Below are 72,089 nucleotides of genomic sequence, written 5' to 3' on the forward strand. Positions count from 1 at the left end.
ATATATGACCGAACCTAACCACCCTACCTAGCCTAACCTAACCTATCTTATATTTTAGGTTAGGTAGCCGAAAACGTTAGGTTAGGTAGTCGAAAAACAAATAATTCAGGAAAACTTGGCTTATTAGGCAAATCGGGCCTTGCATAGTAGGCCGAGAAGTGCATTCTGGCTACTAGGTACGACATACTAATATATATATATATATATATATATATATATTATATATATATATATATATATATATATATATATATATATATATATATATATATATATATATATATATATATATGCGACTGAAAACTCACACCCAGAAGTGACTCGAACCCATACTCCCTTAATCAAGCGGATTAAGGCACCCTGTAGTTACCAGTTGCGTTGCTCCTGGGAGTATGGGTTTGAGTCACTTCTGGGGTGTGAGTTTCAGTCGCATATAGTCCTGGGGTCCATTCAGGCTTGTTCGCATTTGTGTTCCTCACGTGTGCCCCAAAGAATGAGGTGATTTGGTGAAATGCTATGCCCAAGATTACCATCCGAGTTGCCGGCGGGGACGTGGTTCAAATAGCTTCGGCTACCACTTCCTTTGTCCGGCCGTGATGGTCAAGCGGATTAAGGCGCCCTGTAGTTACCCAGTTGCGTTGCTCCTGGGAGTATGGGTTCGAGTCACTTCTGGGGTGTGAGTTTTCAGTCGCATATAGTCCTGGGGACCATTCAGGTTTGTTCGCATTTGTGTTCCTCACGTGTGCCCCAAAGAATGAGGTGATTTGGTGAAATGCTATGCCAAGATTACCATCCGAGTTGCCGGCGGGGAAGTGGTTCAAATAGCTTCGGCTACCACTTCCTTTTGTCCGGCCGTGATGGTCAAGCGGATTAAGGACGCCCTGTAGTTACCAGTTGCATTGCTCCTGGTAGTATGGGTTCGAGTCACTTCTGGAGTGTGAGTTTTCATTCGCATATAGTCTTGGGGACCATTCAGGCTTGTTCGCATTTGTGTTCCTCACGTGTGCCCCAAAGAATGAGGTGATTTGGTGAAATGCTATGCCCAAGATTACCATCCGAGTTGCCGGCGGGGAAGTGGTTCAAATAGCTTCGGCTACCACTTCCTTTTGTCCGGCCGTGATTGGTCAAGTGGATTAAGGCGCCCTGTAGTTACCAGTTGCGTTGCTCCTGGGAGTATGGGTTCGAGTCACTTCTGGGTGTGAGTTTTCAGTCGCATATAGTCCTGGGGACTATTCAGGTTTGTTCGCATTTGTGTTCCTCACGTGTGCCCCAAAGAATGAGGTGATTTGGTGAAATGCTATGCCCAAGATTACCATCCGAGTTGCCGGCGGGGAAGTGGTTCAAATAGCTTCGGCTACCACTTCCTTTTGTCCGCCGTGATGGTCAAGTGGATTAAGGCGCCCTGTAGTTACCAGTTGCGTTGCTCCTGGGAGTATGGGTTCGAGTCACTTCTGGGGTGCGAGTTTTCAGTCATATATATATATATATATACACACACACAGATGGTTTTTCACACATAGGGTTGTAACCCGTGGAAACCGCCGAAGCCGTAAACGCCAAAACTCTGCTGGGTTTTAAAATACAGCTGGAAAAGATCATCAGGGCAAATGGGGGGATCTTTGACAAGTCGCCGGCTTACTGTCTTCATCGAGGCCACTAGTGTTAGTGGCCCTCAGGTAAATTCAGTTTCTGGAGGGTGTCCCCGCTCCTTCCTGTTGGGAAGTTATTCAGCTATTATAGTGTACACTGGACTGTCGCCTGTCAATAAACTTAGGGGGAGGAGGGGTGTCGACCGCCGCGTTAACGAGCCTAGCCTGACGACGGGGTGGTTTAACACTATAGAGAACTGTATTCTACATAAGATTCAGATTCAGATGTTTATTCAGGTAAGGTATATACATACAAGTGATGTTACATTAATGGATTGATATATAGATAGAGCTAGTACATACAATGCCTAAAGCCACTATTACGCAATGCGTTTCGGGCAAGAAAAACATTAATATCTAGAACTTAATACTAATTGAGCATAAAGAATAAAAAGTGTTGAGAACAAATACAAATAAGATAAAAAAAAGGGGGAACATGACTGAAAAAGCAGCACAAATACAATAGGGTTGACAAACAGTGTTGATTAAAAAAAAAGAAAATAACGGACATGGGTTGACATAGAGGAGTGAGGTAGGTTACAGGGAATTTATTAGGTAGTGTTTAGTTTTTATCTTAAACTGGTTGAGAGAGGTACTGTCTTTAACATGGTTGGGAAGGTCATTCCACATTCTGGGCCCCTTGATTTGTAGAGCATTTCTGGTTTGATTAAGTCGTACTCTAGGAATATCAAAACTGTATTTATTTCTGGTGTGATGCTCATGGGTTCTGTTACAACCTTCTATGAAGCTTTTGAGATCAGGATTGGCATTACAATTTAGCGTTTTTGTATATGTATAGTACACATGAGAGAATGTGCAGTGACTTAATGTCTAACATATTCAGGGATTTGAATAGGGGTAGGGGTAATAATATCCTACCCATATAATATTGGCAAGTCATAATTCTCAAAAGCTTCCAAAATATCCGAGAGAGGACAGACTATTTAGCATTAGTGGAATACAAACATTTGAATACTGCAGAACCCGATGAAAAAACACAATACGGAAAATATGACCCTCGGAAACATTACAAAACCCCAATGTTATAATAGCGAACAAATGTATAATGCATTGTAGGCGGAGGTAGACTATATATATATACATGCGTACCCCCCAACTGCTCAGATATATTAGCAAAAAAAAATATATATATATATATATATATCAGCCTTACCTAGAGGGAAACGACGATACTCACACCGCCGCTGCTTCCTGACGACTGGCGGCCCCGTAGCCGTCAGCGACCAACCGACCCAGAGACCCTCTGCCTAAAATTATTTGAACGCCATATTGAAATTCCTGGCGTATAGCGCCAGGAGTGTGTAAATTAATATTTATATGCATTATAGGCCTTTCTAAAGTAATTTATAGATCTGAATATCATATATTGTCTAACAAACGAATTATTTAAGTTAATATTTTAATTATGCCAGATACAAGTCTCATCGCACACAAGATGATTCGTCAGCAGATTTATTTTTTTATTTATATATAAAAAGAGTTCTTAAATTCTTGTAAAGCCATTAACATGCATAGCGTTTCGGGCAGATCCTTAATCCTAATTTTTTCTCCGGAATACGACCCGCCAAATCGTTAACAACCAATTATCTGCTGTGTAAACAGTTAAGAATTGGCGTCCGGTCATTCCTTCTCGTAACACATCTCTAACTCCTGTCCATGGAGGACAGAAGAAAATGTATATATGCTGCTTAGCATTGTAAATGTGTGGCCACGTCTGTGGTCGAAAATTATAATAATAAAGAAAAAATCCTTCCCGGGCCCGCGGATACGAAGCCAGCTAGGTCAAAGCGCTGGCGGACGCGTACCATGGTAGAACTCTTTGAGATGTATTTTTTCTTGTCTCAATACACATGAACTTGGGCGCGTGCTTTACCATTACGCCGCAGAGACTACTCCGTGGCGTAGCCGGTCTACACAGCAATGATGGACGTGATGATCCCCTATTCTCTATGAAGAATTACAGAGTATAGATCAAAATCTAGCTATGAGTTCATCTAATAACTTCATCTCATAGGATGATTAAGTAAACTCTCATGGGTACAGCACATTAAATTAGCATTTTGGATTTTCAAGTGCTTGAATAGCTGACTTTGAATCACAGAATATCACTCCTCCAGTATTAGTATTTATTTATTTATTTATTTAATTATTTATACATATACAAGCAGGTACATTGGGTTTATAACAGTACTGCAAGCAAAATTATGCATCTATATGACGTCATGGCGACCCTCTCGAACGAATCACGATAAATCCAGATTGTAAGTCGTAGATGTACGGGACAGACGCGTCATACTTCAGCCTCACATAAAAGCTCCATTTTTTAACAAGTCATTATGTTTTTGTTAATATATGTTATTTTATTTATTTAAATCAAAGTTAATGTATTTTAATTTATAACTTTCTTTAATTGTTATACATTATACCATGTTTCAACTTAATCATTTTTACACAAAGAAAACCCGGATATATCTTAGTTAGTGCAAAGGCTCACCTGAAGTAAACAAGGCCCATGCAAGAGTACTCTCTCGAATAATATATGTTTAGTTCGTCTTAGTTTGCATGACGCTGAAACAATGAAGTGCATTGTACCAGGGGTTAATATTAAAGGTAAATCCTAACGATTTCCTCAACATCATGTATGTTTTCTTAGAAGATTTGTCTCATTTTAGACGTTTTGCCAAAAGTGTTCTCAGCTTTTTTAAGTACTCTTATATATATATTATGTTGCCCATTGTCAGGGATACACACCTACACCAATACACAAGAGCTGTATAAGTCATACCTATTTACTGCCAGGTGAGCAGAGGCATCAAGTGCAAAAAATGTACCTAAACATTTTGTTCTAAAAGGAAATATTTCCACCACACTGCTGTATCTAAATAACACATTAACATATCATTTATTCCTAAGATTCATACCTCGGCAGTCATGTAATCAGTCTTAAATTTTCACTATTTACAATATATCTTTTCAAATAAAGATTCTTTTGAAATCTTGATTTTTGTAAGCAGTCCGACAAATTACCATAAAAAACAAATGATAGACAAATAAGCAAATAAAATCTAAGAAAAAATAATTCTACAAGACATTCTTGACAGTCACTTGATTGTGGACATATAGTGCAGTGTCCTCTGAGCCTGTATTCAACACATTTATATATATATTTATTAGGGCTTGATTTAAGTAAACTTTTAAGCTCTTTATAAGAAGAACTTGAGTAATGACATATGTCACATCATTGAGATATAGTGCCAACCACTGTTTAATGGAACATTCAATAGTTTTGCATAAAATAGTATGAGAGTGACTCAGGTAAGTGTAAAACTCAGGACTAGTCGTGGTAATGCTGTACTAGTGCAGAAGTTAGGTCACTTGTCAGTCAAAACTTGCAGATATAGATTAATTTACTTTAGCGGAGATTTTACTTAGGTTTGCTAATGAATCTTCCTAGCATGTACAGGTACTGTACTTTTTTTTTTTTTTTTTTTTTTGCCAAAGGAGGTACAGTATCTTTGTTTTTACCAGTATGCTGTACAGTATTCATGTAAACATATTGCAGATACTCTATAGACTAAAAATTGCAATGTACTAGCATAGTTTGCAATACACAAAACTCTAAAATTATTTATTTTTTAAATTATTTATTTTAATTTTAAATGTATGAAATTATGTAACTACAGTGTGTGCATTTTATTTTCAGTTTTTGGAAGAGTTATGCACTCAATGGCAAAAATTGGCGATGAATTATATGTTGAACCAGATTCTACAGGTAAGAGTCATTTTCTAAAGTAAATTTGTTATTATTTTGTTATAACTTTCTAGCTTAATATTATTTCAATCTATAAAAGCTTAAGCAAGCACACTATAAAACAATTTACGGTAATATTTGGATACAAAATGGACCTCACTATTTTAGTGTTGAAGGAAAGCTGCTACTCAAAGACCTGGTGCAGTTCATGTTGAGATAGTGTGGCTTTTCCTCTGTACTAATATTCTTGTGACATTAAGTGTTGTTGTGGAAATTGGTCTACAAGACTTGTACAAGTACAGTACTGTACTAAATATTGAGTATCATTAAGCATTAACTTTTAAAAAGAAGTACACCTGTACAGTTATATACTATATATTGTAAAAGTATGTTTAATTTTTATTCCTATTGTGTGTGTGAAGCACAACTAGGTGAGTTCACAGTATTTAATAATTATATTAGTTTATATATGGACTGGATGGTAGAGCGACGGTCTCACTTCATGCAAGTCGGCATTCAATCCCCGACCACCCAAGGCATTCAATCCATGACCAGAGGAATTGGCCATCATTCCTCTGTCACATCCTAAATCTATACTGTATCCTGATCCCTTCCTAGTTATATATATATATAGTCATAATGGCTTGGCACTTTCTCCTGATAATTCCTTTCCCTTATACTGTATGTATATGATTAAGAAAATACAATTTGAAATGTCTGAAAATTATTTTGTTTAATGATAATTCAGTGTAATGATGATAGTTTCCTCCACAGGAGTTATCTTCCGCACTGTCAACTCATCTCGGTCAGCATTTGCTTCATTTCATTTTGGCAGCGGGTTCTTCACTCATTTTGATGAGGGTTTAGGCGGGCAACAGTCAAATGCAGGAGATGAGATAGTCAAGTGTAAAGTTGCTATGAAGGTGAGTTGTAGGTATCTGATTATTACTATAATAAGCGTGATCAAAATATGGTAATGATTACCTGGAAATCGAAAAGGTACTTGCTTACTTACTTTGCTTACTTGCTTACTTTGGTACTTGCTTATTTGCTTTGCTTACTTTAAATCAAATTCAGCGATGTCAGTTGTTCAAGGTTGGAGTCCGTGATGAACATCTTAGTTATTTTATTATTATTAATAATTTAATTTATTTTACATAATTTACTTAATAATTTAATTGATTGAATTATGCTGTTAATATAATAAATTAGTGATCAGATTGAAAACTATAAAGTATGGTAAATTGTTTGGCTCTCACTATGATGACAATTATGTGGCTATATGTCAATTTTCATTGTAAATACACAATAAACTAAATGTTAATAAAATAAGAAATATTGCCTTGGAACCAATTTTACACTCTAAAAACATTTCTTCTAAAATTACAATACTGTACAAAATTGTACTCAAATCTGGAATAAGCTCATGGGGATTAACTGCTGAATGATCCATGAAGTCTTGCAATGTAATATATTGTAAGATACATTTATAATTTTTCCAAATTTAATTTAGAGAATATTCCACATCATATTTCCCCGACCTTGCTATTTGACCCTTACACAAATTGTCTAGTGTGTAAGCCACCTTTACGTTTATTGTACCCTATTTTACAAACAAAACTTGGTACTGAATCCAGACTCCAGACTCTACTTGGGCACTTGTAACAGAACCCACAGTCATGTAATCAGCCAAAGCAGATCTGACCAAATGTAAACTATATCATTAGAATCATGCACATACCTTGTCACTATGTAATAGAATATGAACATTTTGAAGGAATTTTGAGATAATTCTATTGCACATTTTCAAGAAATGTGTATTTCATTCAAAATGAGGTGCTTCCAGAAATCTTAACCAACTATCCAAAGTAAGCTTACGAGAGGTATTATATGCACAACTTTCCATTGCTGCCTATTGGATGGGGGGTGGGGGGGGGGGGTGCATGATTAGTAAATATGTAACTGGCTCACTACAGATGTTAACTGCTTTGTTTAGAGATTGTTGTGGCCTAGTTCTTAAACCAATTGTATCATAAAACACCATGGATATACAGCATACTTAACTGTGTAACTAGTTTATCAGATTGTCACTTGCTTAGCTAAGTGAATTTAAGGTTCATTTCCTGAGTTCATTATGTACCTCTGTAACCTTTTCCACTACTCTCCACAACTTTAACATTATTTCTTCTTGTATAACTGATCATGTCAAAAGGCATTGGAAATCAAAGATTTCAAATCTCTCTTGGAAACTTCTTTCCAATACTGTACAAATTTAAGGAATTCCTATAATTAGCACTATTAAAATTTTCAGGCTTTTATAAATGTGCTCAAGTCAATTGCTGTTTTGGAAAAGACTGTGGAACGATGCAAACTGACACTAGATGGAGACGATGCCAAGTTAGGGCTTCAGCTAACATGTCGTCATGGAATTGTTAAATCGTGCAGTTTACCCTTTATTGAGTGCGAAACTTTACAAGTAAGTGAAATTCTGTGACTGTTTGTATCTATAAATATATATATATATATACTGTATATATATATACAGTACAATATGTGCATTTGATGTTTAGGAGCTCCCATCCTTGAAGATGCAGAGGCAAAAAATCTTATTGAATACATTTCATATACTGTACCTTCATTCATCAGTAAGACGGAGAGAGCTCTTGAATCTTTTGTAAAAGAATTCTACATGTATGATGAGTTTAATTACAGGATGAGAGCTACACTTGTGGTATCCCATCTTTCCAGTACTCTGTCATATGACACTGAAATTACTGATGGTTTTGGCCTCCACCGTCTTCTCACTTAACTTGCTCCAACTATCTACCACTCTGTTTACAACAAGAGAGCTTTCTAATGTTTTTTGGGAGCTTTGCTTCCTTAGCTTCAGTCTATGATGTCTTGTTCTTGAAGATGCAATTTCAAGAATTCTTTGTCAATTTTGTCAATTCCTGTTACTGTTTTGTATGTATTGATCATATCACCTCTTTTCCTTGGATCTTCTAGTTTTTATATATTTAACCCCTTTAGCCTCTCCTCATACTTCTTTCTTTCGGTCTTGGAAGAAGCCACATGGAAGCCATTTAATTGCATGTCTTACACCTTTTCCAGTTTATTAATGTCCCTGAGATATGGGCACCATACAACCACTACGTATTCCAATTTTGGTCTTATGAAAGTCGTGAACAATTTGTTTAAAGTTTCACCATCCATGTATTTAAAAGCAATTGTGAAGTTGGAAAGCATAGAATTGGCTCCTTGCACAATATTCTTTATGTGGTCCTCAGGTGATAGTTTTCTGTCTAGAACCATCCACTAGATCCCCTTCTTTATCAGAGTTCTTTAAAGCCTTTTCACATAATTTGTATGTTGTGTGTGTGTGGCCTGTTTTTCCTGTTCACCATCCCATAATGTGGCATTTATTCACATTAAATTCCATCAGCCAAATGTTGCTCCATACACTTATTTTATCCAGGTCTTCTTGAAGGGCTTGACAGTCATCTAACTTTCTTATCTTCCCTAGTAGTTTGGCATCATCAGTAACATGTTCATATAGCTCTATATTCCTTCTGGTAGATCATTCATGTAGACAATGAACATTACTGGTATTGGAACTGAACCCTGTGGTATACCACTTGTAACAGTTCTCCAGTCTGATACATTACCTCTGATTACCACCCTTATTTTTCTGTCAGAAACTTTCTAATCCATGTCAGAAGCTTCCCTGTCACCCCTCCAGTATATTCCAGTTTCCTAGACAACTTTTATATTTTTTGTGGGACTGTCAAAAGCCTATATATTTTTTATGCCCAGGTAAAGGCAGTTAACCCAATTATCTTTTTCTGTAAAATCTATATCTGTGGCTCTATCATAGAAAGTAAGTAAATTTGTTACACAGGACCTTCTTGTTCAAAAACCATACTGTCTATTTGTTATTATATCATTTCTCTCCCAAGTCTTTTACCCATTTGATTTCAATTATTTTTATAGTGTTTTGACTACCATGCTTGTCAGTAATACAGGTCTATAATTAAAAGGGTCTTCTCTGTTATTATTTTTGTAAATTGGAACTGTTTGCCATTTTTCATATATTGTATTTGCCAAGACTCCTGTACACAAAGATAACTGAAAATTAAATTGACGTAGCGTGCTCAGCTCAAATGTGCACTCACTTAGAACCCAACGTGACACTCCATTTGGGCCAACTGTTTGCTCCTACTTAGATCCTTCAGCATTTTTCTACTTTATTATTTCTACTTCAAAGTACCTCTATGTTCTCTGTGTTATTCTCTGAAATTCACATTGTGTGTGGCTCTCTGAAAACTAGCTTATAGGCAATCCAAAGCCTAGCTTATAATCAACTCCTTTGAAGGCAGATTCTTTGGCTAACTCAGTAGCTCTGTCATGTATTTGGAGGCCAACATGAAATTGAATCCACATAAAATTTTATTGTATTTGTGAATATCTTCAGACACAAGCATGTTACAATTGTGTCTTAAAAAGTTGAGCTCAGTTATGGACGATACAGAATCACTTACAATTAATGTACTTGTATCAAGTTTGGAGACTTGTACACATTTCAAGGGAAGAAGTAAGGCAAATAGTAGTTCGATCTGAAGGGTTGTTTATACAGACTCCCTACACAAAATATAAGCCATCACTCATTGTTAGGACAACTGCACTTCCAGCTGCACCCATGGAGCAGTGTAGAGAACTATCAGTGTATGGTAAATTTGAGAAAGAGAATGCTCTGTGGACAGTGTATCAGTATGAATACACTGTCCACAGTGTATTCGGCATTGAGCTTTGCCTCAAGATGAAGCTTGGGCTGATCTTTAACTTGCTCCTTTGGTAGGAAGTGAATGATTAAAATTTAAAAAAGGTAGTCTCCCAGAGTGCAGGACAGTGTCGTCGTTGTCTCCCTTTGTACAAATTATAAATCTGATACATTCTGAGTTCAGTTCCAGTTTTAGTTATTCTCTTTGAATGAAGGGGAACTCAAAAAATTATATCTTATTGGAAGAATCAAATTAAAAGGGAAATGAGCTTAGTGTATTTAGTCAAGGGTGACTGTCAAAAAGTAATATAAAGGTATATTACTTTTTTACCTTTTATATCTGGTCATATCAAAAGAAATGTTATGAACAGATTCATCATTTGTAACATGTTGTGTGAACTGATTGACTTCCCTTATATTTCAGCATATCTTGCTTATAGTGCAATATATACCCCTTATACCGATAGGCTGTGTATGACAAGACTTCATGCACAAACCACATCCAAAGTCAATCTCGGGTTCTGAGTGACGCTGTCCTCAACTTCCAGCTTAACCAGGAGGAAGTTACCCTTTGTGTCTCGCCTGAGAAAACTGTTCTTAGGAACTATGTTGATGATGAGCCTGGTAAGGATGATTTTTACAAGTTACTTTCAATTAAAAATGTGACAAGGTATTGAAAGAAGCGCTCCTAAGGAGGTAAGTACATGGTAAGCACAATCGACTTGAGAATGGTCTAGGATGGACCGAAACGTCGTCGTCCCTTCACTTTCTAGTGTGTGTGGTTTGGTCAACATATTTTAGCTACGTTATTGTGACTCCTCGTCTGCATAAGTACACGGAGCTAATTTTAAAAATGAGTTATTTTGCTTCTTGTATGTATGCACATTAATGGATAATCATATTGAGCTACTTATTTTCAAACTTACCTTACTTAAATTATTTTTGGTCATTAGTTATACTGTACAGTATTTATAAGTAAGGATAGGACGATTAATCGGAATAGGTATTGAGAATCAGAAGAATCGAGCATTTGTCAGTAATCAGAATCGGTATTAAATCGAGAGGAATTTTATTATGATTTCTGATTCTTAAAACAATTCTTTAACATTTAATAACAAAATCCATTTTAGCTCTGAAGATACATACTCTATAAATGATTCCAAATCTGTTATTGGTCACATTTCTCAAGCCAAAGTCTGACCTGTCAGCTGGTAGCAAAGGTGATGATGAAAATTAATTCAACTTCAGTTTTGAAAGATGTTTTCTGAGTTAAAGAAGAAAAGGAAATTAACAAAGGGAGGTCCAAATTTCAAATCAAAGACAAAATAAGAATGACAAAGGAAGAGAGACTGAAAAATTAAATAATTAAATATTACGCTTTGAAAATGGTAAATAGCGATGAAAGCCCATTACAATGGTGGAAGTCAACAAAATCTACATAATTAGGAAAGTCTTTCGTAATGTGGCTCTCCTTGCCAGAAAATAATTATGCGCTCTTCCCCTCTTCAGTTGAAAGTGAATGAATGGCATTTCAGTGTTGGTGGAGCAGTATATTCACCAAAAAAGAAACAGAATGCAAGCCAAAACATGAGATGCTAATGGTTTTACATCACAATTTAAGAGTCTTGGGTTTCAAGTATGAATCATTTTTTCTCATTCACTTACACTTGCATTGTGTAGATTAAAATTGCTTTTTCAGCATAAACCAAAAATTCATTTAGTGTTAATTTAACTACTACCTGTATTGCAATGTAATTTTATTTGAAAAAAGTATTACAAATTTGAGTATATTGTAAGATGTATGTAACATGTATAACTGTGATAGGTAATGGAATGTTTTCAGTGTTTTTTATTTTTCTTGTGTTTTGTAGTTTAAGGATTACTTTTTGAGTGAAAACGAGTAAGCTATGCTTTGAGCTAGTGTTCCATTGGTATCTTTATTTGATGTATGATTACAAATTTTATTTTGTTGTATAGTACACAATCATTTTTCTAGAGATTTTACTACCACAAATGTCAGTGATACTGGTTTATAATTTAAAGGGTCTTCTCTGTTTCCATTTTTATACATTGGAATTATGTTTGCTTTTATCCATATATCAGCAAAATTTTCTGATGTTAAGAATGATCAGAAAATAATATGTAGCAGAGCAGTAATTTCTTAGATAGATATTAAATTACAGTACTACTTTTTCCTTGTTTACTTCATTCATTTTAGCTGCTTAGAACTAGATTTTGCATATGCATTTTGTTAAATGTTTGCTTCTTTTCAGACCCTGGCAAGGCAATTCACACAATGCTTACACTGGAATCAGGAGAGTTTGATGATTACAATATTTCCAGTGAATGTGAGGTAACATTTTGCCTCAAAGAACTAAGAGCCATTCTTGCATTTGCTGAGCCAGTGAATCTTCCCATTTCATCACATTTTTCTGAACCAGGAAGGTAAGAGAATGTAATGTAGAAAGTTACAAATGAATTAATGAGGAATGAAAATAACTTGTGAGGATTGTACCATACTATATGTAAATGGAATAGAAATTACAAAATATGAAGGATGAATAAATTCGTAGAAATCACCATTGAGAATCAAAATGACTGATCAGCAAGGAACGTTTCATAGAAATGATAACTTTTGCAGTGTGAAACTTGCACCAGCTCATGTATGAGCAAGTCTACCCCTCAAGTAGCTAGAGTTTTGGTTTCAATAAGGAAATTGCTCAGGCACAAATTTGCATCCTCTGAGCTTGCACAGATTAGGGGCTGACTACATTTTATTTCCATTGTGGGGGGACAGGAAATCTGAACTTAGGCTTATTATCATGGTTACCCTAGGCCAACTACTAACCTTCCTTAAGATTGCAGTCCACAGCAGCAGGCGGGTACCTATTTTGCTGCTAGGTGAACAGAAGCATCAAGTGAAAGGAAATATACCCAACTTTTTTTTTTTTATCCTGCCTGGGAATTAAACCCGGGTCGCTCGGTTTTGACCCAAGAACATAGACCCCTATGGCTCCTCGAACTGGGCAGTTGTGGAGTCTCTTTTTATCAGGTTTTTATATAAACCAACATGAAATGAATATATATAAATATTGTATTATTTTTCAATGAAGCTACAGTGATTTATGGCATGGTATGGTACAGTATAATGAAAGTAAAGGAAATACCATAGATTAGAATTCCAATAAATAGTGTCTGAAACGTTTGCTTACCTTTAGAGAAACACTATCCTCCCTTTCCTGCTAAGGAAGTAAGAAAACAAATGTCAATATTTGCTATATTTACTATTTATTGAATAATGTTATAAATGTTTTGCTTTTCAGCCCCATGATATTCAGCATTGACAACAGTCCCATGTTTGAAGGAACATTTGTCTTAGCAACCCTGTCTCAGAAGCCAGATACACAGATCTCAGGAAGCCACACTTCTGGCAAGCGTATCACTCAGCCAGTACGCAAAAAACAAGCTCCTGAGTCGCCTTCATGCTCACAAACCCCTGCCATGAATAGGATAACGCAGTCCATTAACGATTCAATTCAAGTTGAACAAGTTAATAATATTTCCAATGGAAAGAGAGGTAGGATGGCCTCCTTCATTGCCTTTCTTTATGCATTAATTTTGTCTTTATGTTAATGTGTTAATAATGTTAATAATTATGTCTTTTGTCTCTCTTATCTTTTATCAGAACTATTTTATCAGTGTCTTTTATCAGAACTATTGTGTACCTACATTTATCATTTGTCCTCATTTTTAGCCTGCCACAGATTCAAAATCATAGCTAAGAGGTGCTAATTTTCTTTTGTGTCATATTTGTTTAGGTTGTATCTAAATATTTACAAATACATTGACATTGATATTGAGTCCTGATTTGGGAATCATTTAAACATTTAAAAAAGAGTCATTCAATCTTCCTATCAGTTTTACATTTGCTGTACTCTCATTATAGGAGTATCTTTTCTCTTTTCCTTGTTCAGTATTGCAATCTGTTATTGATTCATTGTCTTTACCCGGTTTCTCCACCTTTACCCGGGTGGGGTAGGAATCAGCCTAGAAAAAATTTGAATAATATACAGTATTGAAAAGTTATAGATTGAATAAAATATAAATATCATAGATTCATTTGTTATATCATTTATATTGTAGAGCATCACAGAAAAATAAGCACTTGCACACTCCAGCCATTATAAGCAGCAACCCCCCCCCCCCCACCTTGTCATAAGGTGTACAGGGCAGTCTCCTCATGAATTGTCATGTATATTATATACAAATACATTTACACTCTCTCCCTACCAAATTGCTTGTGCCCAGCCTTATCCCATACAATAGCAAATGCATTTTGCACACTCAATTCATGTTCCTCATAAGGTCTGTTGCTATAATTCTTGATTTTTCATTAGACCACCATGTCATCTCACATCCACACATAAGGGCCAGCACCAGCACCTCTTCCTTCAGCCCTCTGGCTGCATCTGTGTATGGCACCAGTCTCCTTTTCCTGACTGATCCTACTCGCAGTGTTTATTTAAAAAGTCCCTCTTATCAATTTTGCATTCCTGGTGACCACTTGAAGCACTTAACCTTTCACATTTGTTACACACACACACACACACACACACACACACACACACACACACACACACACACACACACACACACACACACAATATTGTTTTCTATCCATCAATATGTCTTTACTTTCATCCACATTCATATTATACATACATCTCCCACACACATTAATACTATTTTCAATACGTCTACATAAATCTCTATCATGCTCTAACATAAATGTTTTATCTGCATGCATCATATTTGACGTTGAATCTGTCAGTGATAATTACTCATTTCTGCTTCTAGCATTCTTTCTTCACACACTTATACCAATGTATTAACTTTATTTTAGTAAATGTGATGGCTTAAAACAAGCCCAGCTTAGCATAAAATTGTGTATACAAATGTCATTTGTGTCTATGTTTGGTCCTATCTACTCTTCTATAATATCTGCCATTTTAATTTTCTACATTTTTTATGCCCCCTTGCATAGGAATCTATCTCTTGTTATCGTAGCATTCCACACACATTACATACCAGAGCTTTCTTATACCTTTAGCATGCTCATTCTTGTTTGCTAACAGAAACATACACTTGAAAGAAAACTTAAAAATTTCAGTTTTGCAATACGGTACCAGAATCTAAACTTACACTTAAGACATATCCACACCCCATACTAGACTGTTCTTCACTCCATACTAGACATTGACATACTCCAGTTTAGACATTCACACTCCATTCGAGACTTAATCATATATTTGGCCTTAATACTTTTCTCACAAGGTGCATTTCACACTTATCTGATATAGTTTTTTATTTATTTAATGTATTCCTAGGCCCTAGTGACTGATATTAGCTCAGTCAGCCTCTGTTTCTGTGTCCCATATCTGCATAATTATTAAATTTTCACCAACATATTGTACACCATGTTTTGCATATGCTCATACTATCTCCATACAGCATACAGCTTCACATCATATCAGAGCATATGGAGCACTACTTAAAAATTTGGTTCATATGCATATTGTAGATTGACAATGCAGAATGTTATCAACTAACAAATTATTTGAAATATATAATGTTGGAAGTACACAAATTCTACTCAAAGGGGAGCATAAATGACAATGTGTCATGATACTAACAATGTGTGTGTGTCAAGAAAATGTAATGTAATTTGGATGTGAATATAATTGTATGTTTACAAAATAATCGGGATATACATACAGAATACTAATAAGAACGGTCGTGGCTAATTAACTGATACCGTAATTTGTGTAATCTTTACAGGAAACTTATCCTCGCCTTGCAAGTCTACAGGTCTCAGAAAACCAAGTACTCCACTCCGTAATGTGGCTGCACCACATTTATCATCAATGCAACCCAGAGATACTAGTAACATGAATGGAAATACATCCCAACTTGAGATATCTCTACCAAATTTAGATGTAAAAAATACGGTTGCAGAGGAGGAGGAGGAGGATATTGTTCCTGGAACTCCACCCTCTAAGAAGTTAAAATTTCTTTTCCGTCGCTGCTTTGAGTCTACATTTGACCCTCAGACAATTCCTGGACATAATAATATTTTAGCAGGAGACTCAGATGATGACTCATGAGTCAAATTTCTTCTTTATTGGTGGCAATTCGTGAGTTTAAACTGCTAGAAGGGATTTTTGTTTCTGAGGCTAAGCATTGTTATGTATGCATTTTGTAAAGAAAGTGTAGTTATGAATTAATGAATATATATTGAACAACTGCTTGCTGTTTTACTTGTAAAAGCAGATTGAATGGCAAGGATAACAGTCCCAGAAAGAAAAATTTTGTTTGACAATGACTAAGTCCAAAGTAAAGATAACTATGCATATGTGATTAGATGGAGAACCCTCTGTTAGCCAACTTAGAGAAAACTGCATTGATTTTATAATGTTAAGATCAGATAGATGAGAAGTTGAATCCTCCTCACACCTGAGGAAACTTAATTTGTTTACATCTTCTAGGAGAAATGTATACATTGTGCCGTACGGTACTTTAAATTGATTAAGAAACCGGTGCAGTTAGAACAAAGGTAATTATTTTTTTTGGTTCCATTATTAGTTGATTGGTATTGCTCTTTTTTTTCATTTAGTGACATTGTAAGTTATTGAAATTACAGTATATTTGTTTTTATTATGCACTACTGTGTTTCTCAGTTAGTATATTTTTACATAGTAATGCAAATATTGACAATTCTCATGTATAGATGATTTTAAAATGCTGTATAAAGGTGCGTCTTGTTGCAAAAGTAATATTTTCCTTTGACTTACAAATTTTTAACTGTCAAATATAATTATACTGACATACTTACTATGTAATGTACAGCATTTGGTAAAATCCATAGCAAGCTAAAATAAATAAAGTAGCTCTCATATAATTAAAACAAAAAGTTACAATTTCATAAAACAGGAATGTGTAATTGGTTAGATTTTAATTTTGATTTTGATTAATTCTTCTACGATTTTACCAGACCATACCACTACCGAAGTTTTAGACAAGATAGACCTGTCATAGATAATCTTCACTGTGCAATCAGGTGAGTAAATGGCTTGAGAGAATGCATGAGTATGCCACACAGCCAACAGCCATATGTCTCACTTGTGGCAAGACAAGGCAATTATCAGGAGAATTAGCACTAAACCTGTATAGCACTTGGAAAAAATATGAGGATAAGGATTTAGGATTGGATGGAAGAAAGGAAGGATTCCCAACCACTTGGACAGTCCGGGGATTGAATAGCAACCTGCTTGAAGCGAGACCGTAACTTCTCTGTTCAGTTATTGTTAATCCTTTTGTTTGTTCAGTGAAAAGAAGTCCTTACATATTCTCTATTTTTGTGTGTGTGTGTGTTTATGTGCATTTAAGTGTGTGTGAGATTATGTATGTACTGTGTACTTAACATTTTATGGGAACTGAACCTCAACTTCTGGGTGTCTTTCCAACTGCCTGTTGTCTAATGGAAAGACTCATTCTTGTATTTCTTGTTTATATCTGCTTTTAAAAATATGGATGGAGATAAGGTAATTATCAGGATAACGTGTTATGCCATAACTGCTAATTATGACTATATAGCAGTTATTGATAGAATTAATTTCGGTTATTTCTAGTTCTAATTCATTTCACTTGCACACTGCCCTCACATTGATGAAAGTGTTTACTGACATTAATAAGTTAATATTTTTCACTTTGATGCATTTCCTCTCGTTCTGCTTTTGCTCATTATAAACACACTTGATCGACTCCCTTTAATACAGTATTTTACACATCTTATCCATGACCCACCTAGCTCCTATTTCTTCACGTAAGAATATTTGCATATGTCTGTAATCCCTTAACTTTATGTTTGTATTCACTCATTAGTTATTTGCAGGGAACAAGGCTTGGTGCCTTCTTTTGACAGTTACTTAGTTGTAGGGAATAACTTCTAGCTCATGATTACAAACTCTTTAGCCATTAATTGGCTCAAGTAATGTATAAGTTTCCCGTGGGTTTTGTCATATTTCCATTCTAATCCACTTGTGGGCAGTTGTCAACACTGCTTCTACTCCTAGTTCATTACATTTATTGCCGTCACATTGAAGAAGTTTCATTTTATATCTGGATTATTTGGGTGGTCATTTTCAATTTCTCTCTCCTTGTCCTGGTCCCTTTCTTTTGAATAATGTGTTTATTCACTTTGTTGATGCCCCAGAATTGATTTGTTTTTCCACTAATGAGAGATTTTGTTCTTTCAGCTTACCCAATATAATTCAGTATAGAGTGTCATGTAAAACATCTGTGCTTTTCTCTAAGTTTTCGTGTGTGTACTTTAGGGGTTGGGTCCCGTCTGGTACTGCAACTCAAATATTGGTCTTTGGTATATTATGTGTGGTACACAGAAATTACTGAAGGCTGTTCTTAATATCCATGTCCTTTCACTTTGCACGTAATAGTTATTTCCCTCTCACATGTCACTAGACCATCAGTTCCCTTTTGTTATGCTCACATCCTGATTACTTTGGATTTGTTTGAACTCCAGTTGCCACTTACTAGACAAGTCTGGCATCCTGCACATGTACCCCATTGTGAGTGCTCATGTGAGAGTTCACCTGTGTGAGTCATCATGTACAAGTGTACATTTGTTCCTGTGTCTACTAATACAGGGTGTAACATAGATAGTTTTGAGTGAAGTGTATAGGTTAGAATTTTTGATAGTCTTCATACCTTAATAATAATAATGATCTAGCACAATGCATTACACAAAAAATTAATGGTAATGCCCCTATCTATAAATTATATTTAAGCTAAATATTGTGTTATCCCAAAAATTAGGTACATTATAAATACTGACATGTTTTTGTTCGAATTTGCAGAGTTGTTGATGTGTCAGTATATTTTGAATACGATACCAGAAGTATTATAGTATTATATTCTTGTGTTTCTCAAGGTAAATTTCTTCAAATGTCCTTAAAAGTGAGAAAAAAATTCTAATGATAATGATGGTTTTGTAAATGTAATACATATTACAACACTGTATGGTCAAAGCAAAATTGCACCATTTCAGTATCGTTTAGCTTTACAACATATTTTGCCCCTTTATTTTGTTTTCGGTAATACTTTAGAGGTAGGGGGCTTAGTTGGCCATACTGGGAAGGCATGGGAGTAACTGTTAAGATCTCCTTTCATAGCTTCACTCACATTGTAAGAGCCTCTTGGGCATTTTGATTTTTGTCTACCTCTCTTAACCTTCGTATTGGCTTTGTTCAACGAATGCTGTTTTTGTATTCTTTGTGTTGTTTTGTCTGCCGTGCCTTTCTGTCGTCTCTCTTTTCTTGTCAGCTGTTTCATGTCTTTATCTGCAGTGTGTTCTTAGTTTCTTTTCACACTTATGTTTCTCAGAATAAGTGAATGGCAACTACTTCAGTTGCATAGTAACAGTCGAGTGTGTAGAGTTTACTGAAAATTGTTTCAGGTGCTTTTGAAAATCTTTAGCATTTGAAATGTTTACAAAAAAATTTATGTATTGTACCATCCATTGAAAGTTCTAGAAATGAATTGGTGATCTAAGTAGTTTTATAAGCACCATAACTTTGAACCATTTTGTATATTTTGGAGAAGTTGTCTCACCTTCCTGTGTCAATAGGATGTGTATAGCTAACTTGAAATAGCAAAATTGTAGGCTAAATCCTAAAATTGGGTTTTTAGTCTTTATATTTGCTCATAATGGACCTCTAGCATAAAAATATAAAAAGGTGTGTAATATTGCTTTCCTCAACGAACACAAATTTATCTGTGATATCAATTTTAAGCATTCAAGAATTGACAAATTTTTCAAATGTACAGTGTATATTTTTACATATAAAAAAAATTTCATACTGTATTTAATAGTTTGTTTCTCCTAATATCCATTTATTGTCCAACCTTTATACTGTAACACCTATGGGGCAGGCATTGTAAGGATAATGGCAATTATCATAATGAAGTATTCCTCTGAAGAGATAATTTATTTAGTCAAAACCATAAAGTAACATTTTTATTTTATTTTTGAGAATATTGGTCTGACTAACTCCTAGGTACTGTACCTATTACTGCTGGGTGAACAGAGGCATTAGGTGAAAGAAACTATTTGTTTCTGCCTCAATTGGAAATCAAAGCCATGTCTTTAGGCTGAGAACCCCAAGTGCTGTCCGTTGCACCATGAGGATCTGTGTGTACAGTAATTACCTAAGTGTAATTACTGGATGAGTCCAGGTATATTTATAATTGTCAGCCATAACTGCCAATTATATTGACAGTTACGGCTTCGGCGGGTAGGCGGTTCCATGGGTTAATAACCCTGTGGGCTCTTGTTCTCAGTCCTACATTGCAGTATGTTGAGCTTGAAACCGTTGCATCTTGTTTTTGTTACATCCGACCTTCTGAATAAAATGTCCGGATCAACATCCTCTTAACTTGTTCAGTATGTGTGTGGGAACCTACCGGTTCGAACCCTCATCATGGCTCTTATGGATTATTTCATTTTACCATTTATTCCATGGGCCTGTAAATTCCTTGCCAGTCTTTCATGTGATACCTTATCAAAGGCTTTAACAAAATCCATGTATACTACATCCACCGGAAGGCCTTTATCTAAGTAGCTGGTTATCGTTTCCAAAAATGTGAGTAAGTTTGTAAGGCAGGATCTGTTCTTATCAAACTCATGTTGTGTCTATTGTACAAGATTGTTCTCTTTAAGATGGTGAAAGATTCCTCTCCCTATGGATTTTCTCCATGAGCTTACAGATGTATGATGTCACTCTGATCGGCTGGTTTTTCTGCTCTGCCTTTTTTTTTTTGGAAATAGGGGATGACATTTGCATATTTCCAATTTAAACGGACTACCCCTTGGTCCAGAGATTTTGTGAAAGGTAGTTTCAGCAGTTGGCATATTTGTCAGCTCCTTTATGACTGGATTGGATACCATCCACACCTGGGGCTTTTGAGTTTTTTAGTTTGTCAATGTTCTTTATAATTATTTCGCATGTTATGGGTATATACTTAAATTCATTAGGGGTTAGAAATAGCCTAAGCTACTCTATCCCTTTGAGATGTATTTTTTTCTTGTTTCAATAAACATACTTTAACTTGAATTTAAATTTATTCGCCCCACCTCCTTCAAACATGTGTGGGTGATGGGATGTCATCCAACCTTTTGAGTGTGAACACTGATGTAAAATATTTATTTATAGTGTTTGCTGCCCATTTATCATCCATAATAGCTTGGTTAGTCTCATCTATCAAGGGTCCAACTGAGTCCTTTATTTTGGTTTTATCTCTTGTATAGGCATAGAACGATTTTGGACCTATTTTATGTTTCGGGCAAGTTTTCTTTCGTAGTTAATTTTGGTTGATCTGATTTTCTGAGTGGCCGAGTTTAGTGCCCCTTTGTATACCTCATAATTAATGATGTCCATCGTGGATTTCTTCGTTCCCCAGAGGGTCCTCTTTGTTACCAATTCTCGTTTTACGACCTGGTGCATCCATCTAGTTCCCTTTCTTGTCTTTCTTCTTTTCGGCACATATCTTTGAAGGAGTTCCGTGATGACTCTTGAAATTTTGCCATGATGCTTCCGTGCCATGTTCTCCCATCAGCTCTCTCCAGGAGATATCACCACAAGTCACCAGACATCACCACAGGTCACCAGAGATTATCACTGGACAATATGGAATGCCACAAGTCACCACAGATCATAGAGAATACCACAGGTCACCTAAGATCATCAAAGGTCACCAGATATCCCCACAAACTCCCACGAGACATTACAATTCATTACGTGCAACGCAGCATGGGACGTTGATTAGCAGAAAGGTGATTATATCCAGATAACACCAGAGATAAAAGGGTTTATTATGATAAAGTATTTAAGGTGTGGTTGACAGGTAAGGACGCTAGTGGGATGTGGTGATGGTGGGGGGGGGGGGACTGTTACCATGGAAACAGCTGCTGAGGGATTGCGGAAGGGTGCAAAAACTAATAAGGGAGAGTGCTCATTAGATATATGTGAGGGAGAAAGGCTGCACTGGTGTGAGAGAGGGGGTGGGGAAGAACTGCACTATGTGTGTAAGTTTAATTATCTAAGTGTAGTTACAGGTTGAGAGTTACGCTCGTGTTATCCCGTTTTCCCAGTGCTCTTTGTCGTATAACACTTTGAAACTACGGACGGTTTTGGCCTCCACCAATTTCTCACTTTGCTTGTTCCGACGGTCTACCACTTTGCAAAAGAAAACTTTCTAATATTTTTTTCGGCACATTTATTTCCTTACCTTCCAAGAGATCTGTGATCTCTTGTTATTGAAGTTGTCGGTTTCAAGAATTCCTATTGGAGGGAGGACCTAGATATAAGCCTAACGTGTATAAATACACTTTGGCTGCCTGTCCCCCAACACAATTAATGAATGAATATATATATATATATATATATATATATATATATATATATATATATATATATATATATATATATATATATATATATATATATATGAAGTTAGAAAAATGATAGGAGATGACAAGTGAGTGGATATCAGCCAGTCACCATTGTTGTCAAGAGCAGAGGCGTTACACAAGAATGAGAGGTCTGGGCTCCGTTCTGTCTCCCGGTACTTGAGGTTGTGGAGACTTGCGGTAGCGTGGCTGTAGTACTGCGGTTTCATGGGTTACGTAATCATTTGTTATGTGGCGTTTGTGTGGTTGAAAAGGAAAGGTGGGGGTAGAAATAGCCTAAGCTACTCTATCCCTTTAAGGTGTATTTTTTTTGTCTCAATAAACTTACTTGAACTTGAAGGAAAGGTGTACGTTAAGGGGCTGACGGATGTGCTGGATGTGGTGTTGATGGGGATGTAGAAAGTCATAGATTTTTGGCATTTTTTAAGTTTTAAGTGGAAAATTAATAGCTGTAATTTATTAGTGGCTGCAGGATCCTGAGCAAGTTGGGTGATCATCTCCACAATGTATGCGTCGATCTGGTTGGTTTTTGTTGTTTAGGTGATGATTCAGCCCGTCCTTCTAATAGAACGTCGCATTTTGACGTATTTTCTACCTAGGGAAGGGAACTATCTGGGCAAAGTGTCAAGCCATTACGACTATATAGCACATAGAAGGGGTCAAGATTAGGATATGGGATGGGACGGGGGGAAAGGAATAGTATATAAGGGCAAAAATTGCCGTTCTACGACATGGTAGCGGCTCGCGAAATTGAGATCCCGTTTTCTGTTTTGGGTCCTCTGGTAGGTTTGGATAAGGGCACTTTAGTACAACAGTGTCTTCACGTTGTGGAACCTTAGAAAGACGGCTGGATAAAATTCTGATTTGTTACAAAGCTGACAAAACGGTTATCGAACTGGCACTAGGACCGAATTTCCTTCAGTTGCCGCGCATGGAAGAAGAATTCGAACAATCTCTTTAACATAACAAACCTCTTCAGGTATGATCACAGGTGGGAGGTCTCCGCTATCAAATGTAATCTTTATTATATGAATGATCAAGTTCAGGTAAGTTTATTAAGATAAAATACAGCCCAAAAGGATAGGCTATTTCTACGAATAGAAGCCTAAGGATAGGCTTGGGCTATTTCTAAGATCTTTTTCCTCCTTCCTCCAGTTGGTCAGCCACATGGAGGGGTTAATGCGCGCGTCGATACGTCTTATCTTATGAACTTGACATTCTTTGATAGTTTTAAGATAATTGCAGACGTTTTTAGTTCCATATCGCCTATGGAGACATGCACATGGATTTCAGCCGTTCCTGGGGCAGAGTTAAGAATTTCTTGTAATATTTTTTATGCACATTAATGTTAAAGACCAACAAAAATGTCCTGCTTGCTATATTATATATATAGAATGGGAGAGAGAGAGCGACAAACGGACAGAGACCCCTGCTTTATTTATAAATTTACTAATCATTCACAGCGTTTCAGACACAATTATATTCTCGAAATTAGGAAAAATGCAGGGCAGAAAAATGGATAGTTCCCCAGGTTACACTCCACGAATGGCGCATGCTTATAAATTTGATAAATGCACGGAACTCGGTATCAGCCTAAATTTAAAATATCCAATCATAATTTGAACAATCACCTGCTCATGTTTAAGCACCCATTTTCGTTATCTTAGTCGTCTCATTGAGATACCGAAGGGTCTACTAAAAATATCTTATGAAAGCCTAATTAGAAATACCCTAACAATTTTGTTCTTTACTGACCAAGAAATAAAATCGCAGTTTCCCTCGGTTCTGCGTTATTAACACCGCAGAACCTAAGTTATTTTGAGTGTTATGATAATAGTAAGAATATGAAGACCAATAATATCAGAGCCTAACAACAGGAAGGTGTTTACAACCTCGCTAAAGCTGTGTGGTATTATAGGCTTTAGAGATATATCACACACAGCGCTCTGGGGTCGAGGTTATAAGGCAGAAACAAATGGGCAGATTCCTTTCACCCTGATGCCCTTGTTACCCAGCAGTAAATAGGTACCTGGGAGTTAGACAGCTGCTACGGGCTGCTTCCTGTGTGTGTGTAAGTGTGGAAAAAATTAGTTAGTAGCAATTGATTGACAGTTGAGAGGCGGGACCAAAGAGCCAGAGCTCAACCCCCGCAAGCACAACTAGGTGAGTACAGCTACATGAGTGAGGGGATGGGGAGATGAGTGACCAGATGTTACAACTGCACATCTAACTACCTCTCTTCCTTCTTCTCTACGCCTCTTCCTCCTAATTATTCTCCCTTCAAGAGTCCTTCCTCTCTCTCTCTCTCTCTCTCTCTCTCTCTCTCTCTCTCTCTCTCTCTCTCTCTCTCTCTCTCTCTCTCTCTCTCTCACACATCCCTTCCATCCCCATTCCTCCAACGAAACAAAAGAGTTGTCTCCTACTATCGCTCATGGGGAGATAGCTGGCAGGATGCTGCGATATCGGTGTCAGGGAGGCTTTTATCTCTCGTGGCACCACCTGGCACTCCCCCCTACTGCACTGGCTCCACCTGCCATTACCATATTTTTAAACGTACAACTATTTATGAATACAAAATGTAAATATATTCATCTGAATGGGATATATATATATTTATGTCTTTATTACGGTATATTATGTACCTCATCATCACTCTCTCTCACTCTCTCAATAAATATAACTAGGATTCAACAAAAAAAAAAATATTGCTGTTTGCACTCATAAAACTACACACACAATGAGATGTCATCCAACGTAAGTTCATCTGAAGCTCGACCCCTAAAAGATTATTTATTAAATGAGCCTTTATTACTTGATTACTGGAAGTAAACTATATTTAATGATAAGTTACCATCACGTTACGTAGATGGATGAAGCTTGAGCCAGCTGTGTACCAGAGCCTTCATATGGTCGGGGTGACTCCCTCTCATAGTGACATGCTTGTGGCACTGGCACCGGTCACGATGGCCCCATGTGGCACTCACGTGAACACTCCCTGGTGATGGGGCAGGTCTTAAGGGGAAGTCTCACTGGGGAAGGGGGATGGGATCCCTCTCTCTAATGGGGGATCTGATCTCTCATGAGTGGAAAGAGGGAATTAGAAATCGTGATGATATGGTAGCGAGAGTCATGATAAAAGTTTCCCAAAGGCAACAGAGGGGAGGAGAGGTGAAACAGTGGGAAAGGAATGAGAATATGAATATAGGGAAGATGGTGGGGAATGAAGAAAGAAGAGAGCAGTTCGAGAAGAAATTAATGAAGAGAATGGGGGGAGGAAGAGTGTGATGGGTAGTGAAAAGAGAGAAGAACAAGTAGAAGAGACAGAGTAGGGAAGGAGTGTTGAAAGGAGAAGAAATTGGAGAGAGAGAAAGTGTTGGGGAAATAAAAAGAATAGTGAAATAGGAAGAGTTTAGAGGAATAGGGAACTGACAAAACTTCCTTACAAACGAATTGTAGGGAAGAGAGAGAGAGAGAGAGAGAGAGAGAGAGAGAGAGAGAGAGAGAGAGAGAGAGAGAGAGAGAGAGAGAGAGAGAGAGAGAGAGAGAGAGAGAAAGAGAAAGAAAAAGAGAGAGAGAGAAAGAGAAAGAAAAAGAGAGAAAGAGAGAGACAGAGAGACAGAAAGAATGTTGAGAATGCACCAAAGACGTGTAAACAGCAATAAACGATCATAACTACCCAGTTCCAAGACCCATGAAGTGGCTGTAATAACCCCATCACCGTCAACTGGCTACATACACACATCTCAGCAAACATTACACTATATTTCTCTCCTTACAAGGCTGTACTAACGTTCAGTATTTACTAATATAAGTATCGAGTCTATATCGAGTAGCTAAGCGAGCTCTGGAAACACGTATACCCACATCCATAAGTTTACAAGGAGTACTCCATCTTCATAAGTTTACGCGGTAGACCCATATTGGTGAGTTACCAGGCAGCGCTCCCGTGGGACACAGTTACTGGTGTATTTTAAGTCCGTTACACTCACAATATCTCTTGAGGTAACTATTTATATCACCAAGAGATACGGTTTATCACAAGTCATTAGAAGACTGTTTTAAGTCGACGTAACTGTCGAGAGGCCAATGTTGTCAGGTCGACGATGTTGTCAAGTCGACGATGTTGTCAGGTCGGTGCTGACAGGTCGACCAATGTTGTCAGGAAGACTAGTTGCTAAGCAATGCGATATTTGTCGACATTCCACTTGAACTGGTCGATAGAGGAACGCTCTGACTTCTTTCAGGGTCGGCGTTCGATCCGTGATGGTCACTTGGATACCGGCCTCTTCACTTCCTACCCTTCATATCCCGTTCCAGGTGCAGTATGGTCACACTAGCTATAAGAAGTTCCTCCTCATAATCACCCTAACCTCGTGGTACAAGTGACAGGATGAACAACCCAGCGGGTTTTCTTCCTATTGGGGAGTGTTGTACATGCTGCTATGCCGGTGTGTCCACTCACAAGATGAGTGATGAGTGGCGCTGCCCAATAAACTCGCCCCTCGGGGCAAAATTTAAAATTTAATTTAATGGCGCCCGTCGCAATGAGATCTGCATGGACAAGAGTTTTGGCAAGGGCAAGCTGCCTCTCCTCCCTCACCTTAGGAGGCAAGTATTTATGAGGCAATCCACCCATGGGTCTTACGGGCTCACCATAGCCCGTGCTACTTGGAACTTGTTCCGAGTAGCTGAATCTGAATCTCAGCATGGGTCTATTACGGGCTATTCATGCCCGTGCCACCTCTTGGGTGGCTTAATCTTCATCAATATATCAATCATGGGTCTAGGATCCTAGACCCATGACCACAGCCCGAGGTGAGACACTTATTCATTCGGTAGAACCAGTTGGGCAACCTTAAGTCAGAAGGGGACACGACCTTACTCCGAAAACAGGCTCTAGTTACATGACCTCAAAACTATCGTCTCTGGTTTTGCCTGGGACAGGAAGCCTGTATATATGGAGCTAGTGTCGCCCCAGGATGCTATCCACAACAGCTGTCTGACTCCCGGTAACCTATTTACTGCTGGGTGAACAGAGGAGTTAAGTGAAAGGTAACGTTCCCAACCATTACCGTCCTGCCCGAGGAATCGAACGCTGGATCCCCAGTTGCGAGTCGAGTACGTAGCCAACTATACTACGAGACCCATGACGCGTGCTAAGCACGTGAACACAACACGTTATGGACACGAGTACGGACATGACGTCAGAAGCACGTGCCAAACAACTGAGCGCTTCCCACGCTAAACAGCGACACATTTGAATCCAAATTGAAATGTAAATATAAAACAGGAAAGTAAAATAGGTCACTGTACACAGACGTGAATAAAACACTGACGCAATGCGTCTGAATAGAGTTTAGTGTTCTCAGAATTGATCAGTAACCCTTGTTGTGTTCTCTGAGTAATGACCGCTTCATAAACCGCCTCAGTTAATATCTGGAGCACTGCTAACCTCTTTTTCTACCCACCTCAAGTATTATCTGAGGTACTCTGCCCTTTCTATATATTCCCACCTCAGCTGGCATGTGGGGCACCGCTGCCCTCTCTGACCTTCTGGACAGAGTTAGTTGCTATTGATCCATATTGTAATTGTGGGCAACACGTGCTGTGACGACGAGACGTGTTGCCGTACACAGTTACTGGGCCACGTGCAGGGTACTCGAGGGCCCCGGTACTTCCCTCCCCTAGGGACCCTTCCCGAGGGACCCTCCCCCAGGGACCCTTCCCCAGGGACCCTCCCCCAGGGACCCTTCCCCTAGAAATCCTCCCCCAGGGACCCTTCCCCTAGAAATCCTCCCCCAGGGACCCTTCTCCTAGAAATCCTCCCCCAGGGACCCTTCTAGAAATCCTCCCCCAGGGACCCTGCCCCAGTCTGGCACACCTCAGCATGGCACCCCTGCGGCTTGGCATCAGTACTGTCAGCCATGTTGCCGGGAGTGTAATGCCAGCTATGGCACTGGCTACACACATGACACTATGGCACATTATTATACCCCAGACACGATAAGTTACTCATACGGCTTTTGCCTGTGGTTGGTTTCGAGAGTTCTTCTATTCTCGCAGTCCGGTAGAGGGCCATGACTTATTTGGGATAATAAATTGATCGGTAAGGCTGTTGGTGGCAGCTGCCCGCAAGGCCCTCAAAGCCTCCACAATCTGTCTAAACAGGCACGTCTTGTAGCAGACCACACAGCAGAGATTGACACAGCTATCCACTCTTCGACGCTTCACAATGTGAAATGTAGTCCCCGTGGCGAAGTGGTAACACACTCGCCTGGTGTTTCGCGAGAGGTTAGCCTGGGTTCGTATCCTGGCCGGGGAGGATTTGACTGGGCGCCAATCCTTACCTTTAGCCTCTGTTCACCCATCAGTGAATGGTTCTATTTTCGGTCGTACTCTGGGTAAAATATATACCCCACGAGCAGTCAGCGCCAGGGTGGACCATGAACCACCAGCCAACAGCCTCGTGTCACGTCGACGACCCAAAACTGTCGTTTCAGTCAGTGTAAAATAAGAGTGACCTTGATCTAAAATGTGTGGCTGAGTTTACCGGCGGGAAACACGCAGTGAGCAGAGTGGGTGTTGTTTCCTGCGGTCATAGTGGACATGGGGGAGGAACACGGCTTCGGGCACAAGCAGAGGGCGGCGTAGGCTGTAAGGCGGGAAGAGCAGGGATGTGAGGCACTGGTGTGTGTGTGGATGTGAAGGGGTAGTTGTGTGTTGGGGGGAGTCAGAGGTATGAGGGGGCAGGTGTGTGGGTGGGTAAAGGAGTGGAGGTGTTGGGTGCGAGGAAGAAGGGTGTGTACTGGGTGTGGGGGTGTAGTGTCAATTAGAGATACACAAAGGTATGGTCCGGGGAGACTGAAGAATGATTCGGAACACAGGCTGAGGTAAGGAGGCTGAGGAGAAGCACTGAGGTAGGAGGGTTGCTTGGTACACAGGTGTGTGAGGTACCCTGGCGTGGGGGGTGCGTGGTATGTACCGTGGGGTGTGGGCACCTTGACGTTAGGAAGGGGGCGAGGGGGCTGTGGGGGCGCTTTGAGGTGGTGTGTGTGTGTGTGTGTGTGTGTGTGGGCAGGGGTCCTCGAACCAGTCTTAGAGCTTACATCACTTGGCCCTGGGGTATGCCAGCCCCTCCCCCACCCAGGGGATTTATACATGACAATATTATGTCAACCTTGGATATATATACCTGTGATCCCTCCCCTCCCATGTGTACACATGTGTCTGTGTATCCATCCACCTGCAGCTGATCCTGTTGAGAGTTCTTTGTTAACGAGGAGCAAGACTCGGCTCCTGTGATGGTGTGGGCCAGGCCCCACCTACACTGTTCCTCCACTGAAGCAGTGGTCACCACCTACACTCCATCTCCTCTACCTCCACTGAAGCAGTGGTCACCACCTACACTCCATCTCCTCTACCTCCACTGAAGCAGTGGTCAGAAGAGTATGACACACGTGCATGACTGAGACACCTGGCTGCTCACAATTATCAGCACGTGATCTAATTATCATCTGTAATTATCCTTCAATTATCGTCCACTGCAACTGCAGTACTCTACCATAGCATATGCAAAAATATATCACTAAAGGGGGGTATATCCCTGTCGCACTCCACCACTAACATTATCCCAGTACCACTGGACCACTGCACCGGTACCACTGGACCACTGCACCATACCAGTGCACGCTACCAGGGCGTCACACAGCTCAGGGTTGGGAGTCACCTTGAGGGGGGACGGTGGAGACATTAAGACACCCTCGCCCTACCAGGACCAGATAAACGACCAGGACTCTAGGTCACTCACCCCCACGTGTCCCAGAGCCTGGCTGTGCTCCTATCTGATGTAATGAGAACTAACTTCTCACGACAGAGGACAACTTCTCTTCTAGTATGTCTGAATTTTATAGAGTTTCATTTCCACCTATTTTGATTCGGGCTCTTTGCAAGGGGGAGCCAAGCAAGAAGCTTAGCTAGTAACTTTCTGACACCAGAGGGAGAGTGAAGCTCTCACTGCATCAGGGAGAGAGAGGAAGGAAGCAAGCAGTGAGTGGAAGGCTGTCAGCGAAGCAGTGCCGGCTGTAAGTATGCTTCTAACACAAGGGGGAAGGAAGAATATAGGAAACAAGAAGAGGGGTATGAAACACACAAACATTAACTAGTCACATCTGTGGCGTCTGGAAGGCATTGACAGCCTGTCTGATGGGTGATCGAGGCAGGTGTGTGGGCCCAAGACAGGTGTGTTGCCCCAAGACAGGTGTGTGGGCCCAAGACAGGTGTGAGCGCTGTAAATATACAACCACCAATAAACATCAGCAAATCCATAATAAACGCAATGGAAGGAATTGTTTTTAACATTTGCCATCGTCCCTCGAAACATTCTAAGTTGAATGTTCTGTTGAAACTAATGTTATATTAAAAATATGTGAACTGCTTAGCACATGTTTACTACACTGCTAACAGCAGTGTTTAAAGCACGGCTCAGTACACTGCTAAGAGCACTGTTTATCACACAAGTGAGCGCTTGTCAAGGGCTCTCTATCTTCCAGGCCAAAGGGAGTGGCAGCAGCCGTGTTTCCAGCAGTAGCCAGAGAGCCTCGGTTGCCCTAAGAAGGTCGGCCTGGCGTCTAGGAAGTGGAGAGGTCCTCCTGCGGTCCAGGAATGTTCAACCGGTTCTATCTGCGGGATGGTGATTCATGTTTGTGTTGAAACTGTGAGTGATCGATCGGAGTGTGTGTGTGTGTGTGTGTGTGTGTGTGTGTGTGTGTGTGTGTGTGTGTGTGTGTGTGTGTGTGTGTGTGTTTGTTTTTACTATTTGTATCTGCAGAATCTTGGACCCTGTCTTTCTAACCAATTTATTTTTCCATCTATTAAGTCTACTACACATACTTCTCTCTAACACACACACATCGCCAGGAAACAGCCTGTAGCAGCTAACTCCCTAACTATTTACTAATAGATGAACATGTGAATCAGGGTGAAAGAAACTCTGCCCACTTTTTTCTGCCTCTGCCGGGGATGGAACCCGGGCCCTTAGGACTACGACCCCAGACCGCTGTCCACTCAGCCTGTATTTCTTATCAAATGATTTTTTATAAAATTTGTATATAGAGTTGGCTTATTATCTCAACGAATAGTTTTATTTTCTTACCATAGTGCAAAAATGAGTATTTCAGCTTCCAACTGTCCTCTCTTCTCTTGTTATTCCTTGTGGATAAAGAGGAAATGTTTCCACTCTCAGCTCTTCTAAGTATTTTAAATTCCACCAGAGCATGTCCTGTAAATACTTCATGAGACGTGGCGCTGAGCTCAGTCAAGGTTATACACTCTGGTGATTGGCCTCATACAGGCAGCATATACAGTTGTGTGTCACCTGCTGCTTCCTTATGGAGGTTACTAAATACTGTTCCATTAACAACAACAACAACAACAACATATATTATTATGTGCAACTTGTGTTTCCCGGTTGGTGTTGATCTTGATATGGTTCCCCGCCTTCGTGTGCTGGTCTGCTGGTCTCCTTTCACATTTCCCCATTCTCATCACCTTACATTTAGTCTGTTTCACTTCTAGTAGCCATTTATCATACCAGCTCTTTGCACCCTGTCTAGGTCCTTTATTAGATATTCTATAGTTTTAGTAATAATGAACAATAAGTTGTTTTAAAAGATGGTTGACATCACCTCGATTCACGGTCCGTAAACACGTGGTGTTCTCGGTACTCGCTGACGTCACCAGTCAAGTTCTCAGTATTCGTCACTCCGTAAATAATGCAACTGTTTTGCCTAAGCAGAAATGTGCGACGCCGAGTAACCCTCCTAACCCATCGAGGCCGATGCTAAGAAAATGTCAGTATTGAGATGCTTAATAAAATTGTACTGAAACCCCACATTTATGACATATTGGGTGAGTGTGAGTCTTTGGTGGCCACCATCCGTGGACTCGCATAAGTGGTGGGGGTTCTGTACACCCGCACGCACGCACCGCGGGAGGCGGGACCAATGAGGCAGAGCTCAACCCCCGCAAGCACAACTAGGTGAGTACACCTTCATGGCAGGGATGAACTTTAACTCTTGGGTCCTGCCTCTCAACTTTCAATGGATTGGTGTACATGTCCAAATTTCCTTTCATTTCTACATACGAACCTGGGTACTTTGTTTGAGTACAGTGAAGCATTCTTGATGGCTCATTTGCGCGCTTAGTTACCCACTGTGTCCTTGCTTGTCCTTGTCCTCGTCTCCTTAGTGCCTTGTTTGGGTACTACCCATGCCAAATACTCTTTGCATGTCTTCGCTAACTGTTCCCTATCTCTGTCCCCCCTCCTAAGCCCCCCCATCCCGTATCTGCCCCCTTCTAAGACCCCTCCCTCCCCTTCCGTCCCTGGCGCCCCCTCCCTCCCCAACATGGCGTATCGTTGCTGGGCGAGGTCCCGGGCCGGGCCGGTGGCTTGAGCCTTTGCCAGGTGCCAGAGGAAGTTTCCAAGCATCCTGAGAGCGGGTGTTGCCCACGTGCTCGGTGTGGGGGAGGGTGTGGGGCGGGGATGTGTGGGGGTGGAGGCATGGGGCAGGGGTAGTGAGGGATGGGGAGGGGGGGGGAAATTTGGCGGGAGGGAGGCGGTGCTGGCAGACTGCGTGGAGCGGCGGCTATGTAGGACAGGGTAATGAGAGAGAGAGAGAGAGACGGAACAAAGAGAGAGAGAGACAGAGAGGAGAGGAGAGGGAAGAGAGTGTGAAGGGCTCTCACATGAATTCGCTTCATTAAACGTATAACTGTGGGTTATGTTTAGTTATGTGTAGCAATGTGTGTCTGGCCTCCGCCTGTATGGTACTCCCGTGTGCGGAGGAAGCTCGCGACCATCACGAAGACGCACGTGCCCTCGCCGTGCTCGCCACGACGCCCTTGACGCACGTGCCGCCGCCGTGCTCGCCACGACGCCCTTGACGCACGTGCCGCCGCCGTGCTCGCAGTCTCCGTACAAATATAACTCTCTTGCCTAACCAAAACGTGCGAACCCAAGCAACCCGCCTAACCTATCGAGGCTTAGGCATTGAAAACGTCAATGTTACGATGCTTAAATTTGTAATAATACGTCGCATTTTTAAGGGATCGGTCGATTCCGTAAAATAATGCGACATATTAGATAAGAAAACAGACTGAAAAAAAGTCTATGAGAGAGTGAGTTAAATTTTCCACTCATAAGCCGACTGCACTAAGCATTTTTACCTCTCAGAGACCCAGACTAACTCTGCCTAACTGACCAATCAGCATACACAAAGGCTCTCCCTAAATCACCTATCACTGGCCGAGGTGTGATAGGCGTATCTCCTAATTATTGTCTGGCGATCAAGGAGCCACTTGAGATGTCTGCCACAGAGCCAGCTGTGGCTAGTGGTGGTTCACACCAGACGACCGTCAGACGAACCGCCTCCCTCCCTGTCCTTAGGCTAGGCTCGTTCATGCGGCGGCACACCCCAAAGAGCCATTACGTCAACTATAGTGTACTGTTTACTCGAAATCCACATTTTCTCACATATAAACTATTACATATAATAATTGTGTGCGTATTTAGGGGTAGGTTAGGTTCTGTCAGGTGTTTAGGTAATCATTTGTATTGTGGGATCGAACACAAGGTGGAAGCCTAGCATGCTCTCTGGATACAGAGCTCCCTGTAGTATCCATGCTCAATATGTTCTAAGCTCCAAGCTTTAGACACAATATTGCGGCTCCCAGCTTTAACGACTGATCACTCTAGAGCACAGGTCACAACAGGTCACCGATGACAATGATGAGGTCACAACAGTTCCAGAGGTCATGCCAACAACAAAGGTCACGCCAGGACAACGGTAACAACAGTGAGGCAGTCACGTAGCAACAGAAGTCAGGACAATGATTCTAGTGACAAGACGGGCGCTATGGCTAGGAGTTGATAGTAGCGATTAGGAGTGGGTGCGACAGAATGGGTAAACATAGACGGATAGAGAGAGAGACGGGGGGTAGAGATAGAGAAACAGAGAGGGAGATAGAGACAGAGAGAGAGTATGGCAGTCCGTTGATATAAAGGGAAAGGGAAACGAGAGGGGCACCATGCCCAGTTACAGTGCCAACTGGCAGGGGTACACGATCCCAACTTTATACATTGTGCTACTAAGTGAGTCTCTCTCTCGCATCCTCAGCACTCCATCCACCACCATCAAACCCTTCCCCTTCTCCCCAAGCCATCCAGATGGGTCCGCCCCATTGTATAAACCAAGCAGCTGCAGTGTGGCTCCAGGCTGCTACAACAGCTCAGGATATTGCTCGCCTTACAGCAGCAGCTCCCCATTCGGGTGACTTCTTATTAGCAACCTCCATGTCCACAACTGGCCCGTGTCTCACACAACAGGCAACCCCTGAAATCAGTAGTGAATAACTTCCTTGGAAACCGGAGTTCAGAACACGTGCGCATTGTTGAAGAACAGATGAAGACTTTTTTTAAAGACTTTCGGAGCACATATATTAGTAAAATTTTATTACTCTATCCCTTTGAGATGTATTTTTTTCTTGTCTCATTAAACATACTTGAACTTGGGCCTTTGATGTTTAGAAATAAGATGCTGAAGAGTGTTGGAGCCTAGCGATCAACGTAAATTATACTCAGGTATGGAAACATTTGCTAAGAGGTGAGTTTTTGCTGAATTGTTCCACGCATCGTTCATAGATGTATTTGTTGAATTCTAAGCAGAATCCTTTCAATTAGTTTTGTCTGTATATATACACATACTTTTGGCTTGTATCGAGGTCACCCCAAGGGTGAACTACTGACCATCTCCAAGATACAATCCCACAACAGTTGCCTAAATCCTGGGGACCTATTTACTGCTAAGTGAATAGAGACATTAGGTGAAAGGAAACGTGCCCACCCATTTCTGTCTCGCACTGGGATCGAACTCAAGAGCCTAAATAACAAGTCGATAACGTAGCCCACTGTACTACCGAGCTTATCTTGCTTGAGCATCACATCTGTAGCGCGTTTGAGTTAAATTTTGTAATGTGAGGATTTTGTTTTTGTGTGTGTAACTGATGTTAGAATACCTACAGTAAGGACGAGTGGTTGGAGGCTTTTGACTGGGTGATGGATGGAGAGGATAATGCTATCCAACCCTAAACAGCCACCTCATCCACTTCCCCCCACATCCAGCACCTCATCCTTCCTGTTAGCTGATGAAACACAGGCATCACCGCATGTCACCGTGTCCTCCACGTGTCCACCACGTGTCCCTCTCACAGCTGCGGCCGCTGGCTGATGCAACAATGTGGCGGCCGCAGTCATTGCTCTACTGGCCTTCGCTCCTGCTATTTCTCTGTGATAGGTGAGGTAACTTCTCACTTCTAGGTCAGATAACTCCTCACTTCTAGGTGAGGTAATTTCTCCCAAGACCAGACCAGAGGGGGGACTCCAACCCGAGCCACAAATAGCGTGGCGTGACCACTGTTTCTGATAGATTAATCAGTGTGTATAATACTAATGCTAGTCTTATCTGTCGGACCAGATGGTGGCTGTCTAGGTATCTACAGAGTGTCTAGGTTGTCTAGAGCCGTCTAGGAGGAGGGAGTGAGGACTAAAGACGACACCAAGGATATAGGAAGATAAAGAGGAATAATAATTGTACCCACCACGAGGTGTGACTGTTATATACCCTTAACAGCCTAACACAGGACAGATTATCACTCATAGCCTCAGTAATGAGGTAAGGTAATTATGAGGAGACTTGCTGAGGACAATATATCCTCATAAGGTAATTTATGAGGATATATCGTTACACTTGCTAAGCCTGTGTAATAATATATCCCTTGGTAGGTATACTGAGGACAAGGACCTGAAACATGAGGAAGGAGTGAGGAAAAAGTGCCCAGATTCTTGGGCCATCGAGGCTCGAACGCCAACCCTGAAAGATACAAAACCTTCGATCTATCGACTAGTCCAGCTAGATAAACCCTCAAAAACAAAGGTGTCGAAATCTTCGGTATTATCTGGTAGATTATTTGACAATTCAGATTCTAAGGAATACCGCTGTTTAAGGACTCTAAATGCTATACGCTGTCGTTTGGAAGTGGGCCGCGGTCTTCTCTTAGCGGCTTTGACGTTGAACGCTTAATGCACGTGAATTACACTCTGTTGTGGTAGATATATATAGAGTGAGAGAGAGAGATAATCAATTAAGGGTCAATGGGGTGACTTGAACATCTATCAAGTAGTCGCAGGTGTTCTGGGGGATGCCCGACACCTGCCTTAACCCACTTTGTCACTATAGGACAAGAGCTAACCAACCCGGAACTCCACTCACTTCCTCGCCAGGTGCTAGAGGCCTCTAACTGGTGCATGCTCGGCACCTGCCAAGTCCTCAAGAGGCTTGAGGAAATCTACACAATCTTATGGGTTAATGTACATTATGTGTCATCATATACAGTCTTGGATAACACATGTTCAAACAGGTTATAGGGCAAAGGTTGCCTAAAAAGCCGAATATTCTTTAAAATTTAGTGTTTCACAAATTTTAAATTAATCGAAAAATAGATTCAGTTTAATGCAATGACAAGTTATTTTAAATTTTAAATAAAAGCTAATTGGCAACGTAGCCTAATCCTAAATAGGCTATGTTAATTTCCTCTCAGGTACTGAACAAATCCATAATATCATTAAACAAAAACTCGCTTGAAAATGCCTTGCTGGCGAGGTGTGAGTCCTTCACAATGCCTCAAGGTGAAGATTACCAACAAACAACAAGAAGAAGCAGCAGGTGAGGCAGTGAAGACGTTGGACAACCATCCTCACCGACCATCACAATACAACAAACACAATCACAATTACAACCACGTAAAAACAAAATAAAATCGCCACCAGATACTGTATATAACAAATTCATTTTGACTGTAATTTTTGTTTTTGTTTCAGGTTGATGCGTGCGAAATATTGCATCACTTTTGGTGTGTTTTTTCCCATCTTGCATCAAATTACTTTTTTCTTTGTAAACCATATTTGCAACGCGGTACAATACTTCAATGGCTTAGATTTTTTATTATAGAATTTTACTGTATTATGTTCATCGCACGTTGCGTTAAAACTGTCAATATTGGGGCACCCAAAATATGCAAAGTCCACAGCAACAACCACATCTTAGATTGGACACGAGATGGAACTTTACTTGATGACAACAAAGTAATGAGTGAAATACACACATGATCTCCTTTATGAACTCCTAAACACCTTGAAGATCAACAACCCAAACGTCTCCATCTCGGCTGTAACCTTGACTCTACTGCACTCATAAGTTGCTATAGATGGCATGCCCTGTGCATTCCACCCAAGGCATCGACTCTTCTTATTCCATATTCATACCACATACAAAATTTTTTTATCACAGGAGTGGCAACGTCTCCCATAACCCTGGCCAACATGGGTACGGCGCTGGAGACGGGGACGTTGATCCTTCCTACCATCTCAAGGTAACCTCAAGGTAAGGTACCATCTCCCAGACAACAGCCCTCAAGCTCAGAATATTTATGACGGAATTACCCATCTTCATCCTTACGCCCCAACAGTCTTCCGGGTTCGATCCCCGGACGAGACGGAGAAGGTTGGGAGCTAGATAACAGTTGTGGCAACCTGTCCTCCTAATAGAACGTCCAATTTGACGTATACTCTACCTAAGGGCAAAAATTGTCGTACAAGAAAATAGCAGCGGCTCGCGAAACTGACACTGTCCCGTTCTCTGTTTTGGGTCCTCTGGGAGGTTAGGCTAAGGGCACTTTAGTACGACAGCTTCTTGACGTTGTGGACCCTTAGGAGGAGGGGCTGGTTGTGGGATGTATCGGAAAGGTTAGTAGTTCGACTAAAAAAGTAACCTCGAAGTGCAGGCGACCTATCACCGACAACGAGAATCATTAATTTCGTTGATCGTTTTCATGAACTACGTTTTATTTATAGGAAATTTTTTTACAACTTGAAGTTCTTAATGACAGTTTTTTTGACATTCTTTGTTCTTAGTGGACAATTTTTATTTTAAGACAAACTTGCTTATGAGTGCGTCCTATTTAGCCAACGTCGACACAGAACCAGTCACCGAGTAGTAACGTAACAGGAGCTGAACAAGGCAGCCAACGGAACAGGTGCCAACGAAGAGAGCGGGACATAGCAGCAAACAAGAGACTGACGCAAGAAATACTGAGGTGAAAAAAATGGGAACCCAAAAAGCAGTAATTCCCCAGCAATCACGTCTCTCTACCTCCCCTCCCCCACCCACCACTCCCTCACCCCCACCCTCCTCTCCTCCCTCTACCCCCCTCCGCTCATCCTACTCTTTCCTCCCTCAGCACCCTCCTCCTCAGGCCTTCCTCAGCCTCTAGACTCTTCCTCAGTCTCTAGTCTCAGCCTGTAGACTCAAGAAGGTACGTCTCGAGTACTCGAGTTGGAAACCCAGATAAGGAGACAAATTTTAAAGTATTTTTCTTCAGCAAGAGACTCTGCGTGGCTCTCCAACCAATCAGAAGCCAAGTTTAGCATCAGCCAATGTGACGCCATCGGTTTAGCCAGATGTAAACAAACACTCAGCCAATAGCAGTGCTCGGTGGATCACCTGACTCGCCTGACAGCCAATCAGCAGCCATAACGATTCTGCCACCAATAAAAAATTTGGGGGGGGGGGGGGGAATATCCAACAATTAAAATTCGTCCAACTTACACAATCTTAGTCAGAAGGGGTCATGACATTTATATTGGGGTCACATGTGTCACGACACCAAACTTAGGGTCACGACATCTGTACTTGGGGTCACGACACCTGTTCCTGGGGTCACAATGAATCACAACACCTGTCCTGGGGCCACAAGTCATCACAACACCTGTCCTGGGGGCCACAAGTTATCACAACACCTGTCCTGGGGCCACAAGTTATCACAACACCTGTCCTGGGGCCACAAGTTATCACAACACCTGTCCTGGGGCCACAAGTTATCACAACACCTGTCCTGGGGGCCACAAAGATCACAACACCTGTCCTGGGGGCCACAAGTTATCACAACACCTGTCCTGGGGGCCACAAGGATCACAATACCTGTCCTGAGGGTCACAAGTTACCACAACACCTGTCTTGAGGGTCACAAGTTATCACAACACCTGTCCTGGGGGCCACAAGTTATCACAACACCTGTCCTGAGGGTCACAAGTTATCACAACACCTGTCCTGAGGGTCACAAGTTACCACAACACCTGTCTTGAGGGTCACAAGTTATCACAACACTTGTCCTGGGGGCCACAAGTTATCACAACACCTGTCCTGAGGGTCACAAGTTATCACAACACCTGTCCTGGGGCCACAAGGATCACAACACCTGTCCTGAGGGTCACAAGTTATCACAACAGCTGTCCTGGGGTCACAAGTTATCACAACACCTGTCCTGGGGGTCACAAGTTATCACAACACCTGTCCTGAGGGTCACAAGTTATCACAACACCTGTCCTGGGGGTCACAAGTTATCACAACACCTGTCCTGGGGGTCACAAGGTTGAACATTCATATAAAACGTCTCCATAAGGACGAGTTTCACGCGCTCTTGCGCAGTCAGCTGGCGTGATAATCAGGTGATGGAACAGCTGATCAGGCCATCAGCTGATAAATGCTTCGTCAGGAAAAGGGAGGGAATGGCGTGAGGATTGGGGGGAGGGAGAGGATTAGGGAAATACAAAATTGGGTAATGGGGAAGAGGGAATATGAGGGGATGTTATGTAGGTGTACACGCACTGCCTACATCAGGCTATAGTAGGCTATTCTAAATTAAATATTTATACATCTCAATCACTTAATATAAAAAGAAATTAGAGACTATCACATTCCATCGCATATATTGACGCAGGGATGTGCATGTAGTGACGCAGGGATGTGAATATAGTGACGGAGGGTGTGCAAAAGGTTTAATTGTCACGGTTTAATTCTGGTAAAGTCTACACTGATCGGTAATGTAAATTTACAGTGATATTTACAAGGTAAACCGAGCAGAAGCAACATCAAGGAGTCTCCCGAGTTTACTAGATGATCCATAGATATGAGGCTGTTCTTACATGACAAATAATAGACGGAATAATGTAGACATCACTTTGTCTAGATTCTTACTAAGTTTTGTGGGAGTTGATGGTTCCCATGAGGCTTGCTTGACGAAACATGTCTCTTCTTTGTGAGCCTTGTTTGGACGAAGGGGGTATTGTTGCTGTTGTGGGTTACACAGTGTTGGAAGTGTTGCACCAACACTGCTTCAGGTGTGTTGTAACTAATAAGAAGTAATGAAGGAATAAATTTTGTAATACGTTCAGCTCTGTGAGCTGGCCGACCGAAGGGCGCCATTATCCCTCCGCCCAGACAAGTAGTACCTTTATAGATATGTATTTAGTGATCATGGATAACCGGTAGGAGATATACAAAAAAGTTTTGTATATGAAATGTGGACACTCTTATATTTGCTATAGATAGAGTATCGTATATTTGAACATTTCGAGACTTTCCAAAAACTTGTTATTGTTTAGAGACAAAGGAGGAAGATGGCAGGCGTGGTGCTTGTGGCGGGACGTTCCTGGCCAAGAAAGTCTTCTCGCAGCCCTGATATCCCAGCTAAGACATTATTTGTATTCTGAGACTGAGCATATTAACTTAGAGTAATTGTAAATCAAATTTGAGTCATATTTATGCAACGGTAGAGTCCAGTTTTCGTATCATATGAGTTGTGTGTGTGTGCGCGCGCGCGCAGAGATATGCAGTATTTTCTGTGGGTAATTATTGTATTCTATACTTGTATGAGGGAGCACAATCATTTATGACGTTATGTAGAGATGTTTCCAGTAGAGTGCTCTGAGGTGACCCAGAGTCCTAGAGGATAGGATGTGTTACATGGACCAAGATCCAAGAGTTTTACCATCGATATGTTATTCCAATATAATTAAAGTCACCCCAAGTGAAGTGTGGGCACCCACTGATATTATATATATATATATATATATATATATATATATATATATATATATATATATATATATATATATATATGTCGTACCTAGTAGCCAGAACGCACTTCTCAGCCTACTATGTAAGGCCCGATTTGCCTAATAAGCCAAGTTTTCTTGAATTAATGTTTTTTCGACTACCTAACCTACCTAACCTAACCTAACCTAACTTTTTCTACTACCTAACCCAACCTAACCTATAAAGATAGGTTAGGTTAGGTAGGGTTGGTTAGGTTCGGTCATATATCTACGTTAATTTTAACTCCAATAAAAAAAATTTGACCTCATACATAATGAAATGGGTAGCTTTATCATTTCATAAGAAAAAAATTAGAGAAAATATATTAATTCAGTAAAACTTGGCTTATTAGGCAAATCGGGCCTTGCATAGTAGGCTGAGAAGTGCGTTCTGGCTACTAGTTACGACATATATATATATATATATATATATATATATATATATATATATATATATATATATATTTTATTAAATATGACCGAAAAAGTAAGATTAATAATTCTAACACGAATTTTCTCAATCTTTCGTACATTATGCTTCACTGTTGGAGGTAAATCAAAAATCACTTCTCCAAAATTCATTTTTATTTCTAGTCTGACGCGACACGGGCGCGTTTCGTAAAACTTATTACATTTTCAAAGACTTCACAAATACACAACTGATTAGAACTTGCGTTTCCCTGATTTTATATCTACATTTGAGTGAGGTGGGAAGGGTGATGTGGCATTACATTTGAGTGAGGTGGGAAGGATGATGTGGCATTAGAGGATATTAATAGGGTATTAAAAGTATCAACACAAGACAGAACACGAAACAATGGATATTGAATAGAAGTGTTTGTAGAAAGCCTATTGGTCCATATTTCTTGATGCTTCTATATTGGAGCGGAGTCTTGAGGTGGGTAGAATATAGTTGTGCAATAATTGGCTGTTGATTGCTGGTGTTGACTTCTTGATGTGTAGTGCCTCGCAAACGTCAAGCCGCCTGCTATCGCTGTATCTATCGATGATTTCTGTGTTGTTTACTAGGATTTCTCTGGCGATGGTTTGGTTATGGGAAGAGATTATATGTTCCTTAATGGAGCCCTGTTGTTTATGCATCGTTAAACGCCTAGAAAGAGATGTTGTTGTCTTGCCTATATACTGGTTTTTTTGGAGCTTACAGTCCCCAAGTGGGCATTTGAAGGCATAGACGACGTTAGTCTCTTTTAAAGCGTTCTGTTTCGTGTCTGGAGAGTTTCTCATGAGTAGGCTGGCCGTTTTTCTGGTTTTATAGTAAATCGTCAGTTGTATCCTCTGATTTTTGTCTGTAGGGATAACGTTTCTATTAACAATATCTTTCAGGACCCTTTCCTCTGTTTTATGAGCTGTGGAAAAGAAGTTCCTGTAAAATAGTCTAATAGGGGGTATAGGTGTTGTGTTAGTTGTCTCTTCGGAGGTTGCATGGCTTTTCACTTTCCTTCTTATGATGTCTTCGATGAAACCATTGGAGAAGCCGTTATTGACTAGAACCTGCCTTACCCTACAGAGTTCTTCGTCGACTTGCTTCCATTCTGAGCTGTGGCTGAGAGCACGGTCGACGTATGCGTTAACAACACTCCTCTTGTACCTGTCAGGGCAGTCGCTGTTGGCATTTAGGCACATTCCTATGTTTGTTTCCTTTGTGTAGACTGCAGTGTGGAAACCTCCGCCCTTTTCCATGACTGTTACATCTAGAAAAGGCAGCTTCCCATCCTTTTCCGTCTCGTAAGTGAAACGCAGCACGGAACTCTGCTCAAATGCCTCCTTCAGCTCCTGCAGATGTCTGACATCAGGTACCTGTGTAAAAATGTCGTCAACATACCTGCAGTATATGGCCGGTTTCAAGTTCATGTCGACTAAGACTTTTTGCTCGATGGCACCCATGTAGAAGTTTGCAAACAGGACACCTAGGGGAGAACCCATAGCGACCCCATCTACTTGCTTATACATATGCCCATCCGGGCTCAAGAAGGGTGCCTCTAACTAAACTAAAGAGGCACCCTTCTTGAGCCCGGATGGGCATATGTATAAGCAAGTAGATGGGGTCGCTATGGGTTCTCCCCTAGGTGTCCTGTTTGCAAACTTCTACATGGGTGCCATCGAGCAAAAAGTCTTAGTCGACATGAACTTGAAACCGGCCATATACTGCAGGTATGTTGACGACATTTTTACACAGGTACCTGATGTCAGACATCTGCAGGAGCTGAAGGAGGCATTTGAGCAGAGTTCCGTGCTGCGTTTCACTTACGAGACGGAAAAGGATGGGAAGCTGCCTTTTCTAGATGTAACAGTCATGGAAAAGGGCGGAGGTTTCCACACTGCAGTCTACACAAAGGAAACAAACATAGGAATGTGCCTAAATGCCAACAGCGACTGCCCTGACAGGTACAAGAGGAGTGTTGTTAACGCATACGTCGACCGTGCTCTCAGCCACAGCTCAGAATGGAAGCAAGTCGACGAAGAACTCTGTAGGGTAAGGCAGGTTCTAGTCAATAACGGCTTCTCCAATGGTTTCATCGAAGACATCATAAGAAGGAAAGTGAAAAGCCATGCAACCTCCGAAGAGACAACTAACACAACACCTATACCCCCTATTAGACTATTTTACAGGAACTTCTTTTCCACAGCTCATAAAACAGAGGAAAGGGTCCTGAAAGATATTGTTAATAGAAACGTTATCCCTACAGACAAAAATCAGAGGATACAACTGACGATTTACTATAAAACCAGAAAAACGGCCAGCCTACTCATGAGAAACTCTCCAGACACGAAACAGAACGCTTTAAAAGAGACTAACGTCGTCTATGCCTTCAAATGCCCACTTGGGGACTGTAAGCTCCAAAAAAACCAGTATATAGGCAAGACAACAACATCTCTTTCTAGGCGTTTAACGATGCATAAACAACAGGGCTCCATTAAGGAACATATAATCTCTTCCCATAACCAAACCATCGCCAGAGAAATCCTAGTAAACAACACAGAAATCATCGATAGATACAGCGATAGCAGGCGGCTTGACGTTTGCGAGGCACTACACATCAAGAAGTCAACACCAGCAATCAACAGCCAATTATTGCACAACTATATTCTACCCACCTCAAGACTCCGCTCCAATATAGAAGCATCAAGAAATATGGACCAATAGGCTTTCTACAAACACTTCTATTCAATATCCATTGTTTCGTGTTCTGTCTTGTGTTGATACTTTTAATACCCTATTAATATCCTCTAATGCCACATCATCCTTCCCACCTCACTCAAATGTAATGCCACATCACCCTTCCCACCTCACTCAAATGTAGATATAAAATCAGGGAAACGCAAGTTCTAATCAGTTGTGTATTTGTGAAGTCTTTGAAAATGTAATAAGTTTTACGAAACGCGCCCGTGTCGCGTCAGACTAGAAATAAAAATGAATTTTGGAGAAGTGATTTTTGATTTACCTCCAACAGTGAAGCATAATGTACGAAAGATTGAGAAAATTCGTGTTAGAATTATTAATCTTACTTTTTCGGTCATATTTAATAAAATATGTCTACAGGAAAGACTGCTACCAAAATATACTAATATATATATATATATATATATATATATATATATATATATATATATATATACCATCTGAATGATACTGTATGTCTTCTGTAAATATATTTTAATACAAAACTCTGCCATGTTTCTGCACAGAGGGAAAATTGCCCCTGGGGTAACACCATGTCCTTCTCTAGGGCAGTAAGACCCTATATATACTGCCAAATATAGTTCCTAGAGTAGAGGAGGCATATCCACTCTTTAGCTGGCAAGTAATATGGGCAAACCTTCATGTTAAATTTATTGCCCCAAAACAACGTGAGCTATTGTATCGCTATATTCATGAGACCCTTCCTACTAATAATAGGTTGTTGATGTTGGGCATTAAGGACAACAATAGGTGTGACCAATGTACTGAAATTGAGAATAATATGCATATATTTTATTTCTGTAAGCAGAAAGTTGTTATTGTAAACTGGATTAGAGACACTCTTAAAGCTTTATGTGGACCAAGTATTAGAGTAGAGTTAATGAAGTTTTTAATGTTTCATATTGACATAAAATGGAAGAAAATTAGGAATACCATAATTATGTTAGTATCTGATTACATTTTTTGTGTGTGGATAGGCAGGCAGGAAGGTTACTCAGTAGACAAAATATTGAAATTCTTGCGAGGCAGGATCAGGTGTAACATTTGGGGTTTAAGGCTCATGCTCGGTGATGATATGGAAAATTTGTTTACTGAGAATTATATAAAATATATATAAATGTAATAATTTCCCCTGTATTTTAATGTAAATTTATTCTCCAATTTTTGTAAATCGTTTATAGGTAAATAAGTATAACATTCAGGTTTTTTTTTAAAGATCTTGTTCTGTACTACTGAAACACTTGTTCACTAAGAATTGTAATGTATAATTGCCTTGTAAAACTTATGTATATGTCATTTATGTTGTATTTTCTTAAATAAAGATAAAAAAAAGTAAGACCCTATAAGTGTAACTGAAATCAATTGGGCAGGAAGAGAGTAACATGTGTGTTGAGAGAGCAGAAAAAATATATATTTTAAATAAATGTTTAAGCCACAATGTTAGGGGGGAATTATAGACGTCAATGTTTGAGATAAATTTGTCAATGTTTGTGATGAATGTCAGTCATGGAGATAATCATGTCAGTCTTGGAGATAAATATGTAGAATTTAACTCTTAAGGAATAGCTAAAGTTGAAGAATGTCCCACCCACTATGTTAGACAACGAGACGGGGGGGGGGGGCGAGGACAGGCGTTTCTTGGGGGGAATGGGCGGGGGTGAGGGCTTGTAGGGATTTTGGGGGTTTGAGAGGTTGTGGGGTTTTGGGGGGGGTGGGGTGGAAGAGGGCAGTACAGGGCTTCATGGTGTGGCGTTGTAGTTCAATGCCCTCGTGACAGTATCACGTGAGAGGCTTGTGGAAATTCTTTGTTTACATTTTCTCTTTCTTCCTCCTTTTGACCTTTACTTTCTTCCCTTTTCCATCTCCCACGTACACTGTGTTTTGTTAATGCGTATAGTTTACCATCTTGTGCTACTTGCTCATGGAAATATTGTGTTGCAAACTGAAGCTCCTTAGTGTAAGCTCGTGATTTCTAGGAAAAACATAAGGTAGAAATTAAATAGGAGATGACGACCCCCGCTGGTGGCTGGAGATTAGGTAGCAGCGGCAGGCAGGCAGGCAGCAACTGCGTCTCCCACACTCAATATTGCTAGAGCTGTTCCTTGCTGTTCGCCTGCTTTGTCTACCGGACTCTTTCTTTCGGACTGAGCGGAAAGAACTCACTCTTTCTTCCTATTTTATATATTTCTCTCTCTCTCTCTCTCTCTCTCCTTCCATTTTCCATTTCTTACATTCCAATTTGGAGAACAGCATCCACGGCCAGAGATCACCACCTGGCTCCCTACACGAGGCAAACCACTGCACCCTTAGCCAACGACCTGCGTCAAGTCACCCCTAACCAACCATCAACATCAATGTCATCATCAGGAACTAACATTGACGAGTGAATCAGCATTTGTAGACTAACACGGGCATTATAACCTACAACAGCTGCATCACGACAAATCATTTGAATGCAACACAGTCATCGACCGCACATCCGTGACGCCAACGCTGAGATGATATCATGGCATAAGAGAGCTTAGTCTCTATCAGTGTTTGTTTACCCTCTGGCCTTTACTGGGCCCGAGGCTGCAAGTAACGTTCATTTTGTCATTGGTGGAGGTGTTGGTATATAAAATGTTTATATTTTTCATATTTATAAATAATATTGTTATTATTGTGCTTAGAGAGAGAGAGAGAGAGAGGGGGGGGGGGTGTATTCGAGGTGTCAGAAACGACAGAACGACACCTGTGCGTGACTGATTGATGTAATACCAAGTCCTGGAAGGTCCATTAGGTCCTGGAACGAACTTTCCCCCTGTCTGAGATTGAAGGGTAGTTGTGACTGAAGCCTGTGGATGGTCAAGCTTGGCCATTGTCAGAATCATTCATACTGTAACACGTAATCACCAAAATAATTCAGCATCTTCATATAATAATTAAATAAAATAATTAAAAGGTCTAGTATCAGGCTTTGCATATTAGGCTAAGTAGTGCGTTCATATGTAAACAATACATCTCGCCTTAACTAATGATTCCCAGCACATAGTCACAATACATATTTAGACAAATATATTGATAGACAAATTAAGATCAATCTAGTAAGCTCTTACGTGTCCCGTAAATGTTTATCAAGACCCTTAGCATTATCTCAACATCAGTGTGTAGCAAGATGGAGAACAGGTGCGCTAGGCTTCGCACCATATCACCTCACACCAGTGTAAACAGTTGTATGTGTATTAAGAAGGCAATTCCTCAGATTGTTTACGGGCTCACCATAGTCCGTGCTACATGGACACTTCATTCTGAGTAACTAAATCTAAAACAACAACAAATCAGATTGTTGCTTACCTGAAACGTTGAAGTGATTCCACTTCTATGAGTAGTTAACGTCCAATTCCACTGCATAATGGTTATGCTTTTACTACCAAACTGAATGTGACAACTTGTCTGGGCAGTCACACAGCTATTATGCCCGTTGTGAATGATCCAGTACTCCCCATGCAACCCGTCCTCACGCTAGGCTGTTTTAAAGCAGGTGCCGTCCTTCCCAGACGCATTCATCAATTTTAACATACTGTGTTTTAAAAATTAGTTTGTTCTCGTATATAAATTCATATGCTTATACATAAAAATGATATGTATTGCTAGGCTTAGGTTAGGTTAGGTGTTTAGGTTCTGTTGGCGATTATTTATATTTAAAGCACGTGGGTGAAGCATTTATAGAATTGTTGTTCGAACAGAGGACGTGAGCGAAGCACTTGTTCCGGAAGTGTTCGGACGTCATCAGTTGTGAGTCGTGTGTAAACCGCTTTTCATTCCTAAACAGTGGGTTTGACAGGTGGATTAACGAGCTTGGATCTTAGTATGTGAGGATGGGCTGCCACATGACCTATTGATGCAACCCGTTCTCAGTCCAAGTCCATTCCATCCAGCGGTCGACTCCAAAGAAGCATTCATCAATTTTAACATGCTGTTCATTCAAAGTAGGAATTTTCTCAAACATAAATTAATATTGTTATATATTACCATATTGTGCATATTTAGGCTCTGATTATGTTAGGTTTTTAGGTTCTGTTGGCGACTATTGTATTTGTAGTACGTGGGTACTACATTTACAGCGTTGTGGTTCGAACAAAAGTCGTCAGCGAAGCACTTGTTCAAGAAGTGTTCGAACTTCATCAGTTGCGTCGTGTGTAAACCGTTTTTCACTCATAAACCAACCCGTCCTCGACTCAAGTCCATTACATTCAGCGGTCGACCCCACAGACGCATTCATAAATTTTAACATGCTGTTCATTCAAAATGGGAATTTTCTCAAGTATAAATTAATATTATAATATATTAGCATATTGTGCATATATAGGCGTAGGTTAGGTTAGGTTAGGTGTTTAGGTTCTGTTGGCGATTATTTGTATTTGTAGTACGTGGGTGAAGCATTTATAGCATTGTGATTCGAACAAAATTCGTCAGTGAAGCACTTGTTCCGGATATGTTCGAACGTCAGCAGTTGTGAGTCGTGTGTAAACCGCTTTTCATTCATAAACAGGGTGTTTGGCGGATGCAAGGAATCACTTTTGGATCTTTGTTTAGAGGACGGGCTGCATAAACATGGGGGTTTGGCCGGTGTATGGAATAGACTTCAGCCCGTCCTCATGAACAAAGGCCAAAGTACATTCCATGCACCCGTCAAACCCTCTGTTTATGAATGAAAAATGGTTTACACACACGACTCACAACTGATGACGTTCGAACACTTCCGGAACAAGTGCTTCGCTGACGGCTTTTGTTCGAACCACAATTCTATAATGCTTCAGCCCGTCCTCCAAACAAAGATTCAAAAGTGATTCCATGCACCCGCCAACCCCCCTGTTTATGAATGAAAAGCGGTTTACACACGACTCACAACTGCTGAAGTTCGAACATATCCGGAACAAGTGCTTCACTGACGAATTTTGTTCGAATCACAACGCTATAAATGCTTCACCCACGTACTACAAATACAATAATCGGCAACAGAATCTAAAAACCTAACATAACCAGTGGCTAAATATGGACGATATGCTAATATATAACAATATTAATTTATGTTTGAGACAAGCACCACTGGTGCTGGACCAAGCTACAAGCACCACTGGTGCTGGACCAAGCTACAAGCACCACTGGTGCTGGACCAAGCTTCAAGCACCACTGGTGCTGGACCAAGCTACAAGCACCACTGGTGCTGGACCAAGCTTCAAGCACCACTGGTGCTGGACCAAGCTACAAGCACCACTGGTGCTGGACCAAGCTTCAAGCACCACTGGTGCTGGACCAAGCTACAAGCACCACTGGTGCTGGACCAAGCTACAAGCACCACTGGTGCTGGACCAAGCTTCAAGCACCACTGGTGCTGGACCAAGCTACAAGCACCACTGGTGCTGGACCAAGCTACAAGCACCACTGGTGCTGGACCAAGCTACAAGCACCACTGGTGCTGGACCAAGCTTCAAGCACCACTGGTGCTGGACCAAGCTACAAGCACCACTGGTGCTGGACCAAGCTACAAGCACCACTGGTGCTGGACCAAGCTACAAGCACCACTGGTGCTGGACCAAGCTACAAGCACCACTGGTGCTGGACCAAGCTACAAGCACCACTGGTGCTGGACCAAGCTACAAGCACCACTGGTGCTGGACAAAGCTACAAGCACCACTGCTGCTGGACCAAGCTACAAGCACCACTGCTGCTGGACCAAGCTACAAGCACCACTGGTGCTGGACCAAGCTACAAGCACCACTGGTGCTGGACCAAGCTTCAAGCACCACTGGTGCTGGACCAAGCTACAAGCACCACTGGTGCTGGACCAAGCTACAAGCACCACTGGTGCTGGACCAAGCTACAAGCACCACTGGTGCTGGACCAAGCTACAAGCACCACTGGTGCTGGACCAAGCTACAAGCACCACTGGTGCTGGACAAAGCCACACAACAACCCACCCGAGGCAAGTGCTTTAGGAAGCTTCTGTTTATTTTTAACTTGTGAAAGTACAAAGCCTCTGCATCACTGGACGCCACCTTCCCTGACGGGCGCGCCGCGCACTTTGTTTTGTGGGTCGTTTTTTTCCATTTGTATCGTAATTATTTTGAGTTATTATTTATTGCTATTTCTGTCGTTACACAATGTAACAATTTTTGTTTCTGGATAGTAAGTGTTAATTGCTAATTTGCGTTTGTGACCGTGGTAATTTGAAGTTTACCAACTCCCAATAAGAAAACGGACGATTTAAGATATTTAGGCTTTCAGGGACATCCGGTAGGCTATTGTGCGTGGTTCTTCACCAGTCTCTCAACCAGCTCAACATATAGTCTTCGATCTTGTGATTGGCCAGGAAGCCCCGAACCGCTGCAACAATGCTGTTCCAATCCATTTTTTTTCCTTTCTATTGAGCTTCTTGAAGAATTCCTGGCACTCCAGGATCTTCTTTTATCTGTGGTCCGACTACAGCTTAAGGAAATAGTATTGAAGGTACTCGAAGACTGCCAACTCTATAAATAGAGCCGGGTAAAAATAGTTTCATTGGGTCCTAATTTGATGTGCAGTGGTGGCCTGAGCACCTTAATGGGGCCACCACTGACTCTCCTTGACACTGTTCCACCCCACACACAAGTCGGTCCACCGTGGTCAGCCCCGCCTTTGAGACCCATCAGGAATGCCATCATTTTTAAGTCCCCGATGACCTCTCAGCCTTGCTCATCATACTTGAAGGCGTCCAGCAAGGTCTTGAGGTTCACCGAGTGAGCCAGAGGGGGAACAGATGGGAACTTGTTCCCATTATGGAGCAGCGCGGCTTCAAGACTCCTGGATGCGTCGTCATTGAAGAGACGCCCCTGGTTCACGTCACAGGCAATACCGATTGCCTAGAACGACTTAGTCACATTGAGCCTATCGAGAAAGCTGGGCAAAAAAAGCTTAATGACGCTTCGTCCGATATGCGATTTGCACATTTTCATCCTAGAAGTTCTTCTGCTTGAGCCTAGACGTCAAAAGCTCAGCATTGGACTTGGTGATACCAAGCTCCCTGATCACACCGTTGAGGTCTTCTAGCTCGGGTAGTATGTGTTTCTCTCCTCGGCTTCACCTTTGAAACTGTCATCTGGATCTACAACGTCTTCCACGCTTTCTGATCATCTTTTCCTCTTAAGCAGTCCCCTTGGCGAAGTGGTAACACACTCGTCTGGTGTTTCGCGAGTGTTTTGGCCTGGGTTCGTATCCTGGCCAGGGAGGATTTACTGGCCGCCAATCGTTAACTGTAGCCACTGTTCACCCAGCAGTGAATAATAAAGGATGGTCCTGGGCACAAAAACAAAGTTTGTGGGGAACAATAGCCATTTTCTATACTACTTTGTAAGCATAAACCATTAGAAAATAACACTTACTACCCTTGAAAGAAAATTGTGTTATTTTTGTTGTGTGATAGTGAACGATCATTTTATTTCTATGAACGTTCGATGATACAAGGATCAATCTTTTCAGGATCTTGGGTATTGTAGATATGTTGGTAAGAATATAGCGGGACTTAACGTGTGGTGCTGCCACCTAGCGCTACTCTTGGTGCACTACACATGTAAACAATGTTTCATCACCCTCCCCAGCCTCTTCATAATCTTTATTCATACCACTTCTAGATCTAGGTCACTGTGCGTATACATAAATTTCCTGTTTTGGGTATGTTCTTGCCCGACCTGTCTGCAGCCAGCAGGCTTCCTGACCTTCCTGGCGTTCCAGGTTGTTGTACACGTCCCAGCTACTGAGCTAGCATAGACTTCTGTTTACAATCATCATTTTACACCGCAGTATCGGTCTGCTCACTTCCGTATGTGTGTACTCACCTATTTGTGCTTGCGGGGGTTGAGCTTTGGCTCTTTGGTCCCGCCTCTCAACTGTCAATCAACTGGTGTACAGATTCCTGAGCCTACTGGGCTCTATCATATCTGCATTTGAAACTGTGTATGGAGTCGGCCTCCACCACATCACTGCCTAATGCATTCCATCTGTTAACTACTGACACTGAAAAAGTTCTTTCTAACGTCCCTGTGGCTCATGTGGGTACTCAGTTTCCACCTGTGTCCCCTTGTTCGCGTGCCACCAGCATTGAATAGTTCATCCTTGTTTACCCGGTCGATTCCCCTGAGGATTTTGTAGGTTGTGATCATGTCTCCCCTTACTCTTCTGTCCTCCAGGGTCGTAAGGTGCATTTCCCGCAGCGTTTCCTCGTAACTCATGCCTCTTAGTTCTGGGACTAGTCTAGAGGCATACCTCTGAACTTTTTCCAGCTTCGTCTTGTGCTTGACAAGGTACGGGCTCCATGCTGGGGCCGCATACTCCAGGATTGGTCTTACATATGTGGTGTACAAGATTCTGAATGATTCCTTACACAGGTTCCTGAAGGCTGTTCTGATGTTAGCCAGCCTCATATACGCCGCAGACGTTATTCTTTTTATGTGGACTTCAGGAGACAGGTTTGGTGTGATATCAACTTCTAGATCTTTCTCTCTGTCCGTTTGTGTGTGTGTGTGTGTGTGTGTGTGTGTGTGTGTGTGTGTGTGTGTGTGTGTGTGTGTGTGTGTGTGTGTGTGTGTGTGTGTGTGTGTGTGTGTACTCACCTAGTTGTGCTTGCGGGGGTTGAGCTCTGGCTCTTTGGTCCCGCCTCTCAACTGTCAATCAACAGGTGTACAGGTTCCTGAGCCTATTGGGCTCTATCATATCTATACTTGAAACTGTGTATGGAGTCAGCCTCCACCACATCACTTCCTAATGCATTCCATTTGTCAACCACTCTGACACTAAAAAAGTTCTTTCTAATATCTCTGTGGCTCATTTGGGCACTCAGTTTCCACCTGTGTCCCCTAGTGCGTGTGCCCCTTGCGTTAAACAGCCTGTCTTTATCAACCCTGTCCATTCCCTTGAGGATCTTGAATGTGGTGATCATGTCCCCCCTAACTCTTCTGTCTTCCAACGAAGTGAGGTTTAATTCCCGTAGTCTCTCCTCGTAGCTCATACCTCTCAGCTCGGGTACTAGTCTGGTGGCAAACCTTTGAACCTTTTCCATTTTAGTCTTATGCTTGACTAGATATGGACTCCATGCTGGTGCCGCATACTCCAGGATTGGTCTGACATATGTGGTATATAATGTTCTGAAAGATTCCTTACACAAGTTTCTAAAGGCCGTTCTTATGTTAGCCAACCTGGCATATGCTGCTGCTGTTATCCTCTTGATATGAGCATCAGGGGACAGGTCTGGCGTGATATCAACCCCCAGGTCTTTCTCTCTCGCGGACTCTTGAAGTATTTCATCTCCCAAGTGATACCTTGTGTCTGGTCTCCTGCTTCCTACCCCTATCTTCATTACATTACATTTGCTTGGATTAAACTCTAACAGCCATTTGTTCGACCATTCCTGCAGCTTGTCCAGGTCTTCTTGAAGCCTCAAGCTGTCCTCCTCTGTCTTAATCCTTCTCATGTGTGTGTGTGTGTGTGTGTGTGTGTGTGTGTGTGTGTGTGTGTGTGTGTGTGTGTGTGTGTGTGTGTTAGTGTTATTTCATACGGAATTATGAACTGTGCGTGTGTGTGTGTAATTACCCAAGAGTTGTTACAGGATAAGAGCTACGCTCGTGGTGTCCCGTCTTCCCAGCACTCTTTGTCGTATAACGCTTTGAAACTACTGACGGTTTTGGCCTCCACCACCACCACCTCACTTAGCTTGTTCCAACCGTCTACCACTCTGGTCATGGAGAAAAAGGAAGGGGGTAGAGGGGTCACGGAGAGAGGGTGAAAACATAATAATGAGAATGCCCGCTAGGATGAGCAAGGATATATTAGGACAAAGATAACACGGACAATGATAAACACAACTAGGACAAACAACAAGGACAGACTAGGACAAGGACAAAGACTGCTTCAGAAGCCCAGGTGTTTGCGTGATGGTGCCAGATCGGTTGGTAGAGGCCTGGCTGGCACCAGTGCCATAACAAGGGTGGTGTGATGCCTCCACTGCCAACTTCCTTCGTATGTTGGCAGCGAGTCTAAATCTTTGATTATATTTGGGAATGTTTAGCAAGAAACGAGTGTTGCTGGGCCTCCCACACCTGCTCCACACGTGTTGCTGGGCCTCCCACACCTGCTCCACACGTGTTGCTGGGCCTCCCACACCTGCTCCACACGTGTGATTCACAAATACAGAAATGAACGTGTTTATATTAAAATCAAATCTCGTGAATATATTAATTAATATAAAATTGAGTGGTTATATAAACAAAATGTGTGTGTGCGTGTGTGTGTGTGTGTGTGTGTGTGTGTGTGTGTGTGTGTGTGTGTGTGTGTGTGTGTGTGTGTGTGTGTGTGTGTGTGTGTGTGTGTGTGTGTGTGTGTGTGTCATACCTCATCCCTTGCAATTCTCAGTGCAAGCTTTTGGACCTTTTCAAGCTTCATTATTGTGTTTTTATTTTTTGTTTAAGATAGGGGTTCCACGATGGAGCGGCGTACCGTAAAGCTGGTCTCACATAGGTGGTATACGAACGTATTCCTTTATTTCTATACGTGTACTCACGTATATGAATGGGGTGATATAGAGGGAGGGGTGATGGTGTGGCGTGTACTCACCTACATTAACTTGCAGGGTGGAGCAATATCACCAACGTCCCAGTGGGGTCCAAATGTACATTGAAGCAAATGCACATGTATATACATTGACTCTGCCAAAAGATACACGAATTTTGAGACAGCTGTATAAGAAATGTTCAAGAAATGTGTAAATATTTCAATGAAAATGATCTACTACTAGAAATTTTAGCCAGATGTCTCCCATTTTGGTAAATGAGGGTGACTGAACCATTTTCCTCACCGTCCACTGGATAAGGGTAGAGTTCATAATCAACTTCTGAAACTAAGACTGTATCAAGACTAAATGAATTTGGGAATTCAGTTCCTGAACCCAATGTGTGCCTCTGTAACCTCTACCACTGCCCCACTGGATGGGTATTGGGTGCATAATAAATGAACTAAACTGAAAAAAAAACTTGGTACTCTGGTATCAGCATCGGTGTCTGCATAGTGTGTATGTATTGATGACAGCCTGTGTGTGTGGGTTTCCTGTATGTTGGTGTATGTGCAGTGATCATTGTTTATTTAAGATCACTAGGTAACTAGTAGGCTTTAGAATGTTCCACATGTGGGAGATTCTTGAGGTTATCTTGAGATGATTTCGGGGCTTTAGTGTCCCCGCGGCCCGGTCCTCGACCAGGCCTCCACCCCCAGGAAGCAGCCCGTGAGAGCTGACTAACTCCCAGGTACCTATTTACTGCTAGGTAACAGGGGCACTTAGGGTGAAAGAAACTTTGCCCATTTGTTTCTGCCTCGTGCGGAAATCGAACCCGCGCCACAGAATTACGAGTCCTGCGCGCTATCCACCAGGCTACGAGGCCCCTCTAGGAGATGACGAGAAAACTGTGCAGCTGTGAGCCGGATGGGATGAGAGCAGCTGGGCCCCTGCCGGATGGGTGGAGATAACCCACCATCACCCCTACTGTTGGGCGTGAAGTTTCTTTCAACCCCAGTGAAGAATAGCGATGCAAACCGTGCTGGGGACTCATGGGACTAGCAGGGACTCAAGGACTTACGGCACTCAAGCAAGGATTCTCTCTAGCACTGGGACACGAGCCCAAGAGGAGACTGTACATCCTCTTTCCTTAGCTGTGGAGAGTTGCTTTATTCTCCTCTGAAGAAATACTCAAGACCCAAGTCTGGCGGTGCAGGCGGCGACGTGTGCTTGTTGCTACCTCTCTCAGTTGAGTCATGTGTATTCAGTGACGCACAACCTAACACAATCGTCACACTTCCTTCTATGTAACACGAAGTAACGCGGGTGACGGGTGGGTTGTAGCGGGTGGAGAATGGGTGTTGTGGTAGTGACGGTGTGTAGGGGTGGTACATGGGGGGTGTAGCAGCACTAAACTTAAGTGTGTATGACACCCGGTTCAAGTCAATGCAAGAAAAAGTCCTTAACCTTCCTCTGGATGACTGACAGTGGAAACCAGGCACTATTCACATCAAATTCGGTGGCCTTGGTGTCAGCACAGCTTCCCGGATTGCGCCGCCAGCCATGCTTTTCTCTGAATCGTATGAGCTTTTAAATTATCTTCTTCCAGAACTGAGTGACACAGCAGGGATACACGCTCACAACTTTATTGAAGCCTGCAATTAGTGGGATGCTCTTGCAAACCCAAGGACACAGGCATCATAAATATCATGAAACAACCTGATAGCAATTACAGATTTTATAATTATTTCATTTTAGAAGCGAGGGGGGAATGTCCCTGTGACTCAGATGGACACATAGGCCAATTGCGACTCTGCAACACACATAATTCCCAGTGATTTCTTGTCAAATTACTGTTCAGTTATTGTCAATTACACTGACATGGTTATATACACACTTTGGAAACTCTTGTACACACTCACCAGACATCCTCACATACACACACCAGACATCCTCACATACACTCACCAGACATCCTCACATACACACACCAGACATCCTCACATACACACACCAGACACCCCTAGAGCAAGAACTCGGCAATGTGATGTTATAGTGGCCAGAATACGCCTGGGTTATAGACTTATTCTGGGTACCTGGCAGCTTAATCTAAACCCAAATGTCGAGTACACAATGTGTCAACTTTGTGAAAGAGAAAACATGCACTCTCTTGAACATTATATTGTCCTATATTAACTGACTTTCACCCTCTGAGCTGAGGTATGCTGAACTCTGTAATTACTATATGAATACTGGAACACTTGATGATATATTGGATTTGTACCCAAGATTGACCATGTAATGTATCACTTATACAATGTATGTATGTGATGTACCTATATAACCTGAGCTTGTAAAAGCACCGTAATCACCTTCAGTGGTTAAGTGCTTAATAACTCACTAGTTTCTATATCAGGTATCTTACCCTCTCAGAGTAGGAGAGCCTAAATGTATGTGTATGTATGATGTATGTGTGTGTATATATGTGCGTATGTATATGTATGTGTATAAAGTAATGTGAAAGCTGATCAAAATTACATTTCACCTTTGTAAATGCACATTAATGATACTATGTAAAGAACACATCGACCACTTTATGTAGGGAAAACGTAACTCTGTGTATCTATGTAGTTATGTCTGAAGGTTAGAATAGCATTTTAAAAGCACTACAATCACCTTCTGTGTTTGATTGTTCAATAAATCCCTGGGGCCAGATTCACGAAAGCACTGACGTAAGCACTTACGAACCTGTACACCTTTTCTCAATCTTTGGTGACTTTGTTTCCAATTATTAAACAGTTAATGAGCTCCGAAGCACCAGGAGGCTGTTTATAACAATAACAACAGTTGAACGGGAAGTTTTCATTCTTGTAAACTGTTTAATAAGTGTAACCAAAGCCGTCAAAGATTGAGGAAAGATGTACACGTTTGTAAGTGTTTTTGTGAATCTGGCCCCTGATCTATATGTTCTAACAAATCTCTCACCCTGTCCATGGAGGACAGAAGAAAAGGTATATATGCTGATTAGCAGTGTAAATGTGTGGCTACGTCTGTGGTAGGAAATAATAATAAAAACCCTTGGGCAGCAGCTGTCATTCCTCAGAGTCAGCGTGATAAGACACTAACATAGGAGTGTAATGTAATGTAAGGATATTTCTCAATCCTTTGGTTACCGGCATTTGTGACGTCACCCTCTGATGTCATGCAGGTGTTTACCGTTGTTGTTGTTGTTGTTAAATTATTATTATTATTAACATCTTTATTGACAAAATTAATTACAGTTTTGCCTAATCTGAGGATTTTGATAGTCTTATTAAATTGAGGATAATGCTAGTATTCACTGCCACGCAGGACAGAGGGTCATACATAAGACAATAGGTCTAAACTGTAGGCTGAAGCACATATATATCATGGTTACAATCAATGTTTTAATGTATGGATATGTGAAAACAACTTTCTATTGTGCACTGCCACACAAGGGCAGGGATGGGTTCATAAGTGATGCAGCTTAGAAGTAATATAAATAGAAATTGTTCTTCATTCTTTAAAATGGACAAGCAAATTTTGGGTAAATTGTTAGGATGTCGTCCAGAACACCTGAGTCAATAAAATAGTTACACAGTTGGTGGTACAATAGGCCAGGAGCTCTACAGTCCTTTACGGTTTCACATTCATCAATATAGTGTTCTAGTGAATGCATTAAAGGTTTATCACAGAGTTTACAATCTGAATATTCTGGTAGTGGCTCAGCCTCACTAACCTGCCAGATGTGTCTATAGCCAAGGCGAATTCGCGCAATGAGTACATCACATTGCCTAGTCCGGTTACTGTGCTGACCATACAAATACCTATTATTACAGAACTTGTCATAACTTTTAATACTGCAGCTTTCAGGTCTCTGGGCATTTCTTAGTTCTTCTAAATCTGAATTAATTTCTTTAATTTGTATGTTTCTAATAACTGCATTAGATAGTCCAAAGTCATAATCAATGTTTTCTTTCCTGCAAGCCTTATTGGCCAATTGATCTACAAAGTCATGTTTTCCAACTCCAACATGGGATGGGATCCACACAAATTTTATACAAGAGTTATTATCATTGGCAAAAATTACATTCCATTTAATATTACAAGCTACTTCCGACGTACATTGTGATGGGTTGTTGTTAAAGATTCGCTACCTGGAACAAAGTTGCAAGTAGCACGGGCTATGGTGAGCCCGTAGTAAAAGGTGTTTACCACCTACCAGTGGTCGCCCGGCAACGCTGTGCAGGTGGGAGAATCTTACTCATGCCAACATAATAATAATAAAGGAAACAACGATAGGCCAATTGGTTCCCACGGGATGGGTATGGGGTGCATAATAAAGAAATTGAATTGGTTCATACAAATCAGCACCTCTAGATCTCCACCCCCAGACTACTTCATATAAATGTCTATCCTACGCTAGAAACAATCCCGCGATAAACCTATAGTACGTTACCCGATACTCTGTTCCTGTAGATCAGCATTTCCAAACCAGTATTGACCCAGGTCATTCCTAATTCTAAACTCAACTACTCTCTACTGTAGTTTTGGAATATGTATATCAGTAGTGTCTATGTATTCAATGTTTGTTGTATTTAGTTGGAATTTATTAGAACAATGCAGTATGCAATGACGAACCAAGATGAAGATGACATACTGGAGAGAAAGATACGTGAGAAAAGCAATCAGTAGACATTTTATTTGATAGGAAACGAGGAGACAAAGGCACTGACGGCCAGGTAGCCAGAACTCTCCCATATTGCTGTCCTGTGGAACCGTTGTTCAGTTGATGCGAGGCGTCTGGGGCTGGACACTTCCAGGTATTTCCTCCACTTCCTTGATGAGTTGGGCGTTGTCGTAGTTCGTGTGGGCTGTGTTTGGTCCCTACGTGTGGTGTAGGCGTCCTTTAAGGTCGTGGCTCCGGGTGGTGGCGTCCCTAAGGTAGTGAATCCGGCCCGAGCCCTGAAGGCTTGCTGGAATGAAAGTATAGCGTATACTATAGTGTGTGTACTCGTTCGAGAGGGACCAAGGTCTCCTGAGCAGCGGGCAGCTACAACTGGCAACCGGCACCCCAACGGTGAAGTCGAGATTATCACGTACATCGCCAAGGAACACATTCGGGCAGTTGCATAAATGTAGAGATTACCTCAGTGACCGCATGGGGGCGGACTCTTCGGGATTGAATACTGGGGTGTCTCTAGGGGCCCTTGTATGTGCTCCCGGCACTGGTCGCCCCCTGTGTGTGTGCACGTGGGGCTGGCCGTGTGATCCACCTCCTTCTGGTGCTGGTGATGGTGATGAGGGAGGTTGAGGGAGCCTTTACGGTTGAGAAAAGGCACTGTGATGTGTTGACACTTGCAAGTCAGGTCAGCTGCATATTCTGTAGGCTCGGAAAAAAATTCACAGCTATCCAGTTTTAGTTCTGGTTTCACAGTGTGACAAACAATATTGTTGGGGCTTGTTGGTGTGTGTGTGTGTGTTGAGGGTGAACCTGTACCGCGACTTCAACAATAGGAAGTGTAGGCTGCCCTCGCTGTTTTTACCGTGACTTGCGTGGTGGGTTCACTGCTCGCCAGTCCAGCTTGGCCTTCAGTCTGGGGGTGATGCAGCGAGAAGCAAGCAACAGTCCTCTAAGCTGGAATGGTAGGTGTTGCCACAGCTCGACTGCGATATGGCTACATGTATCTGTGGCAGACACATGTAGCCATATCTCATCTTGTAGTGAGGGGGGGGGGGGAACATGTAGGACGGAAAGTGTGTGTATACACTTAGTTGTGCTTGCGGGGGTTGAGCTCTACTTTTTCGGCCCGCCTCTCAACTGTCAATCGATCAACGGTTGCTAACTACTAACTTTTTTTTCACACACACATACCCCTAGGAAGCAGCCCGTACCAGCTGTCTAACTCCCAGGTACCTATTTACTGCTAGGTAACAGGGGCATCAGGGGTGAAGGAAACTCTGCTCATTTGTTTTTCCGCCGGCATCGAACCCTGGTCCCTAGGTCCACGAATCTAGAGCGCTGTCCACTCAGCCAGCCAGCCCCTGTGTGTGTGTGTGTGGACAAAGTCAGGGACACACATACAAGACTGTACGTAAACTGAGCCGTTTAGAGACGCCTCTAAACTACCGTTGCCACAAATTTCTCAACGCCACTATATGTTCAATACAATGATTTAAATTATTTTACTGTATGCATACAATTTAAGCTATATAAATTAGAGGTAACTCTGAGTCACTCTATGTATATAAATTCCGATTCTTCTGTTACGCGGTAATACTGAATACTTATAGATCACGTACGGAATTGTATAAATGACATAGTTCCTGCATGCAACGCTGCAATATTCTCTAGTAAATAGCAATTCTAACATAGAAAAGTTATTCTATTGCCAGCAATATTTGTATAATTATATATATACGGTATTCGTGGAAATTATCAACTTAAAAGTTAGACATTTAATTCTAGCCCAACAGCTGATTCAAACTCAACAGGTGATTAAGGCTCAGCAGCTGACTATAGTCCAACAGCTGGCCAGACTGATATATGATCTCCGTCTGAGAGGGACATCATGTAGGCGGCTCATACTAAATTGCGGTCAAGGTAAGGTGGGACCCGAGGCGAGAGTTGTACACACTCTTCCTTTCTCGGGGTTATTACGCCATCACAACCACAACCTCTCACAACCTTGTGGCTCTGGTCCGGTTACATGTAATGAGTACGCAAGGGGACGAATGAGGAGAAAACGCTAAGCCCAGTATGACTATGTATCACATGAAAGGGATACGAGGACAGAGGGAGGGGGATATTGCCCAACCGCTTGGACTAGTGGGGTTCGAAGGCGGGCTTGCAAGACACGGGGCCGGTGCTGCACCAACCAGTTCAAGTACACTTGGAATAGGAAGGGAAATAACTTAGGAAATACCATACGATGCAAGTGGTGGACGGAGAGGCCCGACTACCACTTGAGAGACAAGAAGCAGAGCATACTAAATCGTACATTGAATGAATTAGGTAAATACTATTGTGTTTGTCAGATATAGAGTTCTTTGAGGGCTCCCTGAGCCAGTGCCCCCGCAAGATATTGTGAGTGTTAGTTTAGGCAGATGATGAGCTCCTGGTTAGTCGATCTGTTCACTTGAGATAATTATTGGCTGCTATGGGCTGCATAGGTCCACCCTTATGATGTACTCACCTAGTTGTGCTTGCGGGGGTTGATTTTTGGCTCTTTGGTCCCGCCTCTCAACCGTCAATCAACTGATGTACAAATTCCTGAGCCTACTGGACTCTATCATATCTACATTTGAAACCGTGTATGGAGTCAGCCTCCACCACATCACTTCCTAATGCATTCCATTTGTTAACTACTCTGACACTGAACAATTCTTTCTAATGTCCCTGTGGCTCATCTGGGTACTCGGTTTCCACCTGTTTCCCCTTCTTCGTGTTCCACCCATGCTAAACAGTTTGTCTTTGTCCACCCTGACAATTCCTATGATAACAAATCCACAAATATTTCACGTTAATGTGATTTCTTTGTGAATTCCTCTTGAGAATTTTGTAGGTGGTGATCATGTCTCCCCTTACTCTTCTATCTTGTAGCTCTCGTAGTCTTTCCTCGTAGCTCATATGTCTCAGTTCTGGGACTAGTCTGGTGGCGTACCTCTGAATCTTCTATAACTTTGTTTTGTATTTAACTAGGTATGGACTCCAGGCTGGAGCTGCATATTCCAGGATTGGTCTGACGTAAGTGGTATACAAAGTTCTGAATGATTCCTTACACAAGTTTCTAAAGGCAGTTCTTATGTTGGCCAATCTAGCTTCTGGGACAGGTTCGGCGTGATATCAACCCCCAGATCTTTACAGGATTTCACCTCCCAGATGGTATTTTGTGTTCAGCCTCCTGCTCCCTTCACCTAATTTCATTACTTTACACTTTCCTGAGTTAAACTTTAGTAGCCATTTTCTAAACCATTCCTCCAGTTTGTCCAGCTCGACCTGTAGTCCCTATTTTCATATGTCTTGATTCTTCTCATAATTTTTGCATCGCGTGTGTGTGTGTGTGTGTGTGTGTGTGTGTGTGTGTGTGTGTGTGTGTGTGTGTGTGTGTGTGTGTGTGTGTGTGTGTGTGTGTGTGTGTTGAGTAAGATCCAGCAACAGTAAGATCCAGGGGAACCCTCGGTGGAATTCTGGCTTCCAGCCTAACTGGAGCGCCTCGGACTCTGGAAATATAGGCGCATTGTGAATTAAGCCGTTCAACACCACTCGTCATTGTTCAACATGGTTCAACATCGTTCAACATGGTTCATATCGTGAAACTGTACTTGTTTGTCTTCCACTGAAGCTGAACCGGAGATTGTATTTGTTTAGAACTTTCTTCATTCTCTAACCAATTCAGTATTGGTTTTGTAACAAATATTAAACATTTGTAGACATTTAAAAAATTATTTAATGTTTGGAGAGCAGAGGCCGTCACAGTACTGTGAATCCGGTAGAGGCCGTCACAGTACAGTGACGGCCTCACAGAAGAATGTCTTGGACTGATCCAAGAACGCCTTGGACAAATACGTGGAAGAAAAGGCTGGCCAGGACAGGTGAGAAACTAAGCCACTTCAGCTTTGAGGCTTCCAGTAAAGCTTTAATTTTCCCCGAAAATCTTTATTTATTTGTGTGTGTGTGTGTGTGGTATATTTGTGTGTGTGTGTGTGTGTGTGTGGTGTATTAGTGTGGTGTATTTGTGTGTGTGTGTGTAGTATATTTGTGTGTGTGTGTGTCTGGTGTATTTGTGTGTGTGTGTGGTGTATTTTTGTAGATCACAGTTCGTCATGTTGGATCTTGTATGTTGATGATTCTCTGTCTTTATTCCTGTCTCTGTCTCTCTCTGTCTCTCTCTCTGTCTTTATTCCTGTCTCTGTCTCTCTCTGTCTCTCTCTCTGTCTCTGTCTCTCTCTCTGTCTCTCTCTCTCTCTCTCTCTCTCTCTCTCTCTCTCTCTCTCTCTCTCTCTCTCTCTGTGTCTCTCTCTCTCTCTCACCGTGGGGAGGTGTAAACAAATGAGAAGCGGGCAAGAGAATGTTAACACACGTGTTTCTCTCACCTGGAGGACACGGCAGGTGCTGGCGGTGAACGTGGGAAGTAGAGTGCATGTGTCCTCACTGACACACTCTCTTACCCCCCCTGCCTACCTCCCTTCCCTTCTTCCCTCCCCCAGCACCCTCCTTTCCCTCACCTCCTGTTCCTCAGCTTCCCCTTCACCTCCGTCCCACCTCCCCTCTCCAGCCCTGCCCCCCTTCCACCGAACATTCTCCCTCACTCACCTACCACCACTCAACCACCATCATCATCAACCCGCCAACTTCACCAGCTGCCAACCTACAACCATTAGACCACCCCCACCCTACCACTACCACTGCTACCCCACACATAACATCACTACCACTACCACATCTAATGCCATCACCACTGCTACTCCACCTTCCACAACCACCATTACTACCCTTTCTTCCACTACTTTCCACACCTAACCACTACCACCGCTATAACTACCCGCACCTACCACCACCACCACCACCACTACAACCCCCCCCTTTCACACTTTCAAGGAAATTTAGCGCTAGTATAATAAATATTATTCCATCTAGGGATGTGCTGCGCGCTCTCCACAACTCACATCATAACAACACATGTTTCAGGTGTTGCGCAGCGCACCTAAAGTGCGTCCAGACATCTTACAGGAGCCACTTATGTTGCCAGGTGTTGTAGTCTCGACACCGGAGCTCCACCCAGGTGTGTGTTAGACTTAAGGGATGATTTAGCGGGCATACCTGACTGTCAAAATGCATACCCCTTCCCCTATTATATATGTATATGTTTACGGCATAATAAGGAAATAAACAACTTTAAATCTGTCCATATCTAACTACAGCACCCACTGTTGCAACTACAGTATATGACTGTGCTGTACTTTCACCTTACTGCCACCACTTCCACCACCACAATCACCTCTCACTCGTCTCAAACGTCACTCAAAATACTGTAGCCCCCTTACCACCACTACAACAATAACTAATACAGCCTCTGTAACCCCTACAGCCACAACAACAAGCACAACCGCTACCTGGGGCGTGGCTTCGAGCCGCAAGTAGGAATGGATCATTCTTGGAGTGTTGTCTGGGTGATGGGAGGAGCCTCGGCATCTTAACATCTTCCCTTCCCATCATCTGTTATCTCTTCATTAATCCCCGCAAGCTCTCCTCTCTATCACAGACACACACACACATACCACACATAAGGTGCTCCAGAGGATAAGGGAGTATCTAAGCAACAGGAAACAGCGAGTAACTGTGAGGGCGGATGGGGGGGGGGGGGAGACATACGAGATGTCACCAGCGGGGTTCCACAAGGCTCTGTACTTGGACCCATCTTGTTTCTAGTATATGCAAACGACCTTCCCGAGGGTATAGACTCATTCCTCTCAATGTTTGCTGGTGATGCAAAAATTATGTGAAGAATCAAAACGATGAAGATAGACAGAGACTACAGGACGACCTGGACAAACTGGTGAATGGTCTAGAAAATGGTTAATAAAGTTCAACTAAGGAAAGTGTAAAGTAATGAAATTAGGCGAAGGAAACAGAAGGCTGAACACAAGGTACCATCTGGGAGGTGATATCCTGCAAAAGTGTAATAGAGAGAAAAATCTGGGGGTTGATATTACACCGAATCTGTTCCCAGAAGCCCACATTGAAAGAATATCATCAGCGGCATATGCTAGACTGGCCAACATAATAACTGCCTTTAGAAACTTGTGTAAGGAATCGTTCAGGACCTTTTATACCACTTATGTAAGACCAATCCTGGAGTCTGCAGTTCCAGCCTGGAGTCCATACCTGGTTAAACACAAGACAAAGTTAGAGAAGATTCAGTGGTGTGCCACCAGACTAGTCCCTAAACCGAGAGGTATGAGCTACGAGGAAAGGCTGAAGGAGCTGAACCTCACATCCCTGGAAAACATAAGAGTAAGGGGAGACATGATAACCACCTACAAAATTCTCAGGGAAATTGACAGGGTGGACAAAGACAAACTCTTTAGCACGGGTGGAACACGAACAAGGGGACACAGGTGGAAACTGAGTACCCAAATGAGCCACAGAGACGTTAGAAAGAATTTTTTCAGTGTCAGAGTAGTTAGAAATACATTAGATAGTGATGTGGTGGAGGCTGACTCCATACACAGTTTCAAATGTAGATATGATAGAGCCCAGTAGGCTCAGGAACCTGTACACCTGTTGATTGATAGTTGAGAGGGGGGACCAAAGAGCCAGAGCTCAACCCCCGCAAGCACACCTAGGTAAGTACACACAGCGTCCCCTCAACCACGACATCCGACGTGTCAATGAAGTAACAATCAGGAGAATACGACTCTTAACGTCTCTTCTTTGGCCAACGAGGAGGAGGACTTCGTAAGAGCTCGTACGATCTGGAGCAACCAATGAGCGTGCCGGAGCATGGCCACACCCCTCCCTCCGAAGCTCGGGATTGGCTGGGCGGGGTGGTGTCACGGCCCTCTCTTGTTGCGTCATTTGGCAGCTTGATGATCATATCCCGGTGACCATCTGGTCGAAGACCGGCACGGAGGGAGGAGAGGAGCCGAGAGAGGATGGAGGAGACTGGGACGGAAGGAGAGTGTGAAAGGGAGGGGAGAGAAAGTGGAAAGGAAAGAGAGAAACTTTTCTTCTACTCGTTGGCAACTTATGCCTTCCTTTCTTCCACTTTACAGAGGATGTCTTTATCAACATTGTTCTCTTTAGTATCTTGACAATTTACGTAATAATCGCATCCTCTTTTGTTTCTTCCCCTCGTCTATGGTTATGGGGCTGTCCCCTTAACCTGTCCTCACAGCTTAGCCCTCTTAACTCTGGCACCAGTCTTCTTTTATACCTCTGTGCTTTTCCATTTGTTTTAAGTTTCACATGGTATAGAGTTCATGCTGGTGCTGCATGTTCCAGATTTGGTCTATCATAGGTAGGTCTCTTGGTCCTAGGACCGAGCCTCTTGGTCCTAGGACCAAGACACTCGGTCCTAAGACAGGCAGCTTTCCTGCCTGTACTCTTTCTCCAATATTTAGACTACTTTTCCAATTTTCCAAAATGCTGGGAGATCTCCTGCCCCCGAGTGTTTTATTGGAAATTTGAGTTATTGGTTAACAGAGGACCAGTGCACAGTGTGAAAGGGAGGGGGGAAGGAAGAGAGTTAGGAAGTGGGGGGAGAGGGGGAAGTGGGGGAGGGAAAAAATTATGGAATGGAATGGAAAATGGTGTAGGAGGGGAGACAATGAGGGTTACGGAAGGTAATAGAGAAGTTGTATGGGTGCGGTGGATGAATGGATGAGTGATGAAGCTGTTGTTGACAGGAAGGGAATGTGTGACTGTGGAAAAGGGGGAAAAGGAAGAGAGGATTATTAACACGTGTTGGAAGGGGAATGAAATAAGTCATTCCATCGAATATGAAGTTAATATGATTTGAAAATCACATTACTCCATTATTCCCCTTCTTCAGCAAGGCAAGTGTTCCGCTGAAGAGTCGGCCTTGCGCGCCCTCCTGTTCCCTTCCTGTAGCTCCAGGGGTGGCCAGGCAGCGTGCTTACTGGTCGCCTTATTCAGGCCAAACCGGTCTTTAACGACGGGAACTGGCAGTTCCCCCCCCCCCCCCAGACACAACTGCACTCACATGGCCTTCATGCACTCAGCAACACGTAACGGCATGGTGTTGCAGAGTGCAATAATGCTATGGTGTCGTGGTGTTGCACTCGTTCATGCTGATTGTATATATATGTGTGTATGTGTGCCTTCATACTTTGTAAACGTGCTTTCGTACTTTAAGAATGGTCTATAGTTTCTCCTTGAACACTTATGTAGTCCCAGTTTTAGTAAGTTCCTGTTTTAATTCCTGTTTTAGTAAGACCATCCCCGTGTCTGCAGGAGGGCTCCATCCAGGTATCCACTTATATTCCAAGTTCATTCTATATGTTATTTATCTAACTGTTCATATATTTATTTCTATCTCTGTAGTTCATGGAAGTACTTAGTTTCCACTTGTGTCCAGTTTGTGTACCATCCATGCATACGACTTTGTTCATGTCTGCCCAAGCAATTCCTGCTGAGAATTCAGGCCATACTCTTGTGTATTTATGAGGACCATCGTGCATATATTGAGTCAAATGCAATTAGAAAGTAGAAATCCCTACTACTGAATTTGGATTTTTTTAAGTGAATTAAACCAAATTCTACTATCAAACTGCCCTTTACGCCTATGTGTGTATGTACGATGGTGGACATAGTTACAGAAAGTACTATCCCAACAGGAGGATGGGTTGCAGATAATTCTGTAACTCTTAACTCTTCTGTCTTCCAGTGGCGTGAGGTATAATTTCTGTAATCTTTCCTGGGAAACCTCTCGTTTCTGGAACCAGTCTGATGGCATGTTTCTAGACTTTCTCCAGCTTGGTTTTGTATACTTATGCATATGAAACCGTTTGAGCACGTGAGCAAGTCTGCTCTCTCCTCAGAAACAAATACTTTTCTCAGCTTTGTCTGACAATTGAGGATCACCAGCTTCTGAAACCCTCACTTTGATAAAGTGTGCCTTCAAACAAGAGCGAGGTGAGGCTACACTAAAAGAGGGAAGGGGAGGAGGGGGTGGAGAGGGAGGTTCGAGACTGATCTTCGAATCAGCAGCCAACACCTGTGTTCGCAAGGTTGATATTCCACTTACAGGGGTAGGAGACACACACACACACACACACACACACACACACACACACACACACACACACACACACACACACACACACACACACACACACACACACACACTCTCTCTCTCTCTCTCTCTCTCTCTCTCTCTCTCTCTCTCTCTCTCTCTCTCTCTCTCAACTTAATATCTCTTGCTGGTTGAGTACAGGTGTACACCACTACGATATTACAGGTCATCACAGGTGTTTGAGGAAATCACGAGTCGACGATTGATTTGATGTAGGTTGGTGTTGAGCTTAAGATCCACCAGCCTCTGAAGGGTTTAGAAAACCACCACATACAAGTTTACTGACCAGCCAGCAAGTACATTTTTGTCCTGAACACAGTCCAGTACAAAAGGAAACTATGTATACCGAAAAGTAGTGGTAAACCTCTCGGTTTACATATATATACCCCTTGGGAAGAAGAGAGTGTGAGGTTTAAGGTTCTGGCTTCAGTGGAACGGCCTCGGGTCGTGGGTGGGGTTTTGGGGGAGGGGGGGGGGTTGTATAGGGGTTGAGAGAGAGGGACACACCACAAGGGACTTTGAGTCAGCAAGGCGGACAGTCCGCCTGCTTTCATACCACTCACTGTATTTCCCACTTCTAAATTTTCCTTCACCTATGCCTCTCCTTCCTCTTTACTCCCCCCCCCCTTCCCCGAAAAAAAGGGACTGACTTGGCCAACGGGCTCGGCACATGCATATTAATACACCACAAATAGAAACAATCGTTTGGTTATCAGTTACAAACCTTAATCATTCACACTGCATTTGTGAACAAGATCTTTTAAAAAGGGTCCATTTGGGGGGACTTACTCAACACAATGTAATGGGAATTAGACATAAAAATATTTATACAAAACCACTTAATAATACAAGACTATTTACTTAAATACAACATGAGCCTGCAATAGGTACCCCAAATACATCCATACCTGCAGCTGGTATCCCAGTGCATTCATATCTGTATCAGGTACTTCAATGACCTTCAAAGCATGCCATCGGATCGCGGCCAGGACGCCCTTCCCATGAGGTCTCCGATTGTCAAAGACCGGAGTAGGTCTCTTACCTGGATAGGTACCTGGATAGGCCTAACAGGCCTATCCAGGTATTGGTATGTTCAACACTACCGGGATTACACTGGGATTACACTGTCGGGATTACGAGCTACCGCCGCACCTGAAACCTAGGATATATATACCCAAGGACGTATGAATGAATAATTGGTTCTGTATCAATATATCCACGAAGCTGCATTTTGGGTTATTCACTGTTTAGTATATCCACTCATTAACATTTCTGACAGCTGAATGTTTTGGATCGATGTTACTTACCCTGCGTCACAACCTTCTCCCTGGCGTTCACAAGAGCCAATGTTTACCACGATGGAATGTTTACAGACACTCACGAGGAATGTTTGTTTAAAAGGATGATCAGATATCACAGACAACCCCCCCGAGAGATGATGGATAGTTTAATACCTATCCTGCCGATCTGCGCCGCTTCCTCTTAGGATGGGTTAGGGAGGTTATACCTGGAGATCATTTCGGGGCTTAGCGTCCTCGCGGCCCGCCTCATAAATGTAAACAAAGCCGGGCCATGTCTGAGGGAAGATGTACAGGTTTCGTAAGGGGGAAATCGCAAGTTTTCTACAAACTTGCGATGAAAAATCATGCATGACACCCAAGGAACAATGCCAAATTTGCAATAGGAGAAATGCAACTATATAACAGCGATAAGCAGATGAATACATAGGTGGGTAGATGGACAGATGAATACATAGGTGTGTAGATGGACAGGTGAATACCTAGGTGGGTAGATGGACATATGAATACATAGGTGTGTAGATGGACAGATGAATACATAGGTGGGTATATGGACAGATGCATGTATAGGTGAGTGGGTGGGTGTGGAGGCCAGACAAAACCGCTTGTTATTTATATCTGAGGTCGAGGCCAGCCCCACTCACACACACACACACACACACACACACACACACACACACACACACACACACACACACACACACACACACACACACACACACACACACACACACAAACACACACACACACGCACACACACACCTCTCAACAACAGAACAGGTGTGTGTGTGTGTGTGTGTGTGTGTGTGTGTGTGTGTGTGTGTGTGTGTGTGTGTGTGTCAACCTTGAACGAATATAAGCCAAGAGGTCGCTCTGTTTATTTAGCCTTTACGTATCATCTTGAGTCGCATGAAAGACAGGTACGAACACTGGAGCTATTTACTCCCTTGTGGCGGCGGGTATACATCTTAAGTTGTACTTGCGTAGTGTTTACGCATCAGCTTCGCAGTTGGGAACCGACAGTGCTGGCGCGATCCTCCGGTGGGTCAAGGGGAAGCGAGATATGCGCACACTGTCCGTGGGGGGGCTGGGACAAGCCGTCCCTGTCAACTAGTACGTCTCATTTTTGTACGTCAAGGTCCTAATAACGTACATATTGCAAAGGACTCTGAAAAGCAGCGGTTCGTAATTATTTGCGTTTTCTGTGCGTCGGTAAGTCAGGTTTGGTGGGTTGGTGCGTTGCTTGAGTTCGTACGAACTCATGGTACAGTTCTGATGTCGAGTGGATGTCTAGACACCTGCTCCACCTGCGGACGTCTGGACACCTGCTCCACCTGGGGACGTCTAGACACCTGCTCCACCTGGAGACGTCTGGACACCTGCTCCACCTGGGGACGTCTGGA

The 72,089-nt window shown here is 42.0% G+C and overlaps 1 protein-coding gene across 2 annotated transcripts; it reads left to right on the forward strand.

Moving 5' to 3' along the window:
• The first annotated feature begins 4,149 nt into the window (after nucleotides 1–4,149).
• Nucleotides 4,150–20,138, forward strand: LOC123774629 (cell cycle checkpoint control protein Rad9). 2 transcript variants are annotated; one of them, XR_006774969.2, is made up of 9 exons: nucleotides 4,150–4,280; nucleotides 5,374–5,442; nucleotides 6,196–6,344; nucleotides 7,733–7,897; nucleotides 10,666–10,822; nucleotides 12,472–12,643; nucleotides 13,522–13,775; nucleotides 16,037–16,811; nucleotides 17,250–20,138. XR_006774969.2 is itself a non-coding variant. In XM_045769123.2 (8 exons), exons 1-8 carry the CDS (start codon nucleotides 4,247–4,249, stop codon nucleotides 16,360–16,362), a joined length of 1,326 nt encoding a protein of 441 aa, XP_045625079.1. In that variant the 5' UTR covers nucleotides 4,150–4,246; the 3' UTR covers nucleotides 16,363–20,138. The 2 variants fall into 2 exon arrangements, 1 of the variants encoding a protein (XP_045625079.1); XM_045769123.2 differs by having other exon boundaries at nucleotides 16,037–20,138.
• The last annotated feature ends 51,951 nt before the right edge of the window (nucleotides 20,139–72,089 follow it).

The sequence above is a fragment of the Procambarus clarkii genome, chromosome 51, assembly GCF_040958095.1.
Source record: "Procambarus clarkii isolate CNS0578487 chromosome 51, FALCON_Pclarkii_2.0, whole genome shotgun sequence".
In the NCBI taxonomy this organism is placed as follows: Eukaryota; Metazoa; Arthropoda; class Malacostraca; order Decapoda; family Cambaridae; genus Procambarus; species Procambarus clarkii.

Coding starts and splice junctions, on each gene's coding strand:
- LOC123774629 (XM_045769123.2), top strand. CDS start 4,247: ATGAAGTGCATTGTACCAGGGGTTAATATTAAAG. Junction 6,345..7,732: donor AGTGTAAAGTTGCTATGAAG/GTGAGTTGTAGG, acceptor TAAAATTTTCAG/GCTTTTATAAATGTGCTCAA. Junction 7,898..10,665: donor TTGAGTGCGAAACTTTACAA/GTAAGTGAAATT, acceptor TTATACCGATAG/GCTGTGTATGACAAGACTTC.